Source organism: Rousettus aegyptiacus, unplaced genomic scaffold, assembly GCF_014176215.1.
Source record: "Rousettus aegyptiacus isolate mRouAeg1 unplaced genomic scaffold, mRouAeg1.p scaffold_m13_p_14, whole genome shotgun sequence".
Classification (NCBI taxonomy): domain Eukaryota; kingdom Metazoa; phylum Chordata; class Mammalia; order Chiroptera; family Pteropodidae; genus Rousettus; species Rousettus aegyptiacus.
This window is the reverse complement of record NW_023416289.1, coordinates 38,424,877-38,496,600: the sequence shown is the minus strand read 5'-3', so window position 1 is coordinate 38,496,600 and position 71,724 is coordinate 38,424,877. Positions and strand designations below refer to the sequence as shown.

Sequence of the window (71,724 nt, the reverse complement as noted above, 5' to 3'; positions counted from 1 at the left end):
GGTATCATCATTATATCTTCCTTTTATTACTACAATGGACACTGAAACTGCTATCCATGGTCTATGAATTCAAACTATTTTCTGAATTAAATGTGAAGAGATTGGATTGTTTTTTGTTGAGATGTAGTTACATAAAACAAAATCCACACATTTTTAAGTGTACAGTGCAGTGGGATTTAGTATATTTACAATGTTTTCCAAGCAAAATGCTTTCATCTTTCATCACCTTCCCCACCTCCCGTAGAAAATCCTATGCCCTACGGGAGTTATTTTATACTCTAACCCCCATCCAAAAGAAAGCATTAAGCTACATTCTGCATTGATGGGTATAGTTTTCCTGGGCATTCTGTATGAATGTGGTCATACTAGATGTGACCTTATGTTTCTCTTCTTCCAGGTAGTAAAATATTTCAAAAGTCATTCATGTTGCAACACTTATCAATGCCTCATAACTTCTTATTGCTGAGTACCCATCCACAGTTTACTTATCCATTTTTTTGTTTGGTGGAGGTTTTGCTTCTTTCCACTTTTGGACTGTTATTAAAAATTCTCCTATAGAACGAAAAAAATGGCGCCCAAATCAAAGTTGTGATGGAAGCAAGGAGCAGCAGCCGGGAAAAATCGCCTGGGATCTAGATGTGCAAGCCATACAACTAGGGAAAATCCCTGCAATGGCAGAAAGTAAGGCAAGATGAGGACACGGGGCTGCCCGGTTTCAGGGGCTAAGTGAGACAGAGGCTTTGGCAGCAGCAGAAGCCTCTTAAAGGGGTTGCGACTGAGAGCGGATTTTCGTGGTGATGGACCTGCTCGCTCTGAAAACTGCCGATTGGGCTGCGTGCAGTGGGGACCAGGGATTACAGGTAGACATTGTCGGAGTTAAGGCTGAGGCGAGACCCACCCTGTACAGAAGTGCCGGCAGTATCCATTGTTCCCTGATGAGCCCTCCCCACTACCAGCACACTGAACACAGTGCCACCATAGTCACGTGGTCATCAAACTGGATAACAGAGGTCACTCAGCCCAGAGGATTACGTGAAACCCTGCCTCTCCCAACTTGTATCCCCACCCAAGCCACATCCAGGTGTATCCTCAGAGAGTCAGGTGCTCGTTGCGGAGCAGTGCCTAGACTCACGCTGGAGGCAGCTGGCCTCGGTTTCTGGTGTGCTTTTGAGGCAACTATAAGCACAGCATGTTTGGATTGCTTGCTGAATCTTAATAGGTGGCCCCAGAGGGATAGAGGCTTGGGCTAAGTTTTGCCTGCAGCTGAAGCCTTCTCAGGACTGTGCCACTGGACAGACACCTACTTTACAAATCCACACTAATAAGACCGGGAGACTTAGGAGCTTTGCTTAGTACATACAAACAGACATGGAAAGGCAGCCAAAATGGAAAGACAAAGAAGCAGAAGCCATATGAGAGAACAGAACAGAGATCCAGATATAATGGAGTCAAGTAATCTAACAGATGCAGAGTTCGAAACACTGGTTATAAATGCTCTATGAACTTTTGGGAAGTGTAGAGAACTTCAACAAAGAGATAAAACACATACAAATGGAAATGGAAATTATAAAAGGGAACCAGTCTGAAATGAAGAACACATTATCTGAAATGAGAAGTATATTAGATGGAATAAGCAAAGGAATAAACAAAGTGAATTTTAAAAATGATCAAATGCCCTATCTAGAGGATGGGAAAGCCAAGGACAGTCAATCAGAATGGCAAGAGATAAGATGCCAAGAATATAAAAATAATTTAAGGAGCATATGGGGCACTATTAAGGGTCCAAATATCTGTCCGAAGAAAATCAAAATGTTGAACAGCTGTCTGAAGAAATAATGATGGAAAGCTTCCCTAACCTGGTGAAAGAAATGGACATAAAACCCCGGGAAGCTCAGAGAATCCCAAGCCCAGGGATCTGAAGAGGCCCATACCCAGAGACATCATAATTAAAATGGCAAAGCTTAAATACAAAAAAAGAATATTAAAAGTAGCAAGAGAAAATCAGGTAGTTACCTACAGGGGAATACCCATAAGACTGGCACCCGATTTCCCAAAAGAAACTATGCAAGACAGAAGTGCTTGGAAAAAAAATATTTGATACTATGAAGATCCAGGATCTACAACCAAGGATACTTTGTTCAGCAGAGCTATCATTTCGACTTAAAGGACAGATAAAGAGCTTCCCAGGCAAAACTAAGCTAAAGGAATTTATCGCCACCAAGCCAGTATTACAGGAAATGCTGGAGGGACTTCTTTAAGAACAAAAAATACAAAAGACTCACTTCAGATTAAAAGACACACACAGACTAAAAGGAAGAGGATGGAAAAGATATTGCTTTTGTTGCAGGAAGTTTCACCCGACAGAGGAATTTGTACGCTCACACAACTTTGTTAGAGAAAGGAGAATTTATTAGCCAGTGGAACGGGTGGGGCTTAACAGCACCAAAGCACAAGCTCTCCTTGGTTAGATTTATTACAGTTTATATACCTCTGCAGTGTCCATGCAAAAGGTGTGTGATTCCTTTGTCTGAAGTTTTACGTGTGCCTCATGACTCAGGATGGGGAGGGGGAGTTTCAGCTGGGGCCTGCAAGACAGGGGAGGAATTTCCAGACCACTGGTCTTATCTATTTACAGGTGTTTGTCTTGTAGAACCCATGACCTTGGCGTTATCAGCACTATTATTGGATTCTTGAACGGAGAGATGGGACACCGAGTCTATGAGCAGGAAGCAGCACTTATTAATGCTGGCACATGCTCAGCGGATTCCTATCCAAAAGCTGAGCCCTGATTGTAACATAACAGGCAGTTTTATATAGTCTTGCTATTCCTACCCAGCTACAGAGATAAGGAAGAACATTAGTCGGAATGCAAGCCATGAATCAACAAATGTGAGCTGGAGAGTCCTTGAGGTGGGGGAGGTAGCTATGGTAAAATATGGTAGCTGGAGAGTCCTGGGTAGTGGGGGGAGGGAAAGGGCAGTCAGGAATGGACTTTAACCAGCCGAGTCAGTCATTTCTGCAAGCGCTTTCCTTTGCATTTTTCAGATGCCTCCTCTCCTTTCTTATTTTGATGGACGTAGAAGGTATTTAAGTCAGACAGAGAAAGATAAACACAATATGATTTCACTTATATGCAGAATCTAAGGAATAAAAAGAACAAACTAATCAAAAATGACTCACAAATATACTGTACCATTTGGTGATGGATGGGGGTAGGGGGATTTGGGGATTGGGAGAATGGGGTGAAGGGTTAAAGAAGTACCAATTAGTAGCTGATGGATATTCAAGGGGATGGGGAGCTTGGCATAGGGAATGCAGTTAGCATTAATACATTGGCTAGGTGGAGGGTCAGGGGAGGGAGGGAGCAATTGTGGGGATCGTTTTACGAACTATATAGATGTCTAACCAATGTATTCTGTACTTGAAACTAATTAAAATAAATAAACTATTTTTTAAAAAATTCTCTTATGGATAATCTGTTAAAATAAATATAGTTATTTACAAAAAAAATTGATACAAAAGTAGGAATGGATAAAAAAATTATATATCAAGAACATAAAGTGGGTGATCCAATCCCCAATACATTCACTTTTGTGGAGAGCAGATTGTAAACTGACAAGGTCCTTGCAGTCTGCAAAAGCAACCAAGGGTTATCTCGACTCCGCAAACTCCTTCTGAAAACAAGAAAGTACAAATGTAGCTGCAGGCAGGCAAACGAGCTGAAGGTCATGATAAGATATGGCTTGGGAAAAGTAGAAGAAACAGTGTCGTTCTGCCTAAGGGAAACTGCTTATGCCAATTATTATGTTCTTGTATAAAAGCAGCTTGCAAAAATAAAACTGCACCATTGCTCCACCGTCGGTGGACTGTGGACCTCTTGATCCCAGCTTTCTGTCTTCTTTCTTTTCTTCATCTCCCACTGTTCCCACTCAGCTATGTTTTCCAGAGCTCGCTGGACATGGCGGGATTTACCACGTTCTGGACGCGGCAGGTGGTGCCCAAACAGGGATCTGAGTACAGGAAGACGTAAAACAGGTAAGGTGGGGAGACTCCCTTGGAAGAGTGTGCACAAAAGAATAAAAGAGAGGCGGAGGGAGAAAATACACATAACAGCCTGGTAGAATCAAGAGAGAGAGAAAAAAACACGTGTTAAGTAAATTTAAGGCATTAAGTAAATTTAAGGAATAGGCTGTAATAATCAGGAGTAAAACATAGGACAACAAGGGTCAAAGGACCACAATATTTTTGTACAGATGCTTAAAGGTATGCTTAGGGCTCGAGGATGTAAGTATGCGCACTCACCAGATTCAGTAATTTTTAAATCTTGTGCAAGAACCCCGTCCTTGGTTCCCAGAGGAGGGAACTGTAAACAGTCAGATCCGGGAGAAGACTGGGAAGCAATTACAAGGGCACTGTAACTCCGAGGGGCCTGATAAGATCCCCATTTTCACATTTTCTTTATGGTCTTTAATAAGAAATTGTCTTGATTCTACTCAGGAGAATCAGAGACTCCTGGGAGGAGCAGGTAATGAGGTAGTTGCTGGACTGCTAAAGACTTCGGAGGGGCATGAGGACCTTCGTACTCCTCCACCACCTTCTGTTCCTCCGCCACCAGCCACCATCGCCTCCTGAGTATAAGCAAGAAATAGAAGGGGAGAAGAGGACAATCAGGAATGAACTTTAACCGGCTGAGTCGGCATCCCCAGGAAGTTACAAATACTGATGATAGGGAAATATGAATATGTGCATGACCTCTGATTTATATTTGTCTGTGTTATATGTAATATGGTGGTTCAGTTAAGAATTCTAACTATGATAGAAAGGAAAATGTATGTTTTTGGTAACAGAAGGTATAAGGTATAGAGATTTATTTTGAAAGAAATTAAAGGAAAGGTGTTTGTCTTAAACTTGATTATTTCTGAATGAGTGAGAAGAGGCAAATTGAAGGAATGAGGAAAGTAGTAGAAGGTTTGTGAAGAGAAATCCTGAGAGGAAATTTTATGTGATTAAGCTAAACAAGATTGGAAATTTAAATGCCAAAAGAAAGCTAATACCACATTAAAGTTGTATTTTAATGTTTCTTAGATTATTAGTCTGCTACTGATGTTATGGAAAAGTTTTCTGAGTAAAAAACAAAGATTCCATGCTTAATCAAAATAATTTCTGTGTTTTATGTTGCCTGAACCAGTTTCTTATAAGTCCTCATGGGTTCCTCCAGAAAATAAGCTGGAAAGTGCAACCTATTCCTGTGAACCCATGGAAGATCTTAAGCTCTTGTTCTGGAAACTATGTAAGTCCACATGTCCCAGGGAATCGGGGAACTTTTGTGTAACTTGAATTAACAAACTGCCATTAAAAAGTAACTTCATTGTCAATTATCTCTACTATTAATTTTGACTTTTTAAAAAAATCTTTTTGCTAAGTTTATATCTTCTAGGTTACAAGGCTTCCTACCACTTCTACATGCCGGAATGACCTCACATTGTCTGCCTCCAGGGTCCTTGGAATAGACTTTTGGAGATTTTTATTCCCAATAGGCAGGGACTACAGCCCTATCTCAGCTTTGAAGGAGTTACACAAGATAGACCTTCCTCCCTCAACATCCCCTTAAGAATAAGGGAATAAAATCTCTGAATGGAAATTATGTAGAGAGGAGGAAAGAAAATTGAGGTGTTTGTCGGACCACATTTGGAGAATACAATACCTCCGAATGGGATTAGAATAAAGTTAAATTACATTTACAAGGAATATGGACTGACAATAATGCCAGTCTCAATGTGGCCGATCTTCATAAACATATTCTTGACATCCCAAACAGCAGAGCCTTTATTGTGGGTCTGGCAAAATTAGCTAAGAAGATTTTAGATGATTTGAGAGGCTTTAAATCTTACAATTTTCTTAAACATACTGCCTGGTACTTATTTAGTCTGCTATTGTTGCTGGGGGGGTTTGTTTGTTTGTTTTGTTTTTGTTTGTTTGTTTTCCTATTCTCATTTGGGTGCCAAGTCCTCCAGGGACAGTTGCAAGACTTCCAATAGGCTGCTGAATCATCCAACGACAAATAACACAGTCTCAAATTGGTCTGCATTCACTGTGGCTTCAAGGTAAAACGAAAGGGGGAGATGTAGAGAGAAGATTGTAAGCTGACAAGGTCCTTGCAGTCTACGAGAGCAACCAAGGGTTACTTCGCCTCTGCAAACTCCTTTTGAGAACAAGAAAGTACAAATGTAGCTGCAGGCAGGCAAACAAGCTGAAGGTCAAGATAAGATATGGCTTGGGAAAAGTGGAAGAAACAGTGTCGTTCTGCCTAAGGGAAACTGCTTATGCCAGTTATTATGTTCTTGTATAAAAGCAGCTTGCAAAAATAAAACTGCACCATTGCTCCACCGTCGGTGGACTGTGGACCTCCTGATCCCAGCTTTCTGTCTTCTTTCTTTTCTTCATCTCCCACTGTTCCCACTCAGCTATGTTTTCCAGAGCCGCACTGGACGTGGCAGGATTTAACACTTGCTGGGTGTGGCAACTTTTATATTAACCATAAAACCTAGTCCTAACAACAACATTTTTTACCATATTCCATTGTATAGCTTTTAAAGAAATGTAGTGAAAACATAAGGAAAAGTAAAAAATACACAGACACTTTTAACCAATTAGACAACTACCAAGGCAGTATACGTATCAAGTAAACATTAAAGTGGTTTCTTGTTATTATAATTAGTATTAATTTTTAACTTCCTAATTTACACTTTTCCTGTACTGTTAACTGATGGAAAACATAATTGATGCTATACACATATGGGCGTTCATGTACATATGGGTGTACATGTTAAGGGAGGAAAATTTTCAAATGGCCAACTTCTGCTCCTATAATCTGCTTGCTTGTTTAATGTCATTTTAGGCTTTCTAAGCTACCTCCTCTGGAAGCTGGGGGCTGATCTCTTCTAACCCTGCGTGGTAGAGAGTCAGTCGCCAGCTGCCAGCCGCCAGCCGCCAGCCAGCTAATAAAGGCTCACAATTCATCAGAGTTGGCTCCGTGGGTCTTGGATTGGATTGCACCACAACATACACATGTCTGTACGTACTTTCATAAATAGACAGACACATGCATCTATGTATGCACAAACATGTTGCTTGTGATTTATTTTGTGGTATTTTCTAGTGCCTCCTGTAAGCTCATTTTTCCATTTTTTTTGTGGAATTTATTCAATATTTATTAAGGCATTTTTTTGGTTTGTTTTTCAAGTTTTTGAATCTGTAGGACAAGTCTTAGTAAGAATGTGCAGAAAAGTGAACCCTTGTACACTGTAGGCGGGATTGTAAATTAGTGTGCCACTAATGGAAAACAGTATGACGATTCCATAAAATTTTAAAATAGAGCTGCCATATGGTCGAGCTTATTTGGGTAAGCTGGATCATATGGGTGTTTACCCAAAGAAAATAACTCATTGGAAAAGATGTATGTACCCCTATGTTCGCTGCAGCATTAGTGGCACTAGCCAAGAAATGGAAGTCACCTAGATGTTCATCATTAGATGAAAGGATAAAGAGTATTTGATATATATACATAATATGTGTGTATGTATATTTACCAATAAATAGCATTCACCAATAAAATGTATGAAATCTTGTGGTTTGCAAAAACGTGGATGGACCTAGAGGTTATTACGCCAAGTGAAATATGTCAGACAGAGAAAGACATACTGTATGATCCACATGTATGTGGAATTTAAAAAAATAAATGAACAAACAAACCAGAAAAAGTCTCATAGACACACAGAGGACAAGCTGATGGTTGACAAAAGGGAGGGAATGGATGATGGGAATAAAAATAAACAGCAAAGTGAGTTTTAAAAAAAGCTGATAACTGGGCCTGTTCGACATGTGGCCAACTGGAAAACTGGCAGGATGCCACTGAGAAAGATACGGAAACTGGTTTTAGGCAGGCTTTGATGACATTTCAATATTCCTAGTGGAAAAAGCAAAGCTTTTAAGTGGGTAAGGGAACATCCATCCCCAGCCCAGGATTTTTCCAGTCAGAGGCAGAACCCTTTCTATCTTAGGGAAAAATAAATTTTGATGAAAAGAAATAAAGAGAATTGATGAGAGATGAAAAGCAACAATCAAAACCTGTACTACATTATTTTTCAGAGAATTTGCTAATATTGAAAGAAATTAAACATAACATTGCAATAGTTTGTAATAACAAAATGTGTGAGGTTTAAGGGAATATTTTCCATTCCACAAGGCAGAGTTTCCACTGAAACTCTCCCTCGGAGTCAAAAATTCTACACTCAGGAGAGGACACTGTTCAAAAGGTGCCAACCTTTTCCACAATCACAATCAAAGAAGGCCTCTTGCCCAGTCACCCAAATCTCAATCCTTTCCTCACACACACACATGAAATTCATCGCTTTCTTCCGTCATACTATAACACGGTTTTCTCCCATTGACATTGACTGTTTCTTACATAAGGACAACTTACTTATAAAGGACTACATCTGACTGTTCTATAAGCTCCATTAGAAATACAACTTAAATTAACAAAATATAAAGGCAGTGTCTGTCCCCCGATGCCCAATGTTCTTTGGAGTTCCAGCGTTTTCACAGGCACCACCTGGGGAAACTCTGACTGATGGGACACAGCTGCTGCTGCCCCTTCCCCTCCTCAGGCTTTTAGTTACTCCTCGGTCGCGTGAGGCTTGAGGCCCTGTCTTCGCTCTACAGTCACTCCCCTGGGTAGCAAGAGATCAGAAGGTCTTCACAGAGGAAACCCTTGTGGACACTGGCAACCTGTCCCTCGGACTCCTCTGAGATGTGAGGACTCTGACCAGCACGCGTAGACTTCTCTGGACAGATGGAGGCAGGAGCAGTTGAGATTTGGAGCTGTGCCATGCCTTGTCTCATCTCCTGAAGACCGTTCTCTCCAGCTGGCCTGAAACAGTACTGGATGGTGGGAGTTGGGGACAGCGCTCAGATGAGGTGAGTTGGATGGAGCCTGAAGGTCAAAGTAGGACATCAGGGTTAGTGTCTTCCTGGTCACTGGGGTGTGTGTGGATCCACGCCCAGGTAATTGGAGGAAGCTGAAAAGCCAGATAACCCCCAGACCAGATCTCTGAGAACTCAACTTGTAGAAGAGTCTTGCTTTTTGGTTCTGGCAAGTCTGGACTGGTACCTTGTAAGACCTCTCGACACATTCCTGGATGCTGAATTTCGAGCGCTAGCCACATTTTCAAGTGGCAGACTGTGTGGGGGCTTTGAGTCCACACATGGATGTTTGGCTTCTGCCTGGGGATTACGGACAGGACCCAGGACTAGTGTCTGCTGGCAGACTGGGGAACGTCACAGGAGAAAACATCAGTTCTGCTGGCTGTGGACTTGGCAACGGGAGGTGGGTCCTGGAAGAAGCTCTTTAGAGCTCGGTGGAGCACGCCAGTAAAGTTCACCTCGCATCCTTGGGCTGATCCACACTCAGTTCACTGTGTAGGGCAGGATGACATCCTATCAGGTGTCTTGACCAGTGGCCGCCCTGTGAGAACAGGGCCTGCGACAGCTCTCTTCTTGGTCATTTGAAAGGGCGTTGGCCTGGTGGGGTGCTGTGGCAGAAAGGACCTCTATGAGGCACCTCAGGGGTCAGAATTATAAAACTGGATTCAGTGAAGGACTGACATTCAACCCTATCATTATAGAAACATGGAAATGATAAAGAACTTAGCACAAGGGGAAAATGGCAGCCTACTATGGCACAGGAAAATAAAGACTAGGATTTTCTCTACATCAACTGGAAAAGAAAAACAACTCAATTTAAACAGACAACACACATGAAATTAAATTTCAGAGAAAAACACATGCAAATGATCGCTATTCACTTGCAGAGATACCAACTTCAGAGCCGGTCAGGGGAAAAATTACAATTCCAGTAGAAATTTTTACCTATGGGATATAAGAATTCAAACTTTCCATACATTGTCTGTTATTAAGATCAAGAGAAAAAACATTCCCCTGCCCAATGTGGAGAGTGTGAAAAGGAACTATCCATTTAAATGGGAATTTTGGAGTATTTACAAAAATTTAAAAGATGCCTTATTTTGATACAGCATCATAGACGGCATCAGATAAAATACTTTGCATATGTACAGAAATGCCTCCACTAGCATTTGCTGGCTTGCACAAGACAGCACAGAAAATTGAAATGAAGAAACTACAATGTGAAAATACACAAACAAGATTCCTACAGGCCAGCCTGGATTTTGACTTAACCCCGTGCTTTTAACTTAACCCCACGCACCAGTGGAGCACAGAAGTGAAGCAAAACAGATGGAGGAGACAGACAGAACAGGGATGGGTCAGGTTGCCCTCAGGAGGCACATGATTCGGGCGATTCCTCCCAGGTCCTCTGCTGCTTCTCTTGGATGTGGAGAGAGGACTGTAAACTGACAAGGTCCTTGCAATCCGCGAGGTCAACGAAGGGTTACCTCGCCTTTGCAAACTCCTTCTGAGAACAAGACAGTACAAATGTAGCCACAGGCAGATAAATGAGAAAATGAGCCTAGGAGAAGTAGAAGAAACAGTGTTGCTATGCTTTAGAGAAACTGCTTAAGCCAGCAGCAATGGTATGTTCTTGTATGAAAGCAGCCTTGCAAAAATAAAATGTGCCATTGTCCATCATCGGTGAACAGTGGACCTGCTGACCCCAGCTTTCTGTCTTCTTTCTTTTCTTCATCTCCCACTCAGGTACGTTCTCCATTGCCGCACTGGATGTGGCAGGACTTACTACTTGCTGGATGTGGAACTTGGGGCCTCACAAGAAATTTCTATTCTAGATTATTTTTCTGCTGCTCTTCTTGCCTACAGAACAAATCAAAAGTCAAACCTTCCCTGATGCCCTGGATCTTCCTGTCCACTGGGAAGCAAGTACACCCCTGGAGCCCAGCCCCAGCCCTTGCTTTGGGGTGAGGGAGGCATTAAAGCCCATGTGAACTCTACAAAGGTAACTCCTTCCATTATCTGAGAGGCAGCCCCCATTTGCAGGAAGGGCCTGGCCTCCTCTTCTGTGGTTTCAGCATTTGATACTCATTTAGATTATGCTGCTTCTCTGCCTGCCATGTGCAACACCCCACAATATTCCCTGTTCCAATCCCTTAGTGATGATCAAGACTCAAATTAGTTGAGTGGTAACTCCTAGAAGGTGTGTCGCTCTTGTCTACTTCTCTCGAGTCTCCCTGCTTCTGCCTGAGATGGCTACACAGAAGAAGTGGAGGTGAGACACCATCTCCTGAGATTCCATTACCCAGGGAACATTCTGACCCTGAGCTTCCTCACCTCTCTCTTGGTTCCTTCTCTCTGTCAGTTTTGTTGAAGGACCCTGGATTCTGGACCTCTTGGACCTTCCTGAGTTTCAGGTCTCCTTCTTATCAGAAACCAAGGGCTGAGGGGCAAGGGCTCCACCCCAGCATGTCATGGGGCACCTCCTGCTACTGGCCCTGTGCCCGAAGGCCCCGCGGTTCTTGCACTTCACCTGTGGGTAGAGAAGGAAGGTCAGTGAGTTGGCGAGATCAGAGGCAGCTTTCAAAGCTTAATATCAGGACAGGCATTTGGAATTGGATATCACCTTGGTGAAGAGGACATACACGTGTGGCCCATTAGTTGCCAGAAAATTCACGATATTGTGGTCCTGCCCAGAGACCATTTTAGAGAGGGATCCAGGAGGAAGGAATTTAGTGTCTGAAGGTGATGATTATGAAATGGGTTTGAGTATAGGACAAACATCAAGCTGAACGTGACACTAATAAGGAATAAGGTTGCTCCCAGAGTATCTGAATGGGCCGATCGGCCAGGTGAGGACACCACGAACGAGGCCAGCCTCAGACACCTAAGAACACCTGTTTCAGATACAGATGTTTCCTTGTTTAAACCCACTCTCTGGGGGCTGTGCAGACACCCTGGTTCTTGAAACATCCAAGCCTCCACTTGCTTTGGCATCCTCCTGTTCTGTCCTTCTGTTCCGGTGAGGGAGTCCTCGCCCCACTGATCCCTTCTGTGGCTTCTTCAGGTTCTGGGCAAGAGGAGACCTTTGTGACTGAGGGGTGTGTGATGACCTGCCATCTGCCTCATGTCTTTGGGCTTCTGGTTGTTCTTTCTCGGAAACTGACTGCTGGATTTCCTAATCACAAGAAATGGACAGGATAAAATTATGAAGACAGAGACAGCAGTCCTTCATACCCTGCCTTCTCTGAGTAGGTATGGGAGGGACTTACTGAGCACTAAATTACACCCACAACGAGTTGGTTTTCTCATGAATTGATGTCACGTCGTGTTCCGTTTTGTGATCTTCTCCCATCCTTACTTACTCCCAGGATAGGACATTGCCTAGAAAAGACCACTTGGTATATAAATGGTGAAATTAGATTTGCACCCCTGAATGGTGAATGAGATTTGCCTGATTCCGGAGACTTTGCGATGCCAGGACTCCTTGTACAGTTCCTCCCTGAGAATTTCAATGTATTTTAGGACTGAGCTCTGGGTTTTTGCCCAGCTACTCCTCTGCAGTCTTAAAGCAACTACCAGGATTTATCAAAGCCAATAGAAGGCGGCCAACAGCTATGCAATTTTTCACCCACACATTTCTAGAAAAACCACAATTTTCAAAGAACCAATTCTTACTGAGAAAACCCACCAACTCCTCTGACGAAGCCATGCAAAGATTTGATATTTTAGCTAACAAACACCTGTGAAATTTCATACAGGACCCCTATAAGCACATACCAGTTTTCAGCAAAGGCATGCCAAAAGCCACAGAGGGATAGGAATGATGCCTGTGCAAGCTCACATTTATGTGCAAATACGGAGATGGCAACTCACAAATAAACGCCTGTTATGGCGAAGGACACACAATTCAGAAGCCTCCTGGATGTTGAGGCAGAAACCTACAGCCCACACCTGTGGCCTATAGGGACTCCCTCCAGCCCTGCCCACGTGACCCCTTGAAAGCTGTCCTACCCCTCCTTCTGGTCTCCATATCTCTGTGAAGCTGTGTGAGGCTGGTCCACCAATGGCCAACATTTCCCCTTTGCGACACAGCGGGCACTTGGGATCATTTCCTGGGTCCAGAGGAAACTGTAGCAGAACCTCCACAGCAGCAGCAACTATCCATTTCTCTGTCATCGTGTCGATCTGTTAAGAAAGAGAATCGAGATACAATCAGAGGTCTGCACACAGGAGGAAGCCTTGTGATGACATAAAAGACAAACCCCCACATCGTTGAGTTCTTTAATGCCATGCTAAGCAGAGGATAATGGTTCCTCTGCTCTAGTCCCACAGTGAGTGTGCTGATGACCTCCAGTGGCATCGAGGGGTGAGAGCCGAGTGCTTATGGAATGTTGGTGGTGCCCAAGTGGGAACTGAGGCCACGGCAGCTACATACACCCCTGTCCTTCTGATCATTGCGTGTCCATTTAATTGTCCACGTGTCCATGTTGTTAATCATTCGATTTCGCCCATAGTCACGGGAGAAGAACCTCCCTCAGCCCTGACTAGGCCTGGAGTCCATCTCATTCCTCTATGTGTGACTTGCCCAGCATCTCCCATGCTGACATCTCTGTGGAATCCCAAGCTGCGCTAAGAATCCTTTGCCTTGTTCCAATGAAAGCGTGTCGGAGTCCATCAGCGTTGGTTCTGTCCCAGGGATTCTGCTGCCCTCTGGAGGGTAGAAAAAGAATCTCTTGGATTCTGCCTATCCCTGGAATCCCCCACACGCGGGATGCAGTCAGTTCCCACCTCTCTTTTCTTCTCACCATCTCATCTCACCTGTTACCCTTTTCTTCAAACCATAGCTTAACATCCTTCTACCAGCAACGGTACCAACCAGAGTGAGAAATAAATCAAAAGATTTAACACTCTGGGTATATAAAAAAATGTAGATTCCTTATTTAGAGAACTTTAATAATATATTATAAAACACTTGGGAAAAGCGATTATGTAACTGGTGTGATAATAACATTCAATATACTAGGACACTAGATAATTTACAATCTATAGCCCCCCTTTCCATGATTTGATAAAATTAGATATAACTATTATTAACATCTTTTTAGTATTTTTTGAACTATGGAATTAAGTATTTTTTGAACCATGAAATACATTCCTGGAAATTCCTGAAGTTAAAAATAAAATTTAAGTGGAAATTACGAAGAAGAAAATAAAAGATAGAAGCACTTTATGTCAAAGTGCAGGACTGAGACAAAACCTGAGTTCAGGGCAAACTTCTTAGTCTAAATTGAAATATTACAACAAACCTAAAATCTATAGGGAATGTTCACTGAGAAAAAAAGATTCAGAAAAGTAAAAGATTACTGCAAAAGGAAGAAAAAGATGGCATTGATTAATCAAAAATAAATAGGATGTGATGGAAAAATAAATAGAAGAGTTCAGGAAAATATATCATGTCCTTGAAATCAAGAATAAACACATTACCACAGGCCGTCACACAAAATAATAAAATTTATCATAATAGATTACATCACGAAAAAGAAAAGGCAATTTTACCATAGAAACGGGAAAGAAACTGTCTTGGAATGCTATGTCTGATCTGGGACAAACATATTTGAAAGTCTAGAATAAAGTGTGCTTTGCTCTTCAATTTTTAAATGACCAAAATCGAGCAGTGGGGAAGCACTTATTAAGGTAGAATCATGCCTGCCTCTGTGGTAGACTGGGGACTCCCCCGTTGAGGTGCTGCTCTGTTTTCTTTATGACTTTAGGGTCAGCGTCCTGAATTTCAACAGCTCCAAACAAGTTCTCGTGGATACGCTGGAATACAAGAGAAATCAATAAATCGCAGTTTTTTAGACCTTAATGTGTTTTAATAGCAAACTTACAGGAATAGCACAGAAGAAAGACAACACCAAAAATATGTGCTTGCCTGTAGGACAACTCGGAAAAGTATAGCGAATGGATGGAATCTGCCCTAAGATAAAAATTTTACAGACACCATTTAGCTGCCGTCAATAAGAACTTTACTTGTTTAAAAAAATTCAAATGCTGGCTTTGTCCAGAAAGCTTTAACAGGGCTATGTGGTGGTAGGGTATAGAATGGGACTTTGAAGCCCATATCAGGGAGTGTTAATTTGTCCCCGAGGCTGTTAGGGTAGTGGCGCCAGGGCTTTAGGGTGGGCCCAAGTCAGTTGAGCATCTGGATTCTAACTCAGTCGGGAATCTGGATTCTTGTACCAGGCTGAGAAGTTCTCAGGCAGACGTCTGTTTAGCCCGCCCTCCCGCCAACCCAACATCCCCACCTCTTTGGTATAGGGGCACCGACTCACATCTGGCTACTTCCCGCTCACCAAGGGCGAAGAGGTTGGGAGTCTGAGGCCGGGAGGGACTTCGGTGGGGAGGCAAGCATATGAATGTAAAAGCAGCTGGTTGAGCGTGACCTGGGAGACTTCGCGGATGCGTTCCTGAATGAATCGGAGTACACATGGGGCTATCATTAGTAGCATACAGAGGAGAAGGACAGGCCCTAGAATTGGTGCAATTATGGTAATGAGAGTGGATCTCCACCAAGAGGGGAGTGCCTTGTCCTCTCGGTGGGACTGGTGGAGGTCCTCACTGAGCTTAGAAAGGGTATTTACATTAGTTTCTACTAAGTGTGATTCATTGATCTAGTAGCAACATTCTTCTCTAAGGAAGAGACAGGTACCCCCTTTATCCGCTATCAGAAGGTCTAGGGCTTTGCGATTTTGTAAGGCTACCTGAGCTATGGAGGTGACTTGGCGTTGGAGTGAAGCTAGGGATTGGGCTGAGGCATCTACTGCAAGTTGAAGCTTTTCTGCCAGGTCTCTAGTGGCAGTGATAGAATGGGCTAGTGCACCCCCTCCCAGGCCAGTGGCGACTAGGGAAGATGCCAGGGAAACTCCGACTACTAGAGGGAGGAATATGGCTGGGCGAGGATGGCCGGTGATGGGAGGGGGCGTGTAGAGGATGCGAAATTCTGCCTGACTATACAGGGTGAGCTGGGGTACTAAAGTAAGAGGGAGACAAAGATCAGATGAGTTGGGGGATGACAGGCTTTTTGAGAGAGTCCCGTTACACCAGAAGAAACCTCCCGGAGGTGCCCAGGCATTAGTTGTTTGAGAGGAAGTGTTTCATATGGAGTGGTTAGGAGAAGAATCGCAGAAAGGAAGTTGGGAAGAGAGTGGGTCAGAGAAGAGTGGGATATCTCTGAGTGTCTGGTGTGGCGACGCTGGGGACAGGGTAGGCAGGGAGACGTTGAAGGCTGCAGGTAGAGGAGGTTACTTGGAGGTAGGTGAAGGGTGAAGAGGAGAAGGAGAGACAGAAGGTTGGTGGTGGAGACGGATCCTGGTGGGTCCCAGGGTTTCAACAGACCATGCATCGCGGGGTGGAGCACGCTTCAGGCGAGTAAGGTGGTACCAGCACTGATGACCCAAGAGTTTGGCAGCTGTCGGTAGGGTCAGTATGACGGTGTGTGGACCTAACCACCGAGGCTCTAGTGACCAAGGCTGAGGCTCCTTGAGGAGGACCTGGTCCCCCGGAGACAGCGGATCGATGTCTGAGGAAACTGGTCCGGTAGCTGGGTCTGTTGTAGGGGCTGGGAGGCACGAGTCAGCGAGTTGTCTGAGTAAGCTCTGGAGGAGAGAGAGATAAGGTAAATAAGAGATCGGTGGTGGGGGAATTCCGGGTAGGTCATGGGTAAGGAGAAAGGGCCTCCCGTAAAAGAGTTCAAAGGGGCTGAGACCAGAAGGGGTCCGAGGCGAGGCCCAGAGGTGGGTAAGAGCCAGAGGCAAGAGAGTAGCTCATGATGTACAAGCCTCTAGGGAGAGTTTGGTGAGCTGATCTTTGAGGAGGCCGTTAGCCTGCTCCACCTTACCCGAAGACTGGGGTCGGTGCGGGATATGGAGTTTCCAGGTGGTGTGTAGAGCTTCAGAGACAAGTTGTACTACTTTGGAGACGAAGGCAGGACCGTTGTCTGATTGAATGGTCCTGGGGAGGCCAACACCTTGCGATGACATATTCCAGTAGAGTGGAGGTGACCACATCTGCCGTTTCTTTAGCAGCGGGGTAGGCTTCTATCCAACCTGTAAAGGTGTCAACGAGGGTCAGAATATACCGGAAGGATCGGTGTCTGGACATATGAGTAAAGTCAATCTGCCACTCTTCGCCAGGCTGGTGCCGCGGAGCTGGTGGGTAGCAGCACGGGATCGGATGGCACCTTGGGAAGATGTTTTGGAACAGGTAGAACACTCGACTTGGACCTGTTGAATGATAGATTGGAGAGAGGGGTGATAAAAGAGGGGCTCTAAAAAACGGTATAAAGCTTTAGGTCCAATACGGAGGGTTTGATGGACCTCAGTGACGATACTGGCCGCTTGGTGCTGGGGAAGTGCTAGTCGTCCATTCAGGAAGATACACCTCTCAGGCATATGGGTTCCTCCCCTGGAAAGAAGGTCTGTCTGTTCGGGTACAGAGTAAGAAGGTTTAGTCAGGGTGGTGAGGAAGAGAACAGGGGCCGGTGGCAGCCGGGCCGTGAGACTACAGGCTACGTGTGATAGCATCCGCAGGAGCGTTGCCACGAGCTACAGGATTTATCAAGGGACTGGTGTCCCCTTGCAGTAAATGATGGCTACCTGTTTGGGAAGCTGTATGGCTTCAATAAGTCTGTGGATAAGGGGGCCATTAACGATAGGAGTGCCCTCGTTGGTGAGGAAGCCGCGCTCCTGCCAGATAGCCGAGTGAGTGTGAGCTATAAGAAAGGTGTATTTTGAATCAGTGTAAATGTTGACAACCAGACCCTCGGAGAGATGGAGGGCCCGAGCGAGGGCTATGAGTTCATCCTTTTGAGATGTAGTCCCTGAGGGGAGGCTCTGAGCCTCGACAATGTCTGTCAGAGTGACAATAGCATAGGCCGCCCGTCGCTGACCATGGGACCCGATGATGGAGATATGGAGCTGCCGTCCACAAAGAGGGTGCGCTCGGCATCTCGTCTCGGATTGGCATGTCTGTGAGGTTGGACGGGGGAGTGGAGAGATCTTCTATGAGTTGGGGACAGGAGTGAGAGGGGGAGCCCCGTGTGGAAGGGAGAGGAAGGAGAGTAGCCGGGGTTTAGAGGAGGGGAGGGTGACAGAGCAATGTGAGGATTTTCAAGGAAGATTAGGTGGAAAAGCTGTACCCTGGAAGGGCCTAGATGTGCCAGAGACCGATGACTGAGGAGGTCGGGAGGCGGTGCGATGAGAAGACAGTCAAAGGCTGAGCTAAGGTGATTTTAATGGCCTCTTTAGTGAGCTAAGCGGCTGCTGCTAGGGCTCCGAGGCATGGTTGCCATCCTTTTATGGTGGGATCCAGCTGTTTAGAGAGATAAACCACTGCTTGATATATGGGACCTACTGGTGGAGATAGTAGGCCGGTGGCTATGCCAAAGCATTCGTCAGTGAATAAGTGGAAGGGTCGAGCGGGGTTAGGCAGGTTGAGAGAGGGCGCCGAGGCTGGGCATCTCGGAGTTTAGAAAAATACTGTTCAACAAGAGCAGGAGCAGCAAGGGGGCCGTCGGGGTTTGTTTTTGTTTTGTTTTGTTTTGTTTTGGCTGCCTAATATAGTGGCTTAGCTAATAGGGCAAAGTTAGGAACCCAATGTCGGAAAAACCCTACGAGGCCCAAGAAGGAGAGAATCTCTTCAGCATCTTAGTGGGGGTGTTTGCAAATCTCTTATTAGGAACAGACCAATAATCCAAACTCTAGTTTTATGTCAGTACACTGTTGATATTAAAGTTCATTTTAAAACCTTATGATAAATGCATTTAATTTTAGCCAACTTGACTGTATAAAACAAGATTTTCTCTTTCTCTTTTCCTTTCCAACTTCATATGTTCACTTATGTTCTTGTCCTTTATTTTCCTCTCAGGATTTCTCTTCACAAACCTTCTACCACTTTTCTCATTCCTTCAGTTTGCCTCTTCTCACTCACTCAGAAATAACCAAGTTTAAGACAAACACCTTTCTTCCAATTCCCGTCAATATAAATCTCCATAGTTTATACCTTCTCTTATTAAAAACATATTTTCCTTCCCATCATAATTAGAATTCTTAACTAAACTACCATATTACATATAACACAGACAAATATGGATCAGAGGCCATGCACACACTCATATTTCCCCCGTCATCGGTATGTGTAACCTCACTGAGTGTGCATATTTCAGGGAGCGATGAAATAGGTTGGGTCCCAAGAGAACTCATTTTCCCCTCAGAGTCCAAGGGTGAAGCGGAAGGTAATTCCTGATTACGGAGATCTCTGGGAAAGTGATCCTATTTGTGGACCGGCTGATAAGCCTGGGTCTTCCTAGGTAAAGGCAAAGAGGAAGTACGAGTCAGGGTGGAGAGGGACGGTGAAAAAGGCATCTTTCAGATCTAATACTGTGAAGTGAGTCGTAGAAGGGGGGATATGGGAAAGGAGAGCATATGGATTAGGGACTACTGGGTGGAGTGGGACGACCACCTCGTTAATAAGGCGGAGGTCTGGGATCAACCGGTAGGCTCCGGAGGGCTTAAGGACAGGCAAGATTGGAGTATTGCAGGGTGAACTAGTAGGGATGAGGATCCCCTGACGGAGAAGTCTGGTAATGATGGGTTTAAGGCCCCTGCGATGGGTCTCAGAAACAGGAAATTGCGGGCAGGCTGGATAGCGAGAAGGGTCTCTGAGACGAATACAGACAGGAGTGTGATGAGTAGCAATAACAGGGGTAGATATGTCCCAGACGGAGGGATCGACAGGGTCAGAAAAGGTAGGGAGAGGAGGAGTAGAATCTGGCGCTATGAGAGGTAGCAGCAGGAGTGGAGAGACCTGTATCTGTGGCCTTATACAGAGAGAGGCACCTAACTTTTGTAGGAGGCCTCTACCTAAGAGGGGAGCTGGCCATGAGGAAATGACTAAGAAAGAGTGTGAGAAGGGGAAGCCATCCAGAGAACATGAGAGAGGAAGGGTTTTAGGTGGGCATGAAGCTGTGCCATCAATCCTCATAACTGAAATAGGTGAGAGGACTGTAGGACCCGAGTGAGATGGCAAGACAGAAAAGGTAGCCCCCATGTCCACTAGGAAGGAGATGGACTTACCCGCTCCCTGGAGCGTTACCCTGGGCTCGGCGAGAGTGAGAGGGGTCCCCGAGTCTGGGCCTCGTCAGTCACCCGCTGACCCGAGAAGTTCCAGCGACGGTGTTGCCTGACTGGATGATCTCCCGCGTGGAGGCGCCGACGACGATCCGGTCATTGGGCAATCAGATTTCCAGTGGCCCGTCTGCCTGCAGACCGGGCAGGGCTTCGTGGGAGCCCGAGGGTTAGGGCGCTGACAGGCCCAGTGGCCTTCATAGCTGCATTTGAAGCATGCCCCCAAAGGGGGATGATTTGGGGTTGACCCCAGCTCCTCGGCCCCTGGGGCCCGCCGGCCTCAAGGCAGCTACCGAAGCCCGGGTTTGGAGTGCCACCTCCTGGTGGAGACGGGCATGGCAGCGAGTTTCAGCCGTCTGCTCTCGGGCATTGAAAACTTTAAAGGTCATTTTCACCAATTCCTGTATAGGGGTTCGAGGGCCCTCCTCAGCCTTTTTTAACTTCTTTCTGATATCTGGGGCCGATTGGGTAATAAAGTGGGTGGTTAGTACCGTTGCACCCGCTAGGGAAGTTGGATCTAGACGGGTATATTGAGTAGATAGCGAAATTCTTTGATGTAATTAGTGGGGTTAGAAGAAAAAGACCCTAACCGCTTTTCTATTTGAGAGAGATCCTGTAAAGAGAAAGGAACGTGGATTCGGACGACACCTTCAGTCCCGGCGACCTCTCGAGGACGGCAGAGGGGATCAGAGTCGGGGGCAGGGCCAGAGCGAGAGCGGGTATGGGCTGAGATGGGAGATGGAGCAGGTAGAGGCGGAGGAGGAAGAGAAGAGCGTATCGGGTGAGTGGTGGAGTCCGGCGGGACAGGCGGCAGAGGAGGAGCTGAGGGACTAGGGTAGGGAGGCGACGGGGTAGGCCGGAGTGGAGCGGGAGAAAGGATTTCTGGAGGATCGTTGAGAGGAGAGGCAGATGAGTCGGATGTAGCTTCGCCTTCTGTGTCAGGGGTCAGTGAGGTAGGAGGCTTAGGGTCAGCCTCCTGAGCTAAGAGGACCTGAGCAGTGGAGCCTTGAGAGCGGAGGGAGGGACAGGAGCGTAGATCCCAATAAAGGCTTGCACATACGGGATTTCAGGCTACTTTTTTGTCCTATGACAGTAAGTGTCTAGATCTGTCAGACTTTGGAAGTTAAAAGTGACTTCAGCAGGCCACTTAGATTGATCGCCTAACGGACATTTAGGCCAGGCGAGGGTGGAGTAAAAGATTAGTCTTTTACGTTTTAAATCCTGACTGAGGCCTAGACGGCTAAAATTTGTTAAGAGACACCCAAGTGGAGTTTTGGGGTCTGCTTTCGAATTAGAAGCTCCCATGGTCCCAGCACCCAGGTAAAACCAGAGGTAAGTTCCCTTTGGGTCTCATCACTCTGCAGGTCATGCCCGCCACCGAGACTCTGATTTACCGGAACAGCAGAAAGGACCGTGGAAAGTCAGAGACTTCTCTCGTAACTTTACCAGATCGGGAGTCAAATATGACGGAGAGTGCCCCTGACGCGGCCGCGATTTCGGTTACCGTCAGGGACGGACAGGAAAGACAGGGGACACCGTGGCGGGCCTGACCTGGAGAGTGATGAGACCCAAAGGGAACTTACCTTATCCGACAATAGAAGGTGGGCAGCGAAGGTCCCGGAAGAAAAGAGAGGAGAGGCCCCTCAAGGCCTCCCGGAGGCTGAGGGACACGATCTCCTCCCGGGTTTCGGGTTTCGGCACCAAATGTAAGGTAAACACGCGACACGCCAAGAAGTTTTAAAAGCAAGCCTTTATTGGGAGAGAGCTCCCTGGTCCCGAGAGGAGGGGGCCAGGGAAATCGCCCCTGGGACAGGAGGGTGTAGTTTTTATAGGGCTATGTGGGGGTAGGGTATAGAATGGGACTTTCAAGTTCCTATCAGGGAGTGTTAATTGGGCCCGGAGGCTGTTAGGGGAGTGGCGCCAGGGCTTTAGGGTGAGCCCAAGTCAGTTGAGCATCTGGATTCTATCTCAGTCGGGAATCTGGATTCTTGTACCAGGCCGAGAATTTCTCAGGCAGAGATCTGTTTAGTCCTTCCTCCCACCGACCCAACAATTAAGAAACTGAAAAAATTATTTTGTTATAATGGCCTGGGGTGGGGGGGGGGGGAGAGAAGGGTGGTCTCTGTTGTCTTCTATATCCTTGAAGAATTATTCGTTAGAGATAAATTTTATGGCTCACAATTTATTTATTAGAGAAATACACAATTACAGGATATTCATTAAAGTATCCCAGCTCCATTTCCCACTCAACTCCCACCCAAAGGAGAAGATCGTAAATGTATGCTACAAGTTTGGCAACACACCAACACATTCTGAAGTGGCCTTAAGGATAAACAGAGGTTAACTTTACTTTTGTCAATTGTATGCAGATTCAAAATTTCCACCTTTAACGTTTTAAAGAAAATAAATCATTCCTGGGAAACTAGTTTTGCAATGAATTATTTTTGGGTCATTGCCGCTTTCATTTTTATATTAAGATTTGATATTTGTCAGATATATTTATGAACAAGACGGACTCGTGACTTTTCCTACAGTGAAATCCAGTCCTTAAAGATACAGAGGAGAGTATGGGAGAGAAACACACCTCTTGAATAATAAAACAAATAAACACTTATTTGTTTTAAGTCCAATTTTCCTGTAACTTATAGAAGACGAAATTATCACAGAGAAGAATAGTGAAAACAGATGCATTTCATTGATATGGAAGAAATCCTTCTGATGAGCCTCTGTAAGCCAGCCTTTCACTTCCTATTTCATGGTAGAAGAAGCAGAAATCTGGACAGGGTCTTAAATAACACTGGGTGTGTTTGGGGCCAGAAGTAAGATGGGGAGGATCTTCTGCCTTCTGGTCCTCTGCCTGCTGGCTGTGCTATTCCGCTTTTTAACTCTATGACGGGACCGCGCCAAAGTCTTCCCAACCCGTGGACATTTAGAGGTCAACTATTATTGTCTAAGAAGGACTCCTCGTGGTTATGTGGGGACCAATTCATGACCAGAGCCTAGCAGTCATTGCTGACAGAGGCCTCTCACACACTCCGCATTTTAGGGAAAAGCCACAGCCTGAGTTCCAGCTTCCTGCACTGTGCTCCTGGCCATCTGAGTCAGTCCTGAAAAAGGAGTTACTGGTATTGTACTTCAACCAATTGACTGAGACCTGAGCTGTCCAATCAGAACTGCTCAACTTTATCTTTATTTGCATCTTTCCTGACCAGTCAGGCAGCTCCATAATCAACAATCAGAACGTGGTAATTCTGACCAATCAGGACAGGACTATTAGGATCAATCAGACCGTGCAAATTTGTATTTGCATACATGTAGACCAATCAGGGAGTAGGGAAGGGATTTATAATAACTGGCCTCACATTTGTCTCAGTGGAGTACACTTTTGGTTTCCACCAGAGGCTGTGTCCCTGCATTTCCAATTCTTTACCTGAATGAAGTTTCTCCTTTTACCACACCCCATTTTGGGGACTACTGTTGGCATTAGGTGTTGACAAACCACAATAAGCACATTCCTAATGTCGGCCCATCTGAGGCTCTGATGAGTGGCGGGAAGGTGAACATTTTCAGCCAATAGGAGAGAGCTGCACCCTGTGAAAGGCTCATAAAAGGCAGACCCATCAGGCCGACCCGCACTTCTGACTGTCACACGGAAGGAAGGTCTCCCCCTTGAACTTTGAGATGGACTCTGGCGTGAGAAATCAAGACCCCAAAGCCCCTCCATTGGAAGCCCCACTGATCAGGCCCCCCACCTAAAGAACTCCTTTGAAGAAAGGGGCTTGGATGAGGAGAAAGCATTCGAAGAAGAGAGCGAGATTTTCTCTTCCCAGTTAAGAGAGAACAGCACCCAAAGGCAAGGTAAGAACTTGGGCTGTTTCTGTGGAGGCCTGAGGGAGGGGTGGGATCAGGGACCCCGAGTGCTCTCAGTTGGGTGATATTTGGAGATAGGTGCTAGGAAATATCACCTAGCCCTCCAGGGGCTTCTCCAAGTGTGCCAGTGATGCCCTGGAACCAGGTGCTCCGGGCGCACTTGACACTGGCTGAACAGCTTCAGTCGAAGGAAACGACCACAAATGTGGGTCAGGGATGGACCAGGGGGTTCTATGTACATGATGGAAGGAGGCCAGTCACCTAAAAAACTCCTTTTTCTCCAGGGTCAGAGCCCAAGACAGACAAAGAAGAGAATTCCAAGGAAACCAAACTCAAAGGCAGAAAGAGCTGCATTGCTCCATCCGGTAAGATTTTATTTGGGGCAGCGGGGTGGAGCGGGGGGGGGGGGGGGGCGGTGCGGGGGGGGGGGAGGGGGGAAGGAGGGCCAGGCCATGGATAGCTCAGTCTCCCCCTGCAGGGAACTGGGTGCTGCTCTTGGCTGCCTGGGCCTCGAGGATCCTGGACTCTAGGAAGAGGTGGGAAGCGGTTTTGGTTGCATCCTCGGCTCCTTGCATGTCCTGGACAGACTAGTCTTCCCAGGGTGTCCGGTTGCAGAGTCACTGAAACTCTCACTTTATTCACAGAAGCAGAACGCTGCTGCAATCGGGAGAGCTCCAGGAGGAGGAAAAGCAGATCCAGGGACAGTTCCCACGCTACAGCAGGTAGGATGTTGCTATTTGGGCCCGAAGTGTGCCCATAGAAACACTGGGAATATTCGGGGCGTGTGCACGAAGGAGCGTGTGCAGTGGCAGAAACTGTTTGAGACTCTGGCATCCAGAGACAGTCTGGGGCCCCGGGATGGCTGAGGCGCCACCTCCTGTAGAGATGTGGGGTCGGGAAAGGAACAGGACATTTGTGGGGTTCCTGTGAGGTCGCAGGGTGAGAGTCGGGAATGGGGTCCCCTGGGAATTAATCAGGCAGGTCTCTCACCCATGTGCTACCTTCTCTCTAGGAGAAGAGCGCAGTGTGACTGTGGAAAAGAAGACTCGACAAGTCCCTGATGCTGGCCACAGCAGCGACTGCGAGGAGACCCGGGATGTCTGTCCCAGGGGAGCCCAGAGGAGGCGCACACTGGGTGCAGCAAGCGGCCGAGATCCAGGTCCCCAGGAGTCCAACCGCCTCCACTCCGGAAGTGCCTGGTGACCTCCCTGCGCGCAATGTCTGAGGCCATTTATCAGAGCACGTTCAGGGTGCAGAACCAGCGGGTTCCTTCCCAGCTGAGCTGGGAGCAGCTCTCCATGCTCACCCAGATTCCGGAGCGTCTGTGCGCCCAGGTGCAGACCGTCTACACCATGGCCACCCAGGCGGCCTATGTCTTCCCTGCTGAGACCTGGCTCGTCCCAACCCCAATGCTGGGTCCCCGGGGTCCCGCTGGAGAGGGGGATGAAGCCCAGAACTCCTCCTAGGAGGTAGACATGGGAGGGTCCCCCTCTTCCTTGGACAGGAGATGGCTGAGGCCCCCAGTGGCTGGAATTAGGGCTCAGCTAAGAGCATTGGACCCCATTCAGCGGATGAATATCTTTGTATACCCAACATTACTTGAGAATGACAACAAATATCTGGGTGAAATTCTTATGTATTTGTATATTTAAAAGTATAGTAAAGTCAACAAATACGTCTGTCCTCCCCCTTGCATTCTGAAAAGGCATTCCTCCCTCTCTCACCTCCAGTGTATGGAAAACTGATGTCCACAAGCCTTTAATAGGCTTTAATTCTATGTGGAGAATCTATCTACTTTTTGGTTTGATGAAAGCATGGCGAGATAATCATGGCACTTGTTTCCCCTTTAGTTAGCTTCATATTAAATAGTTACTGATCGTATGTATTTATCCTTTAGCGGCCTCATACGATATGCTTAATTGTAGATTTTCTTCTATTTCATAGACTTCACTGAGTCTTATTTTATTAGAGGACATTAAATCTAACAGTATGTTGTCACTCATTTCATATTGTATCTCATTTCATAGAGATTTCATTTGCATTTTATGTAAGAAAATAGGTGTTGGGATATATTGTTTTCTTCTTGACCTTTTTTCCACATTACCTAGCGATGAAATAAATATTAATGTCTTCATGTACTGCATATTGTAAATAATTATATATTTACCCATATGAAATTTGTTTTAGTGCATGTGTGAGTTGGGAGGCTGCTTTCTTTTCACTCCTACTTCATCTGCGTCTTGTCTCTCCTTCGCTTAACAGCTCTTGTCCTAAGTAGGGAGGGTAGGTTTCCATTCCAGTGGATGGAGCCAATTCAACATTACAAATCACTTTGAACATGACGTGGCTTCAATGTACGGAACAAGTGCCGTGCCGGCGGAAGTATAAAAGTTGCAATAAACAAGTTATATCTCGAGGGTAAGGATGTAATTACACACAAAAACAAACACACAAACCTAGTAATAAATCTAACAAAAACAAATAGTTTATATATGAGAAAAAGCATAGAAAATGCCCTTTTGTTCTCTTGAGCCCTGACCCTATTGAGTCCAGGGTCTCTGCATTCTGCCAAAGTAATACACAATTACCTAAACTTTTAGGTTTTCGAAACAACGTGGAGGTGTTTATTCATCCATTCTTTAGAGTTTCAGCACTAGAATGAGCAGTCACATAACAGAAGCTGTGAAAAACAGACCAGCAGGCATCATCTTTAGAATTTACATAGGCTACAGAAAAGGAGCTAGTAACTTGCATATTTCAAATCATAATTTATTAAAGGTATGTGATGCTATTAAAATGTGAAAAACTAGTTTTACTATTCACTTTTATTCACATGGAGACCAGACATCTTTATCACTACTCTGAAAATATTTCATAATTAATATTTCACTCTTTAACAGCAAGGGAAATATCTCCAAAAAGTACACTTTTTACAAGCTTCTTTATCTGCATTTGACACAAAGCAGTCAGTAACAGAAAACAAAAGGTTAAAATACATATACGATTTAATTTTCAAGTTCAAAATAATCTTCCAAATAACTGAGAATAAAGTCTTTAAAACTAATATTGGATTTATATTAATGACATCAGCAAATTACAGATGCCATCCAGCATGCCTCAAATACATTTGGATTTATAATTCGTCTCAGAAAGTGTGGTTTAGAATGACAAAGAAAAATTAACTTATATGCACACAAGCAGAAATTTCTGTTCTCTTAAGGCGGTCTCTGCTCTCTGCCCTCACAGCCCAGGGCCGGCCCCAGAACGTTCTGGAACCCAGGACAGTGTGGCGTCTCCGCCTTCAAAGTCAATGGGGAACAGGAATCAAAAATTATGTTCTGGCGTGCAGTTAGTATAAAGTTGCAGCCTCCGAACAAGCAGTTTACATTTCGCAGTCCCGATTTCCACAGTCAACCTCGACTCTTGCTTGATTACATGAGAAGCTGTAACTGTTTGGGGCCTCAGCCCCTTGGGGATCCACCCACTGCCGACAAGGACCCGGTCCTCCACCCCCAGCGCTCTTCCCATTGTGCTCCAAGGACACGCGCTCCCCCTATCCGCTCGCTCAAAAAGTTTTCGCCTAAACCGTTTTCACCTCGTTGGGAGGAAATATCTGCGTATGCAATATAAGCGGCCCAGCCCTCAAAGCGGAGACCACCTGGTTGGTGGGCAGCAAGACAAACTCAAGAAAGGTCCAGAACGCGGGCCGAGGGCCAGAGCCCTGGCGCCCAGGCCCCGCTCCTACTACGAACACGCCCCCTGACCGCGCAGGCTCCTCCTTTCCGCGCACGCGCACGCGCAGTTTTCTGCAGACCCGGAAGCGGGTAGCGCGGACAACCGGCAAGAGTCAGGTGTGGCGTTCCTCGTTGTTTCTGATTTAGACCTGCACGTCGCTATCCTCACGGCCCCAACCTCCTCCTCAGGGTTTCGGGGTTCGCCCCTTAATTTAAAGTTCCTGAACCCGCTTGTCCCTCCGGCAGGGAGTTCCTCCTCTCCGCCTTCACCATAAGGTCTCCAAGACCAGTCGCTGCTTGCGACCCGGGAGTCTGCATCGGTTTCTGGTTAAAGATCTGAGGCAGGTATTGGCACCAACCTTTGTTCCTTAGGGGGTCCACTTAGAACTGACAGCCTGCCTCGTGATTTTTCTTGCTGGAAACCTTGCTTCTCACTCTTGACCCCTTCCTGCAGAAAAACTCGGTGGGGCAAAGTCCTTCCTCAGGAGGGCGATGCATGCCTTACCCGGGCCCCTCCAGGGACAGAGCAGGGAAAATAGGGATGGTGGAGAAAGATGCACAAAGGTATGGACTTACGAGCTCATCAGAAAGCTTGGGCTGGTCTACAGCCGTGCTACCCTGAACACGCCATATCCCGTCTGATCTAGGAAGTTAAGCAGGGTTGGGCGTGGTTAATGCTTGGCAGGGAGACCACCTAGGAAGACCAGGTTCTGTAGGCGTAAAAGAAAGTTTGTTCTGAAAGAACAGTAAAGATTGAAACAGGTTGCAGCAGGGTGGAGCCTGTGGATGAAAAGGGGGTTTTACTGAAAGTAAACTCTAGGGGTAATCTCATCATAAATTCCTAACTGCAGATTATGGTATGTAAGTGACACTCCAGTCCTGTAACTTCTTTAATGAAAAGCTTATTTTTGCCTTAAGCAAGCCTACCTGTTGTTTGTTTCTGTGCATCTGGGTTAACACGACTTTGGAATACCTCTCTTCATACCCCTCCTAAAGCTCGAGCACCCTCAAGAGAACACTTAAATCTTGTTAACTATCCTGTAATCCAATCCCCATCTTGGCTTCCCACTTTCATGTAATCTTCCTTTCCCTTAATGCCAAATGCATAAAAGAAACTGAATACTGTCATTTTGGGGCAGCATTTTTCTCACTCCTGAGATCTTGCATCCAAGCGTTTCTTCTGTTCGGCTCCAGTAACTTTTTAGAAAAATTCTCTGCAGGTTTGGAAGTTCTTATGTGGATATGGTGTCTTAAATATTGTAATGGTGTAAAAAAAAATGCATTTCAATAACTTCTTCCTTGTTCACATCTCCCCTCTTTATTCTGGCCGTAACTACTTTGGAAAATACGTTGTTATAGTTTTTGGTATCAATTCCTCAGTAAGTCAGCCCCAAGGACAGGGCGGAGAGTGCTCTCTCCAGGTGCCAGCTGCCTGGGAGTAAATAGCTCCAAGGCTCCCAAGAAGAAAAATAAAACAATATTGCCCCTGGAGTACAGATAACAAAGCTGTCCACCAGAAACCATATTTCTTTGTGCCAGACACTATCAGCTAACTTTTGCTTTTGTAACCTGCTTGCTTGCTTAATCAAGGCCAACCAGGACGTAGTTTTGGGCTTTATAAGCTGCCTCCTCCGGAGGCTCGGAGGCTCGAGGCTGACTCTCTAGTAGGGAGGGTCAGTCGCCGGCTGGCTAATGAAGGCTGATTTTCTAGTGGGGAGAGTCAGTCGCCGGCGGGCTAATAAAGGCTCATAATTAATCCCAATTGGGTCTTAGATTTGAACGTGCCACAACAATATGAATAACAGACACAGCATAGCCATAATGAAGATGCAGGGCCCTTCATTGCCACTTAAAGTCATATTCACCGGAATCCCCAAACAAATTCATTATTATAGTCTAAGATTTTAATGTTACTTTTCTCCTACTAAACATTTGTACTTTTTTTGACCTTTGTTCGATGTCATAATAGTGATCATATGGAACTTTATCTGAGACTTATCATCCTTGAACCCAGCAAAGGTTAAAGAAATTCTCCCAACCCCTCGTGTTCGCAGAAGCAGCTTGCTGCGGAGTTGCTCTCCTTCTGATCTTACTCAGGTTGGACTTGGGGGTAGCCCACTTGTTTATCTAGAAAAAAGCCAGACACAAATCCTACAAATTGCCCCCCCCCCTTTTTTTTGTCTTATAAATCATTAGCTGAACTGTTCTCTGCCATCCATCTGAAATAAAATGCCTGTAACATGCCTTCATCAAAATTAAGTTGATCGTCTTAGGTTCCTGGACTGTGATCATCCTTGAGCAGAGTAATTAGAAACTGTTCTTCCTCTTAACAGCCCCTCCTAAGACTAGGGACATTTCCTGATGAACTGTAGGTCATGCTACCTGCTCATCCACGCCCCCCCCCCCATCCCCTGCTCTTTTCTAGCCTTGCCGGTGCCAACCCCCACCCCTCGCCCCTATAAGATAAAAGCCCTTTTCTGTCTGACCTTTGAGACCCTTGTGGTCAGAACATTCTCTATAGCCTAATAATCTTTTGTATAAACTCACTTCCAAAGTACAGGTTTTGTTTTGTATGTTTTGTTTTTGATAGTGATAATTATTATGTGTTCTGAAGCAGAGTTTGCCACCCCAAGATATGCCTTTTGGGATATTGGTTTTAAGCTAGTTATTAAGGAACAAAAGGCTCACAAAGAGCCTTTGCTCCTCCTCCCCCTCTACCTGCCTAAATGAATTTAGACAGAGGAACTGCTCCCAGAAGGCTGATATCCTCAGAGATAACTATAGTGCAGTATAAACTAGTGTGTGAGCGAGAGGAACCTAGCAAGGCCCAGTTGTTCAAAATCCTGTGTTCGATTCTTAAGATGGCTCAGCAAACATTTATTTACCAAACATTTGCTTTTTCCATCTTCATGTGAATTTCCTTCCTGCCTTTGAATTCCCAAACCACAACCCACCACTTCTCCTTAGCTCCAGAATGTCATATAAACCTCAACTGCACATGCCTCTTTGGGTCTGCTATCTTAATGGCAGCCAGCCCTACATGTATATCCATAATAAACTTGTGACATTTTCTCCTGTCAACTTGTCTCTGTTCAGTTTATTAGTCAGATGAGCTTCGAAGGTAGGAGGAAAATTATTTTTTTGCGTCCACACAGTACTATGTGTGCTTAAGACATATAGTCTCTGTTTTTGTGATAGAGTTTAATTTGCTGTGTCAAAATAGTTACTGCATGTTTCAAATTTTTGGAGTCTTTATTAATCGTTAATAATTTGTCTCTTTTATAGTCATATCACAGGAGGATGTCAAAAAACTTCCTGTGATTCAAGAAATACCCTTTTTCCTTATGAATATTTGTTTCCCTCCCTTATAAATATAAAAACAACAAAACAACATGAACAAAATGCATTCTTGACTTTGACCTATAATTGGCTTCACCACTATTCTGAGTTTGATGAGAAATTCCATTAGCCACTTACTAATTTTCTTGTGAACACAGGAGTTCATGCTGATATCTCTTTCCTGCAAACACGGGTGGTTGGCGGTATTGCATAATACAGCAGAACCTACATAATATACCGTCTAATGATCCCCAAATCTATCTCTGACACTATTTTTTTTTTAAAAAAAAGAATGCGGGAAACAAATACATGGAACGATTTGATAACAGGCTGAAATAAGCTTTCAGTTACATCTGGGTGAACTGTAGATATTTAAAAATGAGGACACATATTCTAAATGTAATGCAGTAAGCAGTCTCATAGTGGTTCCTTAGTTTCACTTCCTGAAAGAATCCTTTCTAGTGTCACAACCAACATTTGCAATAAAGATGGAAAAATCTGATCTATTCTTCACTGATAGCAAAATATCACAGTTACACATACTAGAAATACAGTTTACAAATTTGGAAGGACTTCATAGACAGGATGAATCTTCATTAATCACCAGATATTCATTCTGTGGGAGATTTTAAAAATAGAACAAATGGGGCAATGTATGTAACAGTCAAACATTACTAAACATCAGTAAATAAATACCTAAGAGAAATCTAAAAAGTATAATTTGTGTGGCAAAGTTCTTATCCAAAATTTAATCCTTGAGGGACCATAAGAATATTCACTTTGGAATGAAATCTTACAACTTTTATGAGTAACGATGTTCTAACCTTACTAAATACTAGATTACTCAAATGTAATGAACATCTAAAGGTTATAACTAATGTTTACATCTTGTGAAACATCATAAATGTACATGGCATAGAAACTGAAACCTTCTACAGTTAATATATATTAAAAGGCTTTTTATCCAGAATGGTGGATATTAATTCATAGATATTACCTTAAAGATTGTTGAAACTATAAACAAGACTTTTGGCAATTCGATCATTAGCTTTAAGTTTCATGAAAAAGAGGCTAGACATCCCTATCACATGTCCTTAGAAATTCTGCAAAAGTATTCTTTTGGTGAAAACAAATTCAATTGTCTTCTACAGCAGGGGTTCCCAGTCCCTGGGTTGTGGACCGGTACTGGGTACTGATCCATGGCCTGTTAGGAACTGGGCTGCATAGCAGGAGATGAGTGGCCCGTGAGCGAGTGAAACTTCATCTGTATTTGCAGCCATTTCCCAGAGCTAGCACTACTCCACCTCAATTTATCAGGCATGCAATTTTCATAGGAGCACTGGTACCTGGTGCCAAGAAAGTTGGGGACCACTGTTCCCCAGAGCGTTTATATACCCACCTCTGAATGTACGCGGATTATCTGTTCCATGCATCTTTTTTTACATGGAAGAAAAATGCATAAAAAAGAGTCTACCATTACGAAAAAAAAATATTAAAGAAATAGGCCGATATAAATCATTAAAAAATTTATTTCACATATTTTCACAAAAAATACTAATGAAAATTCAGGAAAACCAAAATGAATTTTATTCTCTGTTGGTGTCTGTACTGTACTCTAAAGCAATATACTGTAACAGTGTAAAAGTGCATTGCAATAACATCGTCCCTGTTCACATCTCCCCTCTTTATTCTGGCCGTGACTACTTTGGAAAATATGTTGTTATGGTTATTGGTATCAATTCCTCAGTAAGTCAGCCCCAAGGACAGGGCAGAGAGAGGTATCTCCAGGCGCCAGCTGCCTAGGAGAAAATAGCTCCTGAGGCTCCCAAGAAGAACAATAAAACAATATTGCCACCAGAGTATAGATAACAAAACTAACCGCCAACATCTGCCTCTGTAATCTGCCTCTGCTTGCTTGCGTAATCAAGGCCCACCAGGATGTGGGTTTAGGCTTTATAATCTGTCTCTTCTGGAAGCTCAGGGCTGATTCTCTAGTGGGGAGAATCGGTCACCGGCCGGCTAATAAAGGCTCATAATTAATCTCAGTTGGCTCCGTGGGTCTTAGATTTGAACGCGCCACAACAATACTTTCCCTTTTTAATCAGCACAAAGTCACTATTAGGTCCTGGAGAGCCCTATCCCTACCCCTTACTGTGGGAACTAGACTCCTCTCTTACCTTCTGTGTGGGAACTAGATCTTGGGACTGAGCTGGCTACGCTACATGCTCACCTCCAGTTTCACTGGACTCCCCTCCGTTGCCCATCAATTTGTCCGCTGGAAATAGTCCCACAGGAAAAGCCTGCCTGAAGCCCCAAATAAGTTTCAGGTCCCCTTGCAGTCGGGGCTGATGCCATCTTCAGCTCAGCCCAACTGTCACTCTGCTACAATGAACCTTGCTTAACCCCTTCGGCTTTGTGTGTCCTTCCTTTGGCGAATCTAACAGTCACTATCTTCACCTGAAATATTTGGAAGTACTTCGGTTTCATTATTTATGTTTATGTTTTTGGAGAACCTTTTCCCAACCCCATCTATTGCTGTTTTCAGAAATTCTTCAATATTAACTGCAACCTTTAAAAAAATCTTTTTGAAATTTTATGGCTCGTTCGATGTTTGGATCAATATCGAGAATTGCCAGTTTCCAATTTTGTGGCCAGTTGAAGAGCTTTGTAAATAAATATTTTCTTCAGTGAATGAAACTAGTTCAATGTCATTGCCATATTCATAGGCAGGATGGGCTTCAGGTAGTAGGTGAATTAATTTATCAGTTAATTTGTGATCAACTAGTAATCGATTAATATTATCTACATTCAAATTGTCAGTCTTCTTGAAATTTATTTAATAAATTAATAATGCCAGTTAATCCCTTGTCAGTTGTTGGAACCATATTCTCTGGTACATCCACTTCTGGCCATATTGCTTTCCGACAAGCATTTAAAGTTGACAGCTTTATATCACTCAAAGCTAAAGCAGTATTCTTGATAAAACTTAAAATTGTGTATTTATTACAGACTTCTGTAACTAAGTGATTTGTTATCTTCAAGTTTATTAAAAATATTAAAACTTCACTTAATATAATTAATCTTAAAGGTGGGATTACTGCAATGCCTTGATCTAAAGGCTGGATCAAGGAAGTTGTATTTGGTGGCAAACACACAACTTTTATGTTTGGATGTTCTAAATTATGTGAATGACCAGGTGCATTATCCATAAGTATTTTAAAAGGAAGACATTTTTCCTTCAGAATGTCAGAAGTAGGAAATAAATGACCTAAAATATAAACATAATTTTTACATAAAAATGGTCTTTCTAGTTACTCTTTGATAAATATAAGTGATGTTGAACTATTTAGACATATGACAAATAAATCATGATGTCACAAAAGTGAGTTTACCATTCGCCTCAAGTATGGAATAAAAAATATAAAGAACAACACAATTTAGATCTTTTTTTTTTAAGTTAGTTCTTTTTTTTTTTTTTTTAAGAATGGTTGGTGACCCAAATTATCACATGCTTCAAGTGGTTTCGAATTTCACATTCAACTCTGCATTCCCCGTACAGGCAAATGTACTCCTTGTTTAATTAAATTGCTTAAATTCTAATTGCAGGAAATGTTCCTGGATCCAAATGTGGTTAGTCACTTAGCCAAAAAGGTGCCGCCAGGGAAGCAACCTTGAACCATACTTTTCCAACAATAAACAAAAACGGCTGGAACAGTACCTGCAACAAGAGAAGTAATCAGATTTAGGGAACGTCCCCCAAACCGCGCATGGCACCAGCTGGAAGACTTGTCCTCCAGCGCCACGGCAGATCCCGTGCAGCCCATGTAAGGCCAACATGGGGGTGGCGACCCAATTCTCAGAAATCCCTAACCCGTTCCAGGATAATTTAGGAATATGCCTCCCCTCAAGTAAAGGTAACCCAGCCACTGACCCAAAAAGGACATGAAAAACGTTATGCCAATAGACCTCGGGGAGGCACATCTGTAATCTCTCGGAGTGTGTGTGGCCCCTTCGTATATGAAGCTTTCATTTAATAAACGTTTTTCTGCAAAACTGTTTGGCCCACTCTCTTGATTTCTATCCTGGAGGGGCAATGACCCCTGCGCCGGTGACACAACCGAGTTCCCGGTTCTCAGATCAAGGAGTCCCGGAAGCTTCCACCCCTCTGCAAAAAAATTTTTAATAAACCATTTGGAACCCGTTAAAACGTAGACATCTTAGTTTTCAACATATGTGGCCCACAGAACTGTACGATTTTACCTCAAACTTCTGAAACATCGACTTAGAATTGGCAGCTAGCAGCCCAGCTTTACAGGACAGGAGAGAAAAGTAATAGATTTAAATCTCTGAAAATGGACGCTCTCGCCGTGCGCAGGAACTACCCCACCCACCAGCGGGGCCACGCCACCTTCGCGTTGGCCACACCCCATCTTTCCGCGGTCTCAGCCCGGGACCTTCCGGTATTCAGGAAGTGCTCTGCCCAGGCCCCGCCCCTTATTTTCCGGGAAACGCGCGCGCGCAGTTTCTCGCAGACGCCCGGATCCTCTAAAGCCGACCGTCGGTCTTTCTGGTTTAAACTCGCGGGTCTCAGTCCACAGTCCTACAGGTGAGGCCTGGAGATTGCTACCGGGGTGAAATCCCGGCACCCGCGCCTCCTGAAGCAGTGAGTCTCGGTGTCCGGGTGAGAAGTCCCCAAACCCGACGGCTCCGCTGCGGCGTGGAGTCCGCGTTCATTGCTGGTTGAACTGTTTCTGAGGAGGGTTCCCTGGGGTCTTTCCGCTTGTAGGCCCTTAGACTCCACCTGCTGCGTTTTCCTGCGTAAATCTTTACTGGCCAGCCCTTTCCCCATGGGCCGCCATTTAAAGTCTTGGGAGGTGATTCCAAACCCTTTGCGTCCCATCCCTCAGCTTCGGCCCATGCAGGCCCGAATTCCCCCCTAGACTGGGGTTCTGCAGATGGCCGCCCCCGACCCCGTCCTGAGCCTACCCAGCCCCATATTTAACATGAGGCACGACGCCCAGGAAGAGCACACGTTTCTGTCCGTGGGATTTAGGAGGGAAGACCACCGGGTGCCACAAGTACGGATCACCTCCCCCACGGGGGGAGCGGCTTTATGGAAGCAGTGACTGCGAAGGGGAGGCCGGGAAAGAGGCAGAACAAGGGTGTGAGGGCGATCACGAGGAAGAGACGGAGAATGAAAGAGAAACGGACAAGTGAGAAGGCAAAAGATCAGTGAAGGGAGGCCAAGGAGACGGCAAAAGGGGGATGTGGGCGGGACTTGTAAAGAGAAAGTGAAAGAGGAAGTCTGGAAAGCACCACGAGAAGAAAGAAAATAGAGAAATATAGAGGAAAGAGACGAACTCCAGAGAGATGGAGGGAAGCAAAAAGGGAGAGGGGGCCTTGGTAGCAGGAGTCAGGGCAACAAAGGACAAAGCACTAAAGACAGAGTGGTCAGGAGAGAAAGCGTTTAGGAGAGCCTAGTGCAGGAACGGGAGGGGGCGGGGGGTAGTGATGCCAGAGCAGAGAAAGGAACAGCACTGAGCTTAGCCAGCTGGGGGTGCGTAAGAGGAAAGGCAAGAGTGTAACGGGGAGCCGAGGGGACCCAGGAATAGAGGCAGAAAGAAGCAGAAGTACATGGAGATATATTGGCAGAAAAGTTAGGGAGAAAGTGCAACTGGAAGTGAAATGGTTTCAAAGAGTTTCACGAGAAAAGGGATAGGAAAAGAGTAGAGAAATGGAGAAAAAGGGGAGATGGGTAGGGAAATGCAGGCAAGGAAAATAATGGAAAAAGAAGAATGAGACATAGACTGGTAGAAAGAAATACATAGTAGTGGAGGAAGAAGGGGAACCCAGATCTGGATGAGTGGTGAATTGATGGGATGTGGATGATTAAATTGTGATCAATGGACTTGTGGCTTTAAAATCTGTTTAATTTAAAATTTGCTGAATTGTTTCAGTTATGCAGATGAGAATGACAATTGCAAAACTCCGGGTTGTAAGGCTCGTGCATTTTACAATTGTTTGCATGACCAGATGGCTTCCATCTGCAGCCTTATTCAGCCGGAGGGGAGAGACTTGTCTCAGTCAGTCATGGGTCCCTTCTCATTTCCTAGGATGGCAAGAGGGAGGTGAACTGGGACAAGGAATGACTGAGTCTGTCACTACATGATGTTTTTCCAAGGAATACTAAAAGATTCTTTTTTTGTGGGGCGGGGGAGGGGACTTACTTTTTTCCTTGTGCCTCTTCCATTTAAATGTTTTTTTTAAAAAGTTTATTGAGATATCTCTTAGTGTGTTGCATTTCTGCTATTTTGTCATGATTAACTTGTGAAATAAGCTTTGATGACATCTCATAACCAGTTCTGTCATTCTTTTCTAAATATAAGGTAGTCTTTTTTCTTTTTTTAACTTTGAAACATCCCTTGGCGCTTAGTAAATAACGTGAGGCCGTGTCAGTGTGCGCTTGGTCAGGACATCTGGGATCAACACTCAGGACCTAGTTTAGTGGGTCAGTCTAGTATTCAGCAGCTTTGTTCTCCCCTCTGTGATTTCTTGAATTAGTGAACTGAGCTACAAGGTAGATGTTCCCCTCAAGTCACTCTCTCTCGTCCGTTCTCTGAAAATGTTGAAGCATGGTCTGGATCAAGGTGAAACTTTGTCCCCACAGAGCCCAGCTATCCATGGTGAAGTAATTTGATGAGCATAGCTCCATAGCTGACCCTTTTTCAAAGTTTCACCAGAGGCTGTGTTTATCATTTTATGCTTCCCTGGAAAAGAGGAAGGAAATACTGGTGTCTCCTCATTTGACCTGGTGACAGACAGCTCTGTGGTAGAAGGACTATTCTTAGCATCTTTATACAGTTAGGGACACTGAGACAGAAGAGTGAAAGGCACAGATGCTAGAACTGGAAGGCTCTGTCAGTCATGAGCTGTGTGGCTTTTGGGAAATTATTGACTTCTCTGTGCCTTGGTTTCAGCCTCAGAAATGGGGTAATAATGGTGCCAGCTTCTCAATGGAGTGCATTTGTAGAAAGCTTCAGCAGAGGGCCTGTGTCACTGAGGCATTATAAGTGCAAGTGATCCTTGCAAAATGTTTCTTGTGAGATCCCTCTGGGCCGGTCAGGAACCCACTGGGGCCTCCCTCAGGCATCCTCTGTCGGAACCACCTGCCTCCTGCCTCCACACCTGTTCCCAGGTTCTCTGCTCCCTCACAGGCCTCCCTTGGTTTGCTGTTGCCCTGGGCCGGAAGTCCCAGCTCTCTTGCTTGGCATTTGAGGCCTAGATTTTACTGTGGCACTTTTCAAAACCCCACCCACGGCAGGCTGACTGGAGTTACTAGAGTACCCTGAGCTTTTGTACACTTGGAGGGCTTTGCAAAGGGGTCCCCTCCCCAGGCTCTAGAAGGCCACTCGGTCCTGGCTTGCAGATTTCTGCATCCAAATAATTCCCCTGGGACCCCTCACACCCACAGGTCCCCAACGGACTCATTGTCTTTCCCTAGTCTCCCTCCTTCCCAGCGTTCCCTGCTGTCCACCCAGTCACTCAGTCAGACCCATGTTCCTCTGCACCACCTTCCTGCTAATTCCCCAAACCTATCAGTCCCCAGCCCTGTCCCTTTGTTCCCTGACCTCTGTGTGACGCTGCCCGTCCCCTCCATCCCTGTGGTCCCAGCGTGGCTCAGCCCTCGTCCTCTCACCCAGCTTCCTCTTTTGCCTTCAGTGTCTCACTTCTAGTCTGTCCCCCTCATGGCCCCAGAGGGGTCTTCCTGCCTCCAAATCTGACCCACCGCAGCCCTGTTCACAGCCCTCCCACGGCTCCCCATGTCACCCCTCTTTCTAACAAAGTCCAGGGTTCTCGGTTTGGTGAAGGACTCACCGTGACGAGTCAGGGCTCCACGAGCCACATGGGTGGCACGTCCCGGGGACCTGAAGTGAGGCAACTGCAGCCCCACAGAGTCGGCCGCTCGGGTCTCTGTTCACCCTCCTCTGCCCTCCCCCACACCTCAGGGTAGGGCGTCGTCCTCCTTGTCTTTGACCAGGCAGCCTCCAGCAGCAGGAGGAGCAGCAGGGGGGTCTGAGTGGCTGTCAGGGTTGTGGTCCCCAAGACCCCTGCACTCCTTGGGCACAGCGGGGTGGAGGAGTCTGGGGGAGTGAGTAGTGTGCGGACTACTGAGAAGAGCTGGGGCAGGGAAGGAAAGACATGGCCTGCCTGGTGCTGCTGTCTGCGTGGCCTCGGGTGGGCTGCTGTCCTCTCTTCCTCGCTGGCTCAGCTCCAGGCACAGGGGCCACCTCACTGTCCTCAGCCATGCTGGCAGGTTTCTGCCTCGGGGCCTTTGTGCCAGCTGTTCCCTCGTTCCCAGCTTTCAGTGACTTTCCAGCCCTTCAGCTCCGAACACATTCCATCACCCTGTTTCAGTTTTCCCTACATAGGGCTTTAAACACTTGGATTTCTTTTGTTATTTGTTTACATGTTTATGTCTCTCCTGATTAGCGTGTTGACCCCACCTGTGCAGATTTGCTCTTGTTGGTAATGTGTCTCCAGTGCCAGGTGTCAGGAAATGGTTAATAAGTTTTGGTTGTGTAAATGAATGGTTATACATGTAAATGGAGATGACACGAAACTCAATGTAAATTACAAAATGATTGGAAATGAAGGAAGAAATTGAGAAAAATATACTTATAGTGAGAGCTTTTTAAAATATTCCTCTTGGACCTTGTCAGGTCCAGTAGATAGGTAAGTATGACAAGGACAGAAAGACTGAATAACAACACCACAATAAGGTGTTATTACCAAAAAAAAAATTGTGATTTTTCCTAAAACCATGTTGATTATAGACCTGGCCACAGAAAACCTTAATAAACTGACAAGGTCAGGTTTTTCTCAGGGCATAGTCTCTCCTCATATTCCAGTAAAATTTCGTGTTCATCCATTACTGCTGGCCCATCCAATATGGCCGCCACTCGCCCCGTGTGACTGTTGAAGTTGTAAACTCACTGGTCTGTCTTGAGATGCACTGTCGGGGGAAAAGATGTGGAATACTTCACTAAATAATTTTTAAGATATTGAGTCTGTTGAACTGGTGCCATTTTGGGTTAAAATATATTGAGTTAAATAAAGGATATTGAGTAAAACTCAGATTGTGGATTAAATGATTGATTATTTAAAAGGATAAAATTATTAAAATTAAATTCAATTACACTGTTATACAGAACAGATTAGTGGTTGTCAGGGATTAGAGATGGGAGTAGTTAGGATGGGATCAAGTGTCTCGCTTGTGGTCGTGCTTACACAAAGCTACGCGTGCGATGAAACTGCACACACACATGGTCACACACATTTTTAATGGGTGTCCCTCAAAAGTCATACGTTGAGGTCCTCACCAGTGCCTTAGAATGCGACCTCACGTGGAATAGCATCTTTAAAGAGGCAGTCACGTTAAAATCAGGTGTTGAAGGGGGGCCCCACTGCAGTATGACTGGAGTCCTTATTAGGACGGGAAGTCTGGGCGCACAGATGTGCGCAGTGGGAGAGTGTGCTAATTTTTCCCCAGAACCCTGGTTATGTCAACCAGAACAGTGTTTTTTTTGTTTTGTTTTTTGTTTTTTTTTTTAAATTTGATTCCAGTAGAGTTGACATTCAATATTATATCTGTTTCGGTGAACAGAATAGTGGTTAGACTTTTCTGTAACTTACGGAATGGTCCACCGTTAAGTCTGGTAACCATCGACATCATAAATAGTTATTACAGTATTATTGACTATTTTTTCTAGGCTGTACTTCACATCCCTAGGACTATTTTGTAACTGCCATTTGGTCCTCAATCCCTTCACCTTTTCTGGGTGAAAAAGGCCAGAACAATGTTATTGAGAAATAACGACTTGGGTCTGTTGATCTGTTTATCCGCACTTAAAAGGATAAATTTCACCGCGAAGATCCATGGTTCCTGTCAGGTTTTATTGTAGTGAATCTGCAGTGTTCCAGTATTTGTTTTTCAGTTCCTTTCATAATAATTATGTTTGTTCGACACGGTCACATGTCAGAGCTCCTCTGTATTAATTTGACCATATCTTCTCCCTTTAAATTTCATAATATGACTGTTATATTTACGGATTTTTAAGCTTATGGGTCATAATAAGTTTAATGTGTAAACCTTGTATAAATCCAGTTTCAGACCCTCAACGATATAGTCAGACTCACAGGAACAGAGATTAGAATGGTGCTGCCAGAGCCCGGGGCATGGGAGCTGGGGGCTGCTGTTTGGGAGGTACAAACTTTGATTCTACGCGAGGAAATGAGCTGTAGAGACCTGCGGGGCAGCACTGTGCCCGCAGTAAACATGGTTGTATCGCGCACTGAAAGGTCCAGTGGAAGGGTGGACCTCATGTTACGTGTCCTTACCGCACTAGAACAGTGGTGAGAACCGCAATAAAAATATGTTCGTGGGTCATTTGGAGAATGTGGATTTGAGTGGGCCATTGGATGATACTAAGTATTTAAAATTAATTTTGCGTAATAGTGTAGAAGTTTTTGGTGACTTTAAATCTCGGATTATTTATGAGGTGAGTTTTTAAGGCATACCAAAAATATATGATTAATGAACAACCTCATATTTTGACAAGCTTCTAGAATATCCATGGAAGTGTTTTGCTCTGTCCCCTGCCCTACCCAAAGGGGGAATCTTGAAACAGATGATATAAGACTGGGGAAATGTTGGCAAATTTTGAAGTTGTTTCAAGGAGACTTAGAAATGCATTTTACTTAATTTTATAAATGCCAAAAATTTTCATTTCAAAATACTTAGAGGAAAGAAGGCAATCACGCATTACTGGGAAAGTACGTTTACCATAAATTAATTTAACTCATTATTGGTTACTTACTGATTAAAATTTAAAATCCGGCTCTTATTTTTATAGATAAATGTACTTGTCAGTTGTCCTTTGGTGAAAACGAGGTGTTCCAGATCCCAGGCAGCTTCCTCTCTTTTGTCAGGGGAGGAGCCACTGAGTAAAGGGCGCCCTTGGTTAATGGTTCTATTCTGGAGAGATGAAATGTACACTTAGTCTTTTAAATTTAATTTCTCCTTGGCTTTATGAAATTACCTGAAGGAAGCAACCATTTATTTTTTACTTATTTTTTTGAGCTTTTTATGTTTAAATTACACTGGGGTTTAAACTAGTTCTTTTCTCATTTTAATAGAGATGATATTGACATAGAACATGGAGTAAGTTTAAGGTATATGACAATGATTTGACATCTGTGTATTGTGAAATGATTGCCACCTTATATTTAGTTAACATCTCTTGCCTCGTGTAGTTACAGTATCTTTCCTTGTGATGAGAGCTTTTAAAATCTAGTCTCTTAGCAACTTTGAAATAGACAATACGGTAGTTCCCCCTTACCAGCAGGGAATATGTTCCAGGACCCCCAGTGGATGCCTGAAACTGCAGATAGTAATCAAGCCTGTATATACTATTCTCTCCCTATACTTACACATGTGTCATAAAATTTAATTTCTAAATCAGGTGCAGTAAGAAAGGAACAATAACGGCTAATAGAGCGATTATACCAATATATAGTAATTAAAGTTATGTGAATGTAGTCTCATCTCTTAAAACATCTTTAAATTGTTTCTCAGATATTTCATTTAACATTTTCAGACCTCGGTTTAAGGGCATATAACGAAAGCCATGGAAAGAAAAACCAAGGCTAAGTGGGAATAAAGTACAGTATTGTTAAGTACAGTCGTCGCATAGTACATTACAACCCTGGCACTTATTTATCTTACAACTGGAAGTTTGTACCTTTTGACGCCTGTCATCCATTTGACCCCTGCACCTCCCCCCGCACATCGCCCACCCCCGTCAGGGTATCACAAATCAGATATTTGTTTCTGAGTTGGTTGTTTTAGATTTCACATATGTCATATAGTATACCTTTTTCCGTGTGACTTATTTCATGTAGCATAATGCCCTCAAGGTCCATTTTTGTTGCAAACAGAAGCCTTTCCTTTCATTGCTGAATAGTATTCCAGTGTTTGTTGGTGTGTGTGCGTACACACTCACACATATGCACATATCCCATTTCTTTATTCACCAGGCGAGAGATATCAGGTCGTATCCATGGGTGGGCCATTGTCAGTAATGCTGCAGTGAATGTGGCGGCGCACGTCTCTCTCGGGATAGTGATTTTATTTCTGAAAGAAGTGATTTCATAAAAGTGTACTTCATTTCACTGTCAGTGTAACCCTCGCGGTTCAACCCTTTGGGGAGCTCTCACTTGTCATTTCATGGCAGAGGAAGAAGCAGAACCTCGAGCATGTTGGTGGAAACTGAGAATCTAGGGCAAGAGGCCACCTGAAGCAGACCGTGAGTTCAGAGTGGTGGGAAGTAACGTAGTCCCAGGACTTACCAGGACAAAGAATGTGTGACTCTGCCCCGTGGGACAGAGATGGACCGTACTGGAGAGAGTTCTTATGGGTCGGTGTCCACCCTGTCTGAGTTGCCCACCTGGCAGGGCAAACGGGCAGTGGCTTTTCTATCTCAGAATCTCTGCCTCTCATTTGCATGTAATTTGTCTGACCCGGTGTCCAAGTCAAGCTCTTTTTTGGACTTATGCACAGGTGGCTTCGCTTGTTCCTTAAGGCCCTTGAGCCCGTTCGAACCCTGTTAGGGGCGCCACAACCTAAACGGGCCCTTAAGGGTTAAGGATAAAACATGCTGGGCTTGGGCTTCACAAGAACAGAAGACAAATAGCAGCTCAGCAGCCCGTGACACCAACATGTTTGTACAGAGAACTCTGAGAACTTCCTTTGTTTTACACCACCTGTGCTTGACCGATCAGTACATGACCAGTACCCCCTTTCCTCTTCTTTCCTTCCACTGCCCCTTGTCCCCATAGCACCAGCTGAAGACCAATTATATTGTGACAAGTCCCTTTTGCTTGCCCCCCTTTGTTTTTGCTTTATAAATATAGCTGCTTTGCAAAATAAAATTTGAGGCTTGATCAGAATACTGTCTTGCCTCCACTCTTTTCTCTCGTCCGTGTTACCCCTCTTTTCTTTAGGTTGGGTTCTCCTCGGTTCTCCCACCAAATAACCGGTCCCGCGGGCGGGACAGGTGGCGCCCAACGTGGGGCCCGAGTGCAGAACCCTTACCCAGGCGGACTACGAAATAACAGAGGCCGCGGCTCGTTAAGGAGAAGTTTTTCAGAGAAGAAGTTTTTCAGGGAAGACTGCCTTTCACCGCTCATGGAAGGTCCTCGTCTTCGGCTCACCGGAGATCGCCGTCTTCGGTGAGTGTTCATCCGCCTTAGTTTAGTTTCAGCACGGACTGCTAGGATCATAAGTAACAAATTTTAAACGGAGAAAAGAGTTGAGCATAAACTCCCTCTGTCTTCTTTAGGTCCTCTTGTCTTTTCCTTTTTTTCAAAGGATTTGGGACTTTTCTCTCTAGCCCGCTTCTTGGCACAAGCCGTCCACCCCTGAGGTTAGAGGCTGCTTTTTCTGAGTTGGGAAAATACAGTGTGTCAGTCGACTTTAAGGCAGAAGTCGTCCACTCAGAGGGCATCCCGGTCGTAGACCTCTCCCTCCGCCCTGGAGAGAGCGGTAGGTCTGCGATTCGCCTCTTGAGAGCCGTGTTGGCGGATTATACCAACCGACTGCCCACGTCGAGACCTCTGATATAATCCCTCCTCTGCCGCCTCTGTAAAAGAGCCTTGTCTATGCCCAAAGGCACAGCCGGCGGGACGTCCGTAGGCATCGCACCCCAGGGGGTCCGTGTTAGCGGATTGTACTAACCGGCTGCCCACGCGGGAGAGAAGTTAAGTTCCCTTCTCCTCCTTTTTGTCTTGATACCTATGTTCACTTCCTCAGTTCCTATCCCTCTTTCTTTTTAGATAAATAAAACAAAAAGATGGGACAAACCTTGTCCAGAGAAGCACAATTCATAAAAGACTTAAAATGCTCATTCAAGGAGCGAGGAATCCGAGTAAAAAAGAAAGATTTAGTCAAATTTTTTCTCTTCATTGATGAAGTCTGTCCCTGGTTCATAGTAAATGGCCCTGAAATCCATCCAAAAAAATGGCAAAAGGTAGGCAGAGATTTAAACGATAAGTTACAAAAGGAAGGTCCTGATGCCGTCCCCGTCTCTGCTTTCTCTTATTGGGGACTAATTCGAGACATTGTAGAAACCGCCTCCGATGACCCCGAAAAACGACAACTCTTGTCAGTAGCGGAGTACTGCCTTAAACCGCTGTCTCGCTCAGCATCCGTTGCTTCTCTTCCCACTGAAAAGCCCCCCTCTAGATGTCCCTCAGTCGTTATAGACATGAGCGATCCCTCTCCAACTAAAGGCATATACCCCTCTTTGCCCACAGGACATTCCCCTTCTCCTAAAGGTCCTCTTACCAATCCCTTATTGACTAAAAGACCACTCAATGACCCCTTAGATCCTGGTGATGCCGCCACCTTAGAAGATGAGGCCGTACGATATCGTAACCCAGATTGGCCTTCTACTTGGCCCCCACCCTACAATCCACAGTTCTGTGCGCCTGTTCTGCCATTCCCCGCCTCCAACGGCAATAACGCTTCACAAACCAAAGATAAGCTTGCTGCACAGATGGCCGAGATAGAGAGCAAACTGGCCTCCCTTCAGGCTGCCTTACAAGAGACTGTTCTTACCGCCCAACGCTTGCCTATAAAACCTTCCAAAAACCCCAAACCAAAAACCCTCACTTTCCCTGTCATCACCCGATCCCAGCGACCTGAATCTCCCACCTCTAACACCGCTGATCCCCCTGATGCCCCTGAAGGTGGAGAGGATACTGCTAACAATAATGATGAGGAAGAAAGCAGTGACGACGAACTCCCTCCCCCCGCCCCAGAGCGTAAAGAGTTCCATAAATTACAGTTCAAAAACTTAAAAGAACTAAATACAGCTGTCAGGACTTATGGACCTAATGCTCCTTACACCTTATCTGTCCTCGAAACACTGTCTCGAGGGGGACACCTTCTCCCTTGTGAATGGCTCCGCATAGTCCAGGCTGTCCTCACCCGTGGCCAATATCTAACTTGGCGGGCTGATTTCTGTGACCGCTGCCAGACTATAGCCGCTAATAATCTTAAAAATCCCCGCTCTCATTCTTGGACCTTTGAAAAACTTACTGGTCAGGGGACATATGCCACTGAGGAGCGGCAACAAAATCTCCCTATTGGACTCCTCTCTCAGACACATAATGCCGCTCTCGGGGCCTGGAGGACTCTTCCTAGTTCTGGCACACCCACCACGCCACTCACCAAGGTTATCCAAGGTCCCCAGGAAGATTACAGTGAATTTGTCAGTCGCCTCCTAGAGGCTGCTGAGCGCGCTCTAGGAAGCGACGCCGCTAATGATAGATTGGTCAAACAATTGGCTTTTGAAAATGCTAACGCCTCCTGCCGAGCCGTCCTCAGGGGTAAGACCCGGGACAAGACGCTCGATGAAATGCTTCGCTTGTGCCGAGACGTTGATCCATTTACTTCCAAGGTATCTCAGGCCATTCATCTAGCGGTTGGTGCTGCAGTCCAGGCCAACCCTGGCCAACAGAAAAATTGTTTCAAATGCGGTCAGCCAGGACACTTTGCCCGTCAATGCCACGGTTCCCATGACAAACCCAGGGTTCAGGGCCCTTATAATAAAGGACCTTCTCCTCCCTCGACACCTTGCCCCATTTGCAAAAAGGGCCGACACTGGGCTAGAGACTGCCGCTCCACCACCGACATACTCGGTAACCCCATCACTCGCCAGCAGGGAAACGGACAGAGGGGCCAGCCCCGGGCCCCTCAGCCAATCCCTTTTCTCAGGGCCTCGGGGAACAGCCAGATAAAACAAACTCAGCCCCTACCCACCTTTCCCCAAAATCAGTCCATTCCCTTTACAGGGCCACCCCAGGAAGCGCAGGACTGGACCTCTGTGCCTCCTCCGACATCATATTAGAGCCCGATAGCGGGACTCAGGTGATCCCCACAGGCGTTTTTGGGCCCCCTCCTCCTAAAACATTTTTTCTTATCCTTGGAAGGGCCTCCTCTACCTTGCAGGGCATCACCATTTTTCCCTCTATTGTTGACAGTGATTATTCCGGGGAGATAAAGATATTAGCCAGTAGCTCCAGAGGCCCACTTTATATACACCAAGGTCAACGCCTTGCTCAGGCTCTGCCCCTACCCCTCGACACATCTAATCCTTCCCTAGGGCCTTCCCGAGGGGCGTCTACGCCTGGTTCCTCTGATATTTTCTGGATCCAGCAACTTTCTCGGGAACGCCCATACCACACACTCAAAATCAATGGCAAAGAATTCAAGGGCATCCTTGACACGGGCGCTGATTCTACAGTGCTTGCGAAGGCCTCCTGGCCTTCTTCCTGGCCTTGCCAGCCCTCTCTTACTCATCTTCAAGGCATAGGACACTCTCAAAACACCTTTCAAAGCTCTCAACTCCTCACCTGGGAAGACCCTGATGGAAACACTGGTCAGGTCCGCCCCTTTATTGTCCCCGGGCTTCCCGTAAATCTGTGGGGTCGCGACATATTGACCCAGATGGGAGTTTTAATGTTCAGTCCTTCAGCTACCGTTACTCATCAAATGCTAAACCAAGGGTTCATCCCGGGCAAGGGCCTTGGAAAAAATAATCAGGGTATTACCGTTCCCATAGAGGCCGAGCACAGGGCCCCACGGACAGGCTTAGGGTACGACATCAAAAATTTTTCGTGAGGGCCGTTGCTCCCCCTGCACTCCAGGCAGATAAAATCACGTGGAAGAGCAACCACCCTGTCTGGATCGATCAATGGCCCTTGCCCCGTCATAAACTTTCAGCGGCCACACAGTTAGTGCAGGAACAGTTAGATGCTGGCCACATTGAACCATCTACCTCCCCTTGGAACACTCCCATCTTTGTTATACAAAAGAAAGGGGGTAAATGGAGACTTCTTCAAGATCTCAGAGAAATCAATAAGACCATGGTTCCCATGGGGGCGCTCCAACCAGGGCTGCCGTCCCCCGTTGCAATACCTACAGGATATCACAAGATAGTCATAGATCTAAAAGACTGTTTTTTCTGTATCCCTTTACATCCGGAGGACAGAAAGCGTTTCGCCTTTAGCCTCCCGGTTGTTAACTGCATAGGACCCTCCCCAAGATTTCAATGGAAGGTTTTGCCTCAGGGCATGGCAAACAGTCCTACCCTTTGTCAAAAATTTGTTGCCCAGGCCATTGATCCGTTTCGCCTTACACATCCCGACCTATACATTGTTCATTATATGGATGATATTCTCCTGGCAGGCTCTGATATTGCCATCTTGCGTGATACCAGCCATAAATTAGTTGATGCCCTTCAAGATCTAGGACTACAGATCTCCCCAGAAAAGATTCAATTACAGCCCCCTTTCCTCTTCCTAGGCTTCGAGTTACACCCCACTAAGGTCCTTTCACAAAAGGTTGAATTAAGGAAAGACTCTTTACAGACCCTCAATGATTTCCAACGCCTGTTAGGTGATATCAACTGGCTTCGCCCATATCTAAAGTTGACCACCGGAGATTTAAAGCCCCTCTTTGACATTCTTCGAGGAGATCCTGATCCCTCTTCTCCACGCACCCTGACGCCTGAGGCAGCCTCGGCCTTAAACTTAGTTGAAAAAGCCATTTTAAATCAAAACATCTCATACTATTCCCCTGCCTGTGCCCTGTGGCTACTAATTCTTCCCACAACATTCACGCCTACGGGTGTCCTGTGGCAAAACAAACCCCTATATTGGCTTCATTTGCCAGCTACTCCTTCTAAGATACTCCCTGTCTACCCTTCTCTTATCGCACAAATACTTAAAATGGGGCGCGAAAGCTCCCTAAAGCTTTTTAACAAAGACCCTGACATCATTGTTGTGCCCTATGAAGCAGCTCAGGTCAAATGGCTACTACAAACATCAGATGAATGGGCTGTCAATTGTATTTCATTTCAAGGAAAGATAGATAATCATTACCCTGCTGACAAACTCATACAATTCCTTAAAAACCAAGCTGTAGTTTTCCCTTCCCTGACCAAGAGCCGTCCTATTCCACAAGCCCCTTCTGTTTTCACAGATGGCTCCTCTTCAGGAATTGCTGCCTTTAGTATTAATGGACAGCTTACTAAGATCAGGACCGACTACTTGTCCGCACAGCTTGTAGAACTTTTTGCAGTTGTTCAAGTCTTTAAGACTCTCCCTAATAGTCCTTTTAATTTGTTCACCGATAGTGCTTATATAAGTCAATCAGTTCCCCTTCTGGAGACCGTCCCTTTTATTCGACCCTCCACTAATGCCTCCCCCTTATTCTCAAAACTCCAAAACCTCATCCTCGCCAGATCTCATCCCTTTTTTATAGGGCACATCCGTGCTCACTCAGGTCTCCCCGGCCCCCTAAGTACTGGCAATGATCTTGTTGATAGAGCCTCTCGAGAAGTTTCCAACCTTGTTATGGCTATATCTTCTACTGACCCCATTCAACAAGCTCAACAGGCTCATCAGATACACCACCTAAATGCCCGGACTCTTCGCCTTTTATTCTCCATTACTAGGGAACAGGCACGCCAAATAGTGCGCCAATGTCAGGGGTGTCTTACTCTACTACCTGAACCCCATCTTGGCGTCAATCCTCGCGGCCTTACTCCTGGAGAACTGTGGCAAATGGATGTTACTCATTTCAGCCCTTTTGGTAAACTGAAATATATACATGTTTCTATAGATACCTTCAGTGGCTTTCTCTGTGCAACCCTACAGTCTGGAGAAGCCACCAAACATGTTATCAGTCACATGATTTCATGCCTTGCCTTTCTACCATTACCTAAAACTCTCAAGACTGATAACGGCCCAGGCTACACCAGTACTTCCTTTAAACAATTTTGTGCTCAACTAAATATCAAACATATTACAGGTATTCCGTACAACCCCCAGGGCCAGGGCATTGTTGAAAGAGCACACCAGACTTTGAAGAATATGCTTACAAAACTTCAACACTCCAAAGGTATCCTATACCCCCCACACAACAATAATAAGACCTTGCTAAATCATGCCCTTTTTGTCCTTAATTTTCTGACACTCGACAATGATGGAAAGTCTGCAGCCGACCGATTTTGGCACCCTACTACTGCAGACTCTTATGCACAAGCCCTGTGGAAAGATCCTCTGACATCAAAATGGAATGGTCCTGACCCCGTCCTTATCTGGGGAAAGGGACACGCTTGCATCTATGACAATCAGGCTCAAAACGCCCGGTGGTTACCTGACCGACTACTGAAACTCTATAATCCGTCCAGGGATCCACAGCCCTGAGACCTCGCTTCCCCTCTGTTCTCTTACAGATAACCGCCTCGTCCTCCGGAGAAGCATTGCAGAGGATGGTCTCCAGCCCCTCTCCTCCTCACGGGAATTTTGCTCTTCCTCCTGTTTCTCGTCCTCCTCTGCACTGACTCTAATATTCCCCTTACCCACAGATTAGGATTGCTGTTCTTTACACTTGTCCAGGACAGCATAGATAAAGTCAGAAAAAGCCTAGAGGCCAGGCAGAAACAGAGAGAAAAAGATGAAGCCTGGTATAAAAATTGGTTTTCCACTTCCCCACTCTTTTCAACACTGCTCCCTAGTCTATTAGGACCTTTCATAGGCTTGCTCTTATTACTCACTTTTGGCCCCTGGGCATTCAGGAGAATAACAGATCTAATCAAAAGACAGGTTGACTCTGCGCTGTCAAAAGGGCCTACGGTATACTACCAACAAATCACAATGACAGAGCCCTCGGAAGAAGTCGGCGCAGCCCTAAATTTCTCCACCTTGGCCCAAGAGGGACCTCGACCTTGGTATAGCAGGTTTGGTTGGTGGTAAATACCCCTCTCCCTACGGGGACGACATAAGGGACAGAGAAATGTCTACCTTCACCTTTGATAGACCAAGGGAAGGTATGGGCATCGAGATGGGTGCAGATGCAAAGCTACTGCAAGGGAAGACCCACTAGAGGGTCCCCTCTGTCCTTCCCTGAGAACATACCTGGTTTGCATAGAGGTTGGTATCCAAATCACAATTTAAAACCGGCTCTGCCTCTCCTCCCCAAAAGATACCAAGAGCCAACAATAGATGGGCGTATATAGCCCACGGGAGGAACCAGGTCAATGTTCCCCCACTCGGTTAAGGCCCGCCTTTCTAAAAACAGAAAGGGAGGAGATGTTAGGGGCGCCACAACCTAAACGGGCCCTTAAGGGTTAAGGATAAAACATGCTGGGCTTGGGCTTCACAAGAACAGAAGACAAATAGCAGCTCAGCAGCCCGTGACACCAACATGTTTGTACAGAGAACTCTGAGAACTTCCTTTGTTTTACACCACCTGTGCTTGACCGATCAGTACATGACCAGTACCCCCTTTCCTCTTCTTTCCTTCCACTGCCCCTTGTCCCCATAGCACCAGCTGAAGACCAATTATATTGTGACAAGTCCCTTTTGCTTGCCCCCCTTTGTTTTTGCTTTATAAATATAGCTGCTTTGCAAAATAAAATTTGAGGCTTGATCAGAATACTGTCTTGCCTCCACTCTTTTCTCTCGTCCGTGTTACCCCTCTTTTCTTTAGGTTGGGTTCTCCTCGGTTCTCCCACCAAATAACCGGTCCCGCGGGCGGGACAGAACCCGCGACAGCACTTTGCTTAATATACTTAAATATGAAGAGCCCAGCGAGACAACAGCTAAGTAAGGATGCAGACACACAAACGAATAAGATTGCAAGCATGCTAGGGTTTATTCATACCACATTCTGATGGCTTTCAGTCTTAGCAGACCACCCGGCGATGCTGGCTGAGACAGACACACGATGAGCAGGAGCGGCGCCGTATCAATACTGGTTCGGTTGCCGGTCGATCAACCGTCAGTCGGTGAAGAGGCCTCTCGTTTGGATGGGCAGAGTCTTAGACCAAGAAGTAAATCAAGGGACGGAGAAACACACTCTTGTGAGAAGGAGAGAGTGCTCTGATTCAGGCAGAGAGTCCTGGAGATTTTATGTGTAACGGTGACGTCTTCAGTGTCTTATCAGCCAGGTGCGTGGGTGTCTGGTTATCAGTGTTGGTCAAAACAGTTTCACCCTTGAGGTAAACAGTTTCAGTTTGGCAAAAGAAGTTGGTCACGTTTCTAAGGTTTAACATTAGTGGAGCCATTTTACACACGTTATATAATTCAAATCTAGTTCACACAAGGGCAAATAAACTCACAATCCACATGGAACAAACCACTACAACACCCATTGTGTGCCTGTCACCCGCTCTGCAATGGACATAGGGACATTCCCTAGCCTATTCTCCTTTGGACAAGTATAGGCACAAGGAGGTCCTAACTGAGACTGGAGAGGGTAGAGGGGCCAGGGAGTTCATCACTCCCTTACTTTGCCTCAGGTGGCATCTAAATCGGGGCTGTCTTTGTTCAGATGATGCCGTTGGTTACTGGGATCCAGGAATACCACCTCCCCACGGTCCCTCTAGTTAATTAGTGTACATAAAAATTCTGTTAAAAAGGTTTTGCTGTATTGTATTTTGGAAAGATTACTTTGGGAAACATTTGCTCTGGAAAGATTTTCTTTCAATTTTGCTGTGAACCTAGAATGACTTTTAAAACAGGCTTAAAAATTCAAATTACAGTCATGTGTGGAGCGTCAAAGATGTTAAATGATTCAAACCACTCAAAGAATATTTAAAAAATAAATATGCATTCAAAAAGTGTACCTTAAAGATGTAAGAAAACACAGGTACCTAAAGTGGAGGCAGGGGACATCCATCTTGTGTCACCACAGTTCATAAAATTCCACACACACACGCATGCACACACACACAAGCAACAAAGAAAAAAGCCTTGATTGTGAATTCAGTTGTGATCTGCTTTAATACTAACACATCACGATTTCCTTTGTGTATTATCAAATATGCATGAATGGCATCATTTTCAAAGGCTTCTGTCTGGTTTCCATCACAGCTTGTGATCTGTCCTCCACTGCTCCTTTGGTTCATTTTTATCAAAGCTGTGATGTAAACACCTTGCTGCTGGTCTCCTGGGGATGGAGACTCCACTCACCTGGGGGCAGAGGATCAGGCAGTGGCTTGTCCTCTTATTCTGTGTGGCCCATGGGAAGGGAAGGGGGCGAGGAGCCCAGGACTCAGGGTAGTTTGGGAAGAATTCTGAGGGCAGGTGGCTCACTCAGCGCTGGTGCCGCCCTGTCATTTCTTCTCCCCCCTCCCCTCACCTGAGCCTTACCTGACGCCAGCCACGCCCCATGGAATCCGCCCAGGGAGCCTGCCCTTTCCCAGCCCCTCACACTGCTCAGAGGTCTCAGGTGTCCTGGATCTGTCATCTTAGCCTGGAGCTACTGAAAACAGCCTGAGGGACTAACGTCTGCACCACCGGGGATTAGTTACAGATGCCATTTCATGGGCCCCACTGCAGACCTGCGGAATCGTAACTTAGAGTGGGGCCCTGATCCCCAAAAGATCTGTGTGCACGCTAAAGCTTCAGAGGAGACTCTTAGCTAAATCGTTCCCATCTGGTTTCCTGTTAGATCACAAGAGGGGTTTTAAGAACTAACATCACCTGCACCCTCCCCCACAGAGTTGGTCATCTGGTCTGGGGGGAGTGTCATTGTTTTAACAGGTGTTCCAGGTGATTCTGAGGTGAGGCCAGGGTGTGGCGGGCTGGAGGACACGTTGAGGGCAGACTGTGGGGGTGGGGGTGGGGAAGGATTAGCTAGGTGCTCTGTTGGGATTGCCAGGGGCCAGAGAGCAGCCCACATTCTTGCTGTGGAGGAATTTGGGCATGTGGTGGCGGGGAAGGGGGCGGAGCGGGTGGAGACAGGAAGAAAACTCACATTTGGGTCTTCATGTAGGAGCTCGTTGTTCCTGAATCTTTCCTGTGACAAAGGACTGGAGAGGGTGGCCTTTTCAGCAGTTCAAGGTCCTTCTGCCTGTGAGTGTGGTGGAAGCAGACATCGCCTGAGAAAACAGCCCAGAGCGGGAGGACGACACACAATGGCTGCTTCACAGGTAATCCAGGTCAGAGGTTGGAAACCTTTAACTCTGGATTTCTGATGATCCTCTTTAGCGAGGTTGTCTTTAAGTGCTTGTTTTTTATTCCTTTTCTTCTTATGATTGTCAAGGTCAGCCCTGTAGAGTACTTTTCTCTTTGGTCCCAGAGACTGTTTTAGCCGCCAGCCCCCGAAAGGCAAGCGGACCACCAGAGCTCAGTGAGTTATAGGAAACACACTCTTTATTCAGCCAGCCGGGTCTGCCAGGGTACGCAGACCCCAAATTAAGCAGCCCCAAAATGTAGAGGTACAGGGTTTTTAAGCCCCAAATCCCATTCTTCATTCTGCCTAAACACAAAGGGCTGTCTTCTGTTCACTACCTGTCAACTCACAGGTCAGGTGCGTAAGCGGGGTTACAGAAGCAGAAAGCTTGTTGTTAGAATGTTATGTTGCTATGGGTGACAGCCTGTGTTGCCACGGACATAGCCAAGCAGTAATTTTCCTGTAAGTAATAAAGTTTTAGCAGTCATTTTCCAGCCATTACAAGCCCTCTCTCCATTCTTTCCATCCAGGCTTCCTAACAGCACACAAAGAATTCTCGCTGTGAATTTTTGACTTTTCGTGGGGAGGAAGAAACTTTCCTCTACCTTCAAGGTTCTTTCAGCTAATCTAATGATCAGATAGACTTGAGAGAGATTAGCAAGAAAAAACATCCAAATTGATCACATTCATATGTATGGGTAGATGAGACTTTCTGAGCCTGGGATGAGGTGATGCACCGGGGCTTCAGTAGGTCGTTGCAGGGAGGGCCTGTGCTGAGTAATCATGTAGATGGGTAAACAGCCATTTCTGCTCTTAACTGAGCATGGGCCAGGCTCCTCCTGATTTAAATTCTTCCAGACTGTAGAGAGGGCGAGGGAAACAGAAGTTTCTCTTGAGCCCACAGGGTCTGGGTTGCCTTTAGTTCAAAATAATCTACCTACCATTGAGTCACATCTTGGGGTGTGTCTTTCTGAACCCCTACACCTTCAACTATTGAAACATTTCTTTGTGACAGATCAACGTGGGAAGGAGGCATTGATACCTAAGATTCCTGTTGGATGAGGTCAGATGCTAGGAAATCGGTGAAGAAGGGAAATGTAGGTTATAGATTCATCTGGATGCAACATCAGCTCCGTAGAACAGGGTGGAGAAAATGCATTTAAGCAGGATGACAATCAGAATAACTCAGAAAGTTCTGAAAGAATAATTAGAAGAGACTTGCTCAGTACGTTGGCAAGAAAGAACTATTTACTTGCACTGTTAGATTTACAGAATATGGGAGGTTATGTGTGGATTGAAATGTGTGTAAAACTGATGTTAGCGGAGATGATGCTTCAGTCAGCTAATGTCACTTCCATTACACTTGATTTTCACTTGGTTCAGGGGCTCTCTTCACAATAAAGTTTATATATTTTTTCTCACTAATAAGGGTCTTGGATCTGTTGAGTAAAAAGCATAAACCGTCACATTTCATCCTGAAACTTCCTTTCCTTCTTAGTTTTTCTTTGTTTGTAGTTACTTTGCAAAATGAAGGCTCTCACTTTTGTTTTACTGTGGACGCGGGCCTTTGGAAATTGGCGCTTTAATCAGGCGTGGGACCTGTAAGTTTTCATTATATTCCCCAGCCATGTCACAGACGTACTCTTCTTTACTGCTCCTTTGTATTTGCAGAACATTTACAAGAATTATTATTAATGGATGTTCAACTGTGTTAAATTTCTAAAATAGTGCTCGGCACAAAGGATAAGGAAAAAATTTGAAAGACATAAAAGACTAAGAAACAATAGCTTGAACTTAGATCATTGCATGTGTTCATCGCCCTGGTGAGTTTATCTACAAAGAGATTTTTGAGACTACCACAGTTGAAAATAATGTTGATATTACTCGTGACAGTTTCTGTGTGACATTTATTTAAATAACTTATCATTTGTATTTATTATTATTTATGCCTATAGCACCTCGTCTTCCTAGGTGGTCTCCCATCCAAGTACTAACCAGGCCCGACCCTGCTTAGCTTCTGAGATCAGACATCAGGCTTGTTCAGGGTGGCATGGCCGTAGACTGTGGATTGTGGCTCCATTGGGGCGTGAACCCAGGACCTGCTGCTTGTAAAGCAGACATGCTAACTGCTACATTATGGAGCCATGTCCTCTGCATGACATTTAATATGTACATAGTTCCCATTTTTGACTGTGCATAAATGTTAGCATTTTTTTTCCTTCTTGTTTCTCTTCTTAGTTACAGAAACTGCTATGGACATTCATGAAGGTTGTCTCTGTATTGGTCTGTGTTGTTTTGAAAAATTCTAAAAAGTTTGGAGTAAAACCAGGCTGTACCATATACTGGATGTTTCACAAAAGAAAAAAGAATAATAATAATTTTATTCTCATCACCTATGTGTATAATGAATTAACATATGAGAACTGTTAGAACAATATCTAGCATATATTTTAATTTCTTTTTTAAAATAACATTTTATTTTTAAATTACAGTTGACATATAATATTTTACTTATTTTAGGCGTACAACATAGTGAATAAAGATTTCTGTAACTTACTAAGTGATCACCCTGATGAATTGAGTACCTACCTTGCACCATACAGTTATTACAATATTAAGTATATTCCCTATGCTATACTTTATATCTCCATGACGATTTGTAGCTACCAATTTTTACTTCTTAATCCCTTCACCTTTTTCATTCATTGGCTCAGCCACCATCTGGCAATCACTGGTTTGTTCTCTGTGTCCTGTGCATTTGTTTCTGTTTGTGTATTTTGTTTTTTAGATTCCACATATAAGTGAGATCATACGGTATTTGTTTTTTTCTGTCCTGATCATTTTACTTAGCATAATGTCCTCTAGGTCCGTCCATGCTGTTTCAAATGATAAGATATCAATCTTTTTTAGGGCTGAGTATATTTCATTGTAGATATGTACCATGGCTTTTTTACCTGTCGTCTGCTGATGGACAATTAGATTGTGTCTATATCTTGGCTATTGTAAATAATGTTGCAGTGAACATAGGGTCTCATATGTCTCTTCAAATGAGTGTTTTTGGTTTCTTCGGATAAGTTACCAGAAGTGGAATTGCTGCGTTCTGCTTTGTCTCTTGTTGCAGCCTTTGTTTTAAAGTTTGTTTTGTCTGATATAAATATTGCTTCCTCAGCTTTTTCTTTGTTTACATTTGCATGAAATATGTTTTTTTCTATTACTTTCCTTTCAGCCTGTTTGTGTCTTTTGATGTGAAGTGAATTTCTTGTAGGCAGCTTAAGTAAGGGTAGTGTGTTCTTTCTCCATTCAGTCACCCTGTGTTTTTTTATTAGAGCATTTAATTAATTGACAATTATAGTATTATTTATAGATATGTAATTATTGCCTTTTTTTATATTCTCTTTTCTTCTATTTCTTCTTCTTCCTCTTTCTTTCTCCTTCTTGTCCTTTTAACATTTCTTGTAATACTGACTCGGTGGTGATGAACTCCTTTAGTTTTTTCTTGTCTGGGAAGTTTTTTATCTGTCCTTCAATTCTAAATGATAGCCTTGCTGCGTAGAGCGAACTTGGTTACAGGTCCTTTTCATCATGTTGAACATTTCTTGCCAATCCTTTCTGGCCTGCAAAGTTTCTGTTGAGTAATCAACTGAAACAGTATTATGGGAGCTTACTTGTAGGTAACTAATTGCTTATCTCTTGCTGCTTTTCAGAGTCTCTCTTTGTTTTTAACCTTTGGCCTTTTAATTATGATGTGTCTTGGTGTGGGCCTCTTTGGGTTCATCTTGTTTGGGACTCTGCACTTTCTAGACTTGTATGTCTATTTCCTCTGCCAGGTTAGGGCAGTTTTCTGTCATCATTTCTTCAAATAGGTTTTCAGTTCCTTGTTCTCTTTTATTTCTGGCACCCTAATGATGCAGATGTTGGTACACTTAAACCAGGGATCCATAACCGCTGGGCCATGGACCGGTACCATTCTGTGGCCTATTTGGATCTGAGCCATACATCAGGAGGTGATTGGTGGACGAGTGAGTGTAGCATCATCTGTATTCGCAGCTCCTCCCCCCCTTGGCTCTACCTCAGGTCATCAAGCATCAGATTCTCATGGGAGCCCTGGTCCCTGGTGCCAGAAAGGTTGGGGACTGCTGCCTTAAACTCGCCTCATATTTTTGGATTGTTTTTTCTTTTTGCTGACCCCGTTTGGTGTTTTCCACTCCCTGTTTTCCAAGTTGTGGATTCGGTGATCTTCTTCATCTCATCTACTGTTGATTCCTTCTGATGTAGTCTTCGTTTTAGTGTTATTGTAGTCTTCATTTCTAACCGGCTTATTTTAAATGTTTTCGTCGCCATTTTTATGTTTTCTGTCTCTTTGTTAAAGTTCTCACTGAGTTCGTCTACTCCTCTCCTAAGGAAACTGAGTGTTCTTATAACCATTGTTTTGAACTCTGCATCTAGTAGATTGCTTGTCTCTATTTGTTCAGGTATTTTTCTGGAGGTTTCTGTTATTTCATTTGGGACATATTGTTTGTTTCTTCATTTTGGATGACTTTCTGTATTTGTTTCTGTGTATTTGGTAGATCTGGTATACCTCCCGGTTGTAGAGTGGCCTTTCGTAGTAGGTGTCCTTTGGGGAACACTGACGTAGTCTCCCTGATCACCTGACTCTGGTGCTCCTGGCATGTCCCTTGTTTGGGTTGCGTGTGCCTTCCTGTTGTAGTTCAGCCTTGATTGCTGTTGGCACATCAGTGCAAGGGATGGACCCTCACGCTGATTGGCTGTGAGGGTTGGCCCTCACTACACTGGATGAGCTGTTGTACATGGCGACCTCATGGAATAGTATTCACTTTAGCAGGGTTCTGGTGTCTGCTGAGTCTGTCTTTTGGGTGTGTTGTTTGTGGAGGTGGTAGGGTGGTGCTTGGGTGTTTTTTGAAGCTGGTCGTGATGTGTTGGTTGTGGGGCTTTTGGGGTGTGGAGCTGTCACACGCTGGTTCTGTGCAAAAGCCTCTGTCAGTGACTTGGGTGGGCCAACAAGTCGAGTGGGGCAGGGTCTCAGGGAATCACCAGGGCAGGAAATACTGCATTAGCCAGGTTGATGGTAACTCAGACTTTGTCTGCCCAGCCCTTCAGGCTGTGTGGATTGTGGCGGTGGCGGGGTGGGGGCGAGGGGGAAGGGGCCTCCATAAAGGAACTATGGTGGACTCAACATAGGATTAATGGTGACCACTTGCCTGCTCTTTGAGGGAAGGACTCAACAAAGGGACAGTGGCACCTGTCAGCTGCCCTGCTACCCTCACTTGAAGCCAGACGATTCAACTCCTCCCTGTATGTCTGTGGTGCTTTCCAGGCTCTTGCACCAGCGCTGATGCTCAGAGCTAGTGAGTCTCTCACTCAGTCCAAGCACTGACCTTTTGAGGGGAGCATCTGGGACTCCAGCAGCCCTCCATCTCATCTAGCTGCAGTCCCCGCTGGTTTTCCTAGCCTGGTACTAGAAACGTGGGCTGGGGTTTCTGGTGTGGGGCTGGGGCCTCTCGCTCCTCGGAGTGGACCTCTACTCCAAGATATACCTCTTGATTCTTACTGCCACTTGTGGATGTTAGACTAGACCGTTTTGCATCTATCCTACTACCAGTCTCGAGGTGGCTCATTCTTTATATCTTTAGTTGTGGGACTTCTGTTCAGACAGTCTTCAAGAAGTATTCAATGATGATTTTTCTGTAGTTTCTTTGTAATTTCGATGTGCTCATTGGTGGAGTACAGTGCTTTCCTACGCAGCCATCATGACCGCAATACATTTTTTAAAAAGATTGTGGTTGCTATGCTTACTATTCCTTGAGACCTGTAAATTCCGTTCAACTCTTTCAGTTCAAAGGCCCGTGTGAATCTTCTGTTTTCTTCCTCTGTGACATTCAGAATTGTGGTACATGTACCAGAGTAATTGGCCTCAGAATTTAAAGGTGAGATTGTTAAAAATGTGGAAAATCACACCCCACCCCACCACTCTGGAATCGGAATCTGCATTTTTACGAAATCTCCAGTTTGTTGCTGCACACAAATGTTAACTCACCATGACTTTTCCCTCTAAGCTACATACAGCCTTTTTTCTCTGTGATACAGATATAACACTCAAAATGTATATACCTATAATGCTAATGTCTTAATTTTTAAAATTTATCTCTCAGAAAAGTGGAGTCTCTACAGTCGTTTTATAAGATCATATGTCGTCCTCTTTTCAGAGAGTTAGAAAATATACCAGAGAGTATTACTGTGTCAGTAGTGATCTCATTGGATAATTCAGGATACTCTCCTAGGTCAAACTGGTTCTCTGAACTCCGTTTTCATATTGGGTCACATTATGAACTCTGCCTATGGCCACTTGGTAAATATGTCTTTTATTTCAGAGACTATTGACATTCACGGATGTGGCCATAGAATTCTCTCAGGAGGAGTGGGAATGCCTGGACTCAGCTCAGCAGGAATTGTACATGGATGTGATGTTGAAGAACTACAAGAACCTGGTCTTCCTGGGTGAGGTCGACTTCGTTACAGAATTTCTGCTTCAGCAACAGAGTTTTGTTTCCTTCATTATTACAGGGTCTCCAGGGAGCTTCAGCTTTGTATGACAGTTTCAGGTCCCTGCTCTCAAGGAACAAATTGGAGTTTGCTGGTTTAGAAAAAAAGGCTTGATGATGTACTTGGAAGTGAAACTCAGGATGTGAAAACTTTAAGTGTTGTCTAGTATAGTAAAGGTGCTGTCAGAAACAATATTTTGGGAAATCATTTCTAGAATATTCTAATCTACATAGTTCTCTCTTTTCACTTGAGTACAATATTGGATTAGAGATTGGAGAATCTCCACCAAGACTCATGTTTCTTTTCCTAATAAACAGGTCTTGCTGTTTTTAAACCAGAGCTTGTTGCCTATATAAAACAAATGAAGGAGCCCTGGGATTTGAAGAGAAAAAAGACAATATCTGTCCACCCAGGTAGGTGATACAGGGGAGAGGGCCAAAGGTCACTGAGGAAGCCAGACTTTAATGTGTGGTTGAGGGGGCTCTGCGTCAGTGGAAATGAGTTTTTAGAGGGCGAGGTTAGCTTCTGATGCCACCACAGAGGGACGGCTCCTCTCTGGCACTGACCGTGCACTTGGTCCCCAACCTTTTTGGCACCAGGGACCAGTGCTCCTATGAGAATCTAACACCTGATGATCTGAGGTGGAGCTGAGGCGGTGATGCTAGCACTGGGAAGCTTTGGTCACTTGCCCTCAGCTCACCTACAGCTGTGCGGCCTGGTTTCTAACAGGCCACGGATGTGGTTTGTGGTCCAGGGGTAGAGGACTCCTGCTCTAAGGACTGTCCTACCCCAGTAATCTTCTATCACATGTGCATTGAGAGCCAAAGTCCTGCCCTTGGACTGTGAGGGCCGGCGTGGTCTGGCTACTCTTCATTGTTCTTGGGGCCTGGGAAAGTTTGTGCACGTTGCTGAAGAATTCTGTTAACAATCTTTGAAGTTCTGTTTTTGCCTCATGTAAGTTGTGTGTGAAGGGCGTTGTTGAGATAGCGGAGTTTGGTTCAGATATCGCAGGAACACTGGCTACAGATGTTTTATGTTCTGCTATATGAATTCTCATCCTGTGGAGGCTTCAAACTTGACCCTACAAGGTAGACTCAGAAATGTCATCACAGCACAGTGCACCTCCCTTAAATGAGGAATCTAATTGTTTCACTTCACAGTGTCCTTTTGCTTTGTATGAAATGACATCAGTAATTTTAAGTCTCGGTGTTAGAACAGTTAATGTATCCAGTTACCTTATGGAATTCTTAAACATGCTAATGCTGTAGAGGAGCACAGAACAATGTCCACCATGAAGTAAAGGCGCCTCTGTTGCCTTATTTCCTGCTGGTTTCATTTTATAATTCTGTCCTACTTAGTGCAAAGCTTCCTGGGGTCGTATCTTATGTTTTTACTTTTCGATTAGATCTGTGTGGACTTTGTGCTTTTAAATTCAAAATGCTTTAACGTAATTCTTTAGTAAGAGATGAGTTATAGAATTATTAGCCACTGTATATTTGGGAAAATGTTTGGTTTCTCCATTTACGTCTGCTTTAGGCAAAAGTCATCTTTAGATTTTTCTTCTGCTTTCTTCAATATAGCTCTTAATCTAGGTATGCTTTAATTGCAGCCGTTTATTTTATAGATTATGGATTCTTGTGATCGCTGCATATTTTACAACTTTCTCATCGTTCCTTTGTTAAGAAAGGAAGGATTTTTTCACCGTGGATGGTTTACAGCCTACACATTTTGTGTAAGAATAGCAGAAATAGATTGATAACCTAATAAATGTCTCAGTTTTATTTCTTTAAATTCTTAATGTCTTTTATGAATGATTCTAATGTATTTTCTGTGACATTTTCTTGCCATAGAACACATGGCAGTGATTCAAAATGCTTACTCTTCATGGGTACACATTCACAGTTCAAAATTATATTTATACTAGGTGATTTTTTAAAAATTTTTATTTTTCAATTAGAGTTGAGATTCAATATTATCTTATATTCGTTTCAGGTGTACAGCGTGGTCGTTAGCCATTTATATAATTTACAAAATGATTCCCCCAATTATTCTGGTACCCACCCAGCACTATACATAGTCATTACAATATTATTGACTGTGTTCCCTGTGTTGTACTTCACATCCCCATGACTATTTTGTAACAGCCAATTTGTACTTCTTAATCCCTTCACCGTTTTTACCCAGCCGCCCCAACCCTTATTCCATCTGGCCGTCACCAGTTTGTTCTCTGTATCTATAAATCTGTTTTCATTTCGCTTTTTCATTTTATTCCTTAAATTTCACATATAAGTGGAATCATTTGGTATCTGTCTTTCTCTGTGTGACTTATTTCACTTAGTACAGTACCCTTTTCGTCCATCTTCGTCATTGCAAATGGTAAGAAAATTTTTTTTTATGGCTGCATAATATTTCATTGTGTATGTGTTTCATAATTTCTTTATCCATTTTTCTATTGATAAGCACTCAGCTTGCTTCCATATCTTGGTTATTGTAAATAGAGCTGCACTGAACATAGGAGTGCATATATCTTTTTGAATTAGTATTTTGGTTTTGTTTCGATAAATACCCAGAAGTGGGATTGTTCATAAGGCCATTCTATTTTTAATTTTTTGATGAACCTTTAAACTTTTTCCTTAGTGGCTGTACCAGTTGGCTGTACCAGTTGGCAATCCCCCCAGTTGTACATGAGGGTCTCTCTCACCACACCCTTGTCAACCTTATTATTGTTTTTTGATTTATCGATGGCCGTTCTGACAGGTGCGAAGTGATACCACATTGTGGCTTTAATTTGCATTCTCTGATGATTAGTGAAGGTAAGCATCTTTTCATATGTCTATTGACTGTCTGTGTGTCCTTTTTAGGTAAGTGCCTATTCAGGTCCTCTGCCCATTTTTTAATTGTATTGTTTTTTTGTTGTTGTTTTAAGTCGTATGAGTCTTTTCTTCAGTTTCGGATATTAACTCTTTATCTGATGTATCATTTGCAAATATCTGCTTCCATTCAGTAGGATGCTGTTTTATTTTGTCGATTGTTTCCTTTTTGTGCAAAATCTTTTTAGTTTGATATGGAGTATTACTTATTTTTTCTTTTGTTTCCCTGGTTTGAGAACACCTATCTATGAAAATAGTAGTAAGAGCAATGTTAGAGTTTACCGCCTGAGTTTTCTTTTAGGAGTATAAGGTTTTGGGTCTTACACTTAAGTCTTTAACCCATTTTGAGTTTATTCTTGTATATGGTGTAAGAAAATAGTCTAGTTTCTTTTGTTGTATGTATCTGTTTTTCCCAACACGATATTGAAGAATTTGACCTCGTCGTATATTCTTGCCTCCTTGTCATAGGTTAATTGACCATATAGATGTGGGTTTATTTCTAGGCTCTCTGTTCTGTATCATTGTTCTGTGTGTGTGTGTGTGTGTGTGTGTGTGTGTGTGTGTGTGTGTGTGTGTGTTGTGTCAGTGCCCTACTGTTTTGATTACTATAGCCTGGTAGTATGGTTCGACAACAGGTACCGTGATACCTCCAACTTTTTCTTAAGAGTGCTGTGGTTATTTGGGGTTTTTTATGTTTCCATATACATTTTAGGATTATTCTAGTTCTTTGAAAAGTGCCATTGATATTTTGCTAGGGATTGCATTGAATGTATAGATTATGTTGTGTGAAATTTTGTGTTAATTCTTCCTATCCATGATTCGTTTTTAGTAATACAACCACGTAATATTCAGAATTCTCAGGAAAATTTTGTATTCTTTTTGAAATTCCATAACAGTGACAGCAGAGTTTTTGGGTTTTTTGGTAGGTTTTCCTTATGAATTGCATTTTCGTTTTCACTTATATATTATGAAAGTATATGACAATTCAAAGAAAATTTTTCAGTTGGAGTTGACATTCAGTATTTCATATTAGTTTCAGGTGTAAGTTCATGATAGTTGATAGTTTTGAACTCAGTACCCTTAAGACAATGTGGTTTGTGATTAAATATGAATAAACCATATGTTTATTGCCATTAAATTATGTGCATTTTGTCTGTATAATTTTACTTTGTTCATGACTTATTTATTTTCTTGGTTAATGGTCAGTGTTGTAGTTAAGCGGTTATGGAAATAGTCTTAATTTCACATTTATTTTTTTTTGTGTGTGTGTGTGAGAGAAACACTCATTTGAATTCAAGATAATTTTTGAGAAGTTTTTTAACTCTGCCTTTTAGGCGTATTTTCCAACTTTGGTAAAAAAGATGTGACCCAGTCTACCATGTAAACCATTTGTATCAGTGCTGTTCAGTAGTGTTAAGTATGTTCATATTGTTGTGCAACTAACTGATCTCCGTAAATTTTCATCTTGCAAAACTGTCTCAATACTTCCTTCTTATTCTGTAGTCCAAACTCTGGCAGCTACCATCCTACTTTTTTTGTCTTTGAGGTGGACTACATTAGATTAATAACATAAGTGGAATTATGTAGCATCTGTCTCTTTGTGAGTCATTTGTTTCGCCTAAAAACAAAATGTCCTCAAGGTTTTTTTGTGTTATCTCATGTGACAAGATCTCTTTCTGTTTCCAGGCTCAATAATATTCCATTGTGTGCACATGCTACATTTTCTTTATGTTTCTTTCCATGAACACTTGGGTTGTCACCATCTATCACAGGCTTTTGGGAATAATGCTACAATGTACATCGGTGTGCAAATATCTCTTGTGGATCCTCCTTTGAATTTTCTTGGATATATACTCAAAAGTGAGATGACCGCATCACAGCGTATAGTTATATTATTAGTTTTTTGAGAAATCTCCACACTCTTTCATACCGTTTATACTGATTTATTTTTCATCCAACTATGCATAAGGATCCAGTTTCTCCACATTTTTTCCAACACTTGATATTTTTTGTTTTTTTGAAAGTGGTCATCCTAAGTCATGTGTGGTATTATCCGCCTTTTTTTGGAGTGGCGGGGAGGAGAGGGTACAAACATTTATTTGCTCGAATGTGCATAAAGAGCCATTGGAAAGACACGTATAGACCTAAGAACTTGCATTTCAGCGAAGTAGCAGTCTGAAGATTCGTTTTCTTTTTAAGAGCAGTTTTAGATTCACAGCAAATTGAATAGAAGTTGTAGAGAATTCCCGTCTGCCTCCTGTCCCCACATCAAAGCCTCCCCCTTCTCAATGTCCCCCACCAGGGGAGTACATTCGTTACAACAGATAAACTTGTATTGACTCACCATCATCACTTAAAGTTCATAGTTTATGTTAGGGTTCATTGTTGGGTTGTACATTCTTTGGGTTTCAAGAAAATTTATGTTGACATGTCTACCATTATATTATCATCAAGAGTGTTTTTTTCGCTGCACTAAATGTTCTTGTGCTCCGCATGTTCATCCCTCCTTCCACTGAATTCCCTATCCATTGATCTTTTCACTTTCTCCCTCATTTTACCTTTTCTGGGCTGTCATAGTTGGAATCATATTAGATAGCCTTTTCAGATTGGTTTGTTTCACTTACTAATATGTAGTTAGGTTTCTTCATGTTTTCTCATGGCTTTATAGCCAGCTTATTTATTTGCAGTGTCGAATAATACTCTGTTATGTGTATGTACCCCAGTTTACTTCTTCAGGTACCTCTTGACAGACATCTTAGTTGCTTCCAAGTTTTGGAGATTATGAATAAAGCTGCTGTAAACATCTACGTGCAGGCATTTTTGATGATAAAACTTTTGAACTCTTTGAGTAAATACTAAGGAGCACAGCTGCTGAGTCATATGGTAAGATTATGTGTTGTCAGTGTTCCGGATTTTGGCTTTTCTAATAGGTGTAAGGAAAAATATAAAAGATATTTTGCAATTATCTTTTTCCAGTCTGTGGCTTCTCTTTTTGTACTCTTGATGAAGATGACTCGTTTGGTTTTGCTCTTCAATATTTGATTTGGAACATGGGCATTCAAAACTTAATACTATGGGTTCAAATGGCAAATACTTTTAAGAATTTGCCTTGTAAAAATCTGAAGTGTATGAAATTAAGTTTATATTTAATAACATTTAAATCATAATCGCCACCGTGTGCTCATTCTTGGAATAAATACATGAATCATGTTGGAGAGGAGCTTAATGTGTGCATTTTGTGACAATATGTGCTGACTATAGTGAATTGTTAAAATTCTTGTCTAATTGTGCAGTACCACCCTTAAGATGTTTTTTTTTAGATTTTTTCCTTTATTTTGGTGATTTTTGCATTGTAAAAGTAATATGATTGTTACAAAATGTGAAACAGAAAATACTTATCAAAATTTGTTGTTCAAAATGCGATCAACTACTTCATCTATTTACATTATTAAAATATATCTGTTATGCAGTATATTAGTTTCAGTTGTACAACTTAGTGATTCTTTATATATCTTACATACAGTGTGGTCACCACACTAAATCTAGCAATCTGTCACCTTACATAGGCATTACGACATCATCGAGTGTATTCCCTATGCTGCGCATTACATCCCGATGCCTCCTCACTCATTTTATAACTAGATGTTTATACCTCTCAGTCTCCTTCACCATTTTTGCCTTTCTCCGTACCCCCTTTTCTCTGACAGCCATCAGTTAATTCCCTGTATCTCTGAGTCTTTTTTCTGATTTGTTTTGTTTGTTTGTTTAGATTTTACATATAAGAGAAATTGTCTGGTATTTGCCTTTTTCTGTCTGATTTATTTCACCTAGCATACAACCTTCTAGGTCTGTCTATATATTTTTTTTCCCAATGACAGAATTTTCTTCTTACTTCTGGCTGAATGACAGTCTCTTGTATACATTTATAACCTGTTCTTTATCCATTCACCTTTTGAGGGACACCTAGGTTGCTTCCATGTCTTGCCCATTGTAAATAATGCTGCAATAAACATAAGGGTGTATAAGTCATTTTGAATTAGTGTTTTCATATTCTTTGGATAAATATCCAGATGTTGCTATTTCTGGGTTCTATGCAGGTTTTACTTGTAATTTTTTTCAAAATCTTTTACACTGGTTTTCATAGTGGCTGTGTCAATTTGTGATCCCACCAACTGTGCATGAAAGTTCTCATTTGTCTACACTGTTGCAAACGCTTGTTATCCTTGGCTTTTTAATAATTGCCAAACTGACAGGTGTGAGGTGTGGTGTCGATTTGCCTTTTCTTAAATGATGAGTAATGTTGGGTATCTCTTCATGTGTATTGGTCATCAGTATGTTCTTTCTGGAGAAATTTCTATTGAGGTCCTCTACACATCTTTTAAGCAGGTTTTTTGCTTATTTTAGTTGATGTTGAGTTGTATGAGTTCTTTATGTGTTTTGGATATTAACCTTTAATTGGATATATCATTTGCAGACATCTTCCCCAATTCAGTAGGTTGTTTTGTTCATAGTTTCCTTTGCTCTGCAAAAAGCTTTTTAGTTTAATGTCATCCCTGTTTGTTTGTTTGCTTCCTTCTGTTGCCCTTATCCAAGAAAATATTACTAAGACTGATGTTAAAAGAGTTTACTGCCTATGTTTTGTCCTAGGATTTTTGTGGTTTCAGTTCTTACATTTTGGTCTTTAATCCATTTTAAGTTTATTTTTGTATATGGTTTAAAGAAGTGATTCAGCTTCAGTTTTTGGCATGTATCTGTCCAGTTTCCCCATTACTCTTTACTGAAGAGACTGTCTTTTCCCCGCTATATATTCTTGCCTTCTCTGTCATAGATTAATTGACCATCTAAGGGTTTATTTCTGTTTTCCCTGTTCTGTTCCATTGATGTATGTGTCTTTCTGTGCCAGTCCATACTGTTTATTACTGTAGCTGTTGAAGTAGAGTTTGAAATCAGGGAGGATTTTGTTTTTATTTCTCAAGATTGTTTTAGCTATTCTGGGTTTACAGTGGTTTCATACAAATCGTAGGGATATTTGTTCTAGCTTTGCGAAAGATGCCATTGTTGTTTTGATAGAGATTGCATTGAATCTGCAGAATGCTTTCAGTAGTATAGACATTTGAATATTAATGCTTCCAATCTATGAGTATGTTATATCCTACCATTTATTTGTGCCATTTTCATTTTGTTTTATCATTATTTCTTAGTTAAATTTATTTCCTCGGTTAAATTTATTCCCAGGTATTTTGTTCTTTTTGATGCAATCGTAAATGATTGCTTTCTTTTTTTTTTTCTTTCTGATTATTATGAATGTGTAAAAATGCAACAGATTTCTGTATATTTTGTTTTGTGGAAATTTACTGAATCCATTTATTCTAATAGATTTTTGGTGGTTTCTTGAGAGTTTTCTATATATAGTGTCATGTCATCTGCAAATAGTGAGTTTTTCATCTTTACCATTTGGATGCCTTTTGTTTACTGATTTTGTCTAAATGCTGTAGCTAGGATTGCCATTACTGTGTTAAAAAGAAGTGTCGATAGTGGGCATCATGTTATTGACAAAAATTATAAAAAACCAAATGTCTTTTAAAAACGAGAAAATACACTTTAAAAGGTGGCTTTTGTGTTCAAGTCATACAGCACACTTCCACAAGGGGAGCGCTGGTATACAGCAGCGAACCTGATGCGATGTCATCCATAAACCAGACTGGAGACGCCCGCCCTCAAAACATTCTTGTTTCCTAAGATGCCAGTAAATTAAATAACAAATTAAAAATCACGTCCGGTGGAATTGAGGAAGAGTGCTTTATTTTCAGAGTTAATGGAGGAACTCAAAAAATAGACTCTGGGAGGAATTTATTTCAATTTAAAAAAATTTAGAGGAAAAGTGTCATAATCTATAGAAATTTTAGGTACCACACAGAAGAACCAAATTAGAGGAAAAGCTTCAAAGGGGAGTGCAAGTTTACGAAAACAATGGTAACTGAGACGATCTTGTATCTTGATTAGCAAGAAGAAGGAGCTCCAAAAAACTGTTCAAAGTCAAGATCGTAGTTTTTAAAAACTGAGACAGAATTGACATCATTACATTAGTGTCAGATGTACAACATAATGATTCACTAACTCTGTATACTGTGAAAGGATCATCACAAGAAGTCTAGTAATTGTTTATGTTTTATATCCTAAAGTGGTGGCATGTTGGGTTAAACCTCAAGTTTGCTTTCTTAAATGTAAGTTTCACTATTTCTTTTATTTTCCCATCTTGAAACTTTGATATTCCGCCCCCCGCCACCACCCTTATTTCAATGCCACATGCTTGCACAGCATCTATACTAGCGCTGTGACATGTGCCGTAAGGAACACGGGAGCAGCAGTGTTCACATGCGAGGTCATAGATGTTTTAAAGTTCTTTCAAAGGTGATGGTGTTATATTTTAGAAAACTGAATTACTTGACTGAAATGTAAGGTTTACTGTTTTCAGGGTCTCCAACAATCAATACACCATGATTTTAAATTTTAAATGTGCTTCCTTCTTTAATTTGAAGAAAAGTGGGTTATCTAAATCAGAGGCTCAAGGAATGTACCAGTGGAAAGAGAGCAAAACCCAGGCTTCACTGTCAGATGCTTTTCCTCACAGTCAGCAGGAGTTTAAAATCATGCAGACAGAACACGGCTATCACAAGTGTCGATATTTAATAAATGAAAATAAGTGAAAATTATGGAGAAATATGGTTAAATGCATTAGGGAAGCTATACATATGTTTCTTATTGTTTTAATAAATACTGGGAAAACTTGCATTTCAGAGCAAGCCAAAGGAGTTTTAGAGTTTCATTTCTTGTTTTAAATAATCAGATTAGTGAACCCCTCCTTTCTGGCTTTGAATTCAACTACTTTTCCTTTAGTGGGTTTTAATACAGAGGAAGAAGACCTTACTGAAAACATTTACGGAATTCATTTCAAAGGCTGATGCCTCTTCTTAGTAGATTTCGTAATGTGCTTCTCATGAGCAATTTGTTTATTTTTTGTTTCTCAATATTTTTTAAATTTTAATTAATTTATTTTTCTATCAAGCAATTTAAATGCCAATTTTGCATATAAAAAGGGATTTTTTTTTTCATTCTGAGTGGAAGGAAATTCTTACCTTCAATATAAATAAGCATTCTCCACCTCAATAGGCCTCTCTGCCCTCTGACCTAGTATTGCTGATTTTATGACCTTAAACCTTTTTCGAAGCTTATGAGAGACGAAGTCTTAAGCCAAGAATTATCCAAAGAATTTAACAGAATTAAACAGTGTAATAAATCTGATAGCATTAAAACTGATCAGATTTTCAAAAGTTCAGGGTTTTTTTGCATCACCAGAAAGAACTTTAGAAAGAGTGACCTCTCCCTGTTTATTGAGTGCTTGTAACTGTAACACACCGATTCCAACAGTAGATCATCATGCGGACCGTGGTATAATTTCAGGGTGAGAGTAAAATGACTCACTTGTGGTCTGTGTCCTTAGTCCTTCTTATAAACTTCCAGTTTGTAGGAAGCTGGGTCTCTTCCTCAAAGACAAGACTCCGTCTTGGCTCTTCCATGAAGCACAGTGTAACAGGAAAGAAATGGTTTTCAGTGAAATGTGGCCAGGTGTATTTCTGAGTTTCAGTTAGGAGCTCTAAAACATGTCACACAGGGTGAGACCTGGGAGAGAGGCAGACTTGCTGTCCATGTGGCAGGAGCATCGGTTCAGGTAGTCCCCTGTGTTGTAGGAATGAGGTGCAAATTCCCCAGGCAGACAGCAGGTAGTTGTGCACAGTAGGACCACTCGTTAGCAGAAACAGACCTGTTTTCTGTGTATCTGTTGTAGAGATCTTAGAACGAAATACTTACACATGTAAAATCTATGGGGTAAACAATTCTCAAGTGTCGATACTGTATCCTACAATTTGCCACATTTTTTTAGATTTTGTGTGTGTTCGAGTGCGTATTCTTTAGGATTTTCTCATTGAATTCTGTCATCTGTCACCAGATTCCATTTTACTTTTTGTGTGTGTGTGTGTGTCTGTGCACGCACGCGCGTGCGTGTTTTTTGCACATGTGGTTACCATGAGGGT

General features: G+C 43.8%; 2 protein-coding genes and 2 pseudogenes across 3 annotated transcripts; 2 read left to right on the top strand and 2 right to left on the bottom strand.

The window, feature by feature from the left end:
* Positions 1 to 14,670: 14,670 nt before the first annotated feature.
* On the bottom strand, positions 14,671 to 16,387 carry LOC118611485 (endogenous retrovirus group FC1 Env polyprotein-like). Its single transcript, XM_036232686.1, is given in 3 exon segments — positions 14,671 to 14,805; positions 15,339 to 16,015; positions 16,291 to 16,387. Coding segments are annotated over 3 exon segments (894 nt in total). The 3' UTR covers positions 14,671 to 14,685.
* Positions 16,388 to 28,372: 11,985 nt separating this feature from the next.
* Positions 28,373 to 28,491, top strand: LOC118611863 (annotated as a pseudogene).
* A 7,154-nt stretch (positions 28,492 to 35,645) lies between these two features.
* On the top strand, positions 35,646 to 62,457 carry LOC107506671 (putative zinc finger protein 727). 2 transcript variants are annotated; one of them, XM_036231605.1, is made up of 5 exons: positions 35,650 to 35,717; positions 51,926 to 52,191; positions 54,021 to 54,177; positions 60,590 to 60,716; positions 61,079 to 62,457. In XM_036231605.1, exons 2-5 carry the CDS (start codon positions 52,154 to 52,156, stop codon positions 61,180 to 61,182), a joined length of 426 nt encoding a protein of 141 aa, XP_036087498.1. In that variant the 5' UTR covers positions 35,650 to 35,717; positions 51,926 to 52,153; the 3' UTR covers positions 61,183 to 62,457. The 2 variants fall into 2 exon arrangements, with proteins under 2 accessions (XP_036087499.1, XP_036087498.1); XM_036231606.1 differs by lacking the exon at positions 51,926 to 52,191 and having other exon boundaries at positions 35,646 to 35,717.
* Positions 56,147 to 56,262, bottom strand: LOC118611755 (annotated as a pseudogene).
* Positions 62,458 to 71,724: the final 9,267 nt, after the last annotated feature.

Coding starts and splice junctions, on each gene's coding strand:
- LOC107506671 (XM_036231605.1), top strand. CDS start 52,154: ATGTGTAACGGTGACGTCTTCAGTGTCTTATCAGCCAG. Junction 52,192..54,020: donor TTCAGTGTCTTATCAGCCAG/GTGCGTGGGTGT, acceptor GTCTTCATGTAG/GAGCTCGTTGTTCCTGAATC. Junction 54,178..60,589: donor ACACAATGGCTGCTTCACAG/GTAATCCAGGTC, acceptor CTTTTATTTCAG/AGACTATTGACATTCACGGA.